General features: G+C 44.4%; 2 protein-coding genes and 2 long non-coding RNA genes across 4 annotated transcripts; all 4 read right to left on the bottom strand.

Moving 5' to 3' along the window:
* Window positions 1-506: 506 nt before the first annotated feature.
* LOC133027936 (uncharacterized) lies at window positions 507-2,822 on the bottom strand. The gene is made up of 2 exons (XR_009683286.1): window positions 2,684-2,822; window positions 507-1,326 (listed from the first exon to the last, which is right to left on the bottom strand). It is a non-coding gene; the product is annotated as an uncharacterized LOC133027936 (long non-coding RNA).
* A 10,240-nt stretch (window positions 2,823-13,062) lies between these two features.
* LOC132997671 (F-actin-monooxygenase mical1-like) lies at window positions 13,063-42,346 on the bottom strand. Its single transcript, XM_061067466.1, has 4 exons — window positions 42,329-42,346; window positions 25,766-26,555; window positions 25,584-25,683; window positions 13,063-13,252 (listed from the first exon to the last, which is right to left on the bottom strand). Exons 1-4 carry the CDS (start codon window positions 42,344-42,346, stop codon window positions 13,063-13,065), a joined length of 1,098 nt encoding a protein of 365 aa, XP_060923449.1.
* A 555-nt stretch (window positions 42,347-42,901) lies between these two features.
* Window positions 42,902-43,323, bottom strand: LOC132997687 (uncharacterized). The gene is made up of 2 exons (XR_009677736.1): window positions 43,236-43,323; window positions 42,902-43,144 (listed from the first exon to the last, which is right to left on the bottom strand). It is a non-coding gene; the product is annotated as an uncharacterized LOC132997687 (long non-coding RNA).
* A 26,161-nt stretch (window positions 43,324-69,484) lies between these two features.
* On the bottom strand, window positions 69,485-71,254 carry LOC133027435 (NLR family CARD domain-containing protein 3-like; the record flags this gene model as incomplete). The annotated part of the gene is made up of 1 exon (XM_061094449.1): window positions 69,485-71,254. A coding segment is annotated over exon 1 (1,593 nt), but the record flags the coding sequence as incomplete, so codon positions are not given.
* Window positions 71,255-72,089: the final 835 nt, after the last annotated feature.

Here is a 72,089-nt window from a genome sequence, read left to right as displayed (position 1 = left end):
CACAAAGAACTGAGACGGGCTTGAACAGGAAGTGAAATCTTCATGTTGAGACAAGTGTCTCCACAAAATAACACAAACTGTTCAACACAGCAGGCCCAAAATGTCCCCTGTCTTCAGGACATCATCTCTCAGACACTTTCTGTCCCTTGTCTCTGCTGGGAACCTCCGAGCATGCAGCTGTTCCCAGAGGCCTGCTACAGTCTCCCCCTGGTGGTTGTTCTGAGGTGGTGGTCGAGAACATACAACAAGAATCTTCATCTTCGTTTGTATAAAACATCCTCGGTCAGTTTTCTATTAAATATGGTAAAATGTTTATTAAACAGTTTCCTCAGAGACTTCAAGATGCTCTGCTCTTCATCGACTCTTCTTCATACTGTAAATGTCTCATTCACTTTTCTTCTGGTTGTTTCCATTATGTCAAACTGGTGATTTTGTTATTTTACCTGCACCAAGGACGAGATGTTTCCACCTGTTTGTTTGAAGAGGAAAGAAACGCTGAGTCATGATTCCAGTGAAGTCGGTGGAAGGATGTTTATTGAGCATTAAAGCAGAGACAAGTAGAAACAGAACTTTTCTCTCTGAGATGTTTTTCTTCTCGTTACATCTGGTTTGTCACAGAGGAAATGATCCATGTGTTTGACTCATAGACTGAATACAAAGGCTTTGACTGGGATGTGCTGCTGTTATACTGCAGCGCCACCTGTGGGTCAAAAGTAGAAAAGCCACCACCGCTCTGCACCTGATGCAGAAATGAAAACGTCCCATTTTTAAGTCCAGAGTTTTGATCTTTTGTGTCAAAGACAAAACTCTGATTTTAAACTCAAAGTGATTTCAATGTGTTTAACTTTGTGTTGAACTAAATCAATTTGTGACGTGAATCCAGGAACTTTAAGATCATAAACAAACATCTACACAGAATGTGGTTCTACACACATGGAGACATACTGAGGGACAAAGGTGGACAATAATAAAGACAAACTTAAACACACTGGATGTGACTCTTTATAGAGGGTTTATATATTCTGCTTGTGTTGTGTCATTTCAATAAACACATTTTTCATGTGGATAAACACAATCGGGGCAGGAAGGTTGCTGGTTTGAATCCGGTTCAGATGGGTCTTCCTGTGTGGAGTCTGCATGTTCTCCCCGTGTTTTCTCCAGGTGCTCCGGCTTCATCTCACAAACACATGCAGATTAGGGGTTGTGTAGATTGGAGCCTACACACAAGCTGCTGCTGCTTCAGCCTCTGGATCCTCAGGACACAGCTCAGCCTCCGTCCACACACACTGTCCTCTTCACACTCACCTCCACTAAGATCACTCCCACCTGTTGAGAGAAGAAGACATCAGTGTCCCAGAGACTCACTTCATCAGCTGTGAGTCAGTGATGCAGCACATCCAGTAGAAAGAGCAGCAGGGACTTCAGTCCTGTTCAGAGGTGGAGCAGCTTCCTCTCTGCTTCATGTTCACGTGTTGGAATGAACACGCTAAGAGCTCAGTGTGTGTCCTCTGCATGTCAAAGTGCAGAGTGGACACCTGAGAGGTGGATTTACTGCTGTTACAGGTGAAGACATGTTTCACTGTGTGTTGATGAACATCTGCTTCTGACAAACTGGGACCAGATGAGACAGATGGACCTCAGCAGAGGTTCTGCTCTGTATGAAGAGCTCCTGGTTACCATGGTGATGAGGAGAGGCTTCAGTCCCACTGATCTCAGAGCTGTGACAAAGATCCACCTGATCAGTTCTTCACTGATGAAGTGAGAGGACAAACTGTCTCAGATCAGATGAAGACGACACGTCTCTGTCCCTCGTGTGAGGCTGTCAGCTGTGGTCCAGCTTGTGTAAGTTACAGCGCCCCCTGGTGGCATCTGGTAAAAATATATTACGTGACCACGAGATAATAACGTGTGAACGAGATAAATAACTCAAGGCCACGAGATCTGAATCTGTTGTTTACTCACAAGACGAGTGGAAGACAAGAAGACACACACTGTCTCACTGACTCTGAGGACACACACTGTCTCACTGTCTCTGAGGACACACACTGTCTCACTGACTTTGAGGACACACACTGTCTCACTGACTCAGAAGACACACACTGTCTCACTGACTCTGAGGACACACACCGTCTCACTGTCTCTGAGGACACACACTGACTCGCTGTCTCTGTGGACACACTGTCTCACTGACTCTGAGGACACACTGTGGTGGACACCTCTGACATCACTACTCAATAAAGACACATGGACCTGTCTCCAGGAAGCTGACTGAGGTCATCTGGTGTTTTGGGGACAAGATGAGTCTGGAGACATTGAGATGTTCTGGGTGAGTTAGAGATCAACTGAACCAACCAGACGTTGATTTAAACTTCCCTTATCCGTCCCTTTAAGGAGAGTGTGCACCACACAACAGTGTAGAGTCACTGTGGTCAGTGGGCGGAGCTTTGATACGGGTTGATCTCCAACTTAACCTGGAGCAGGTTAGCCGTTCATCAGAGGTTACCATGGTGATTTACCTCGTTAAGAAGTGGACGAGCTTCGTAGGACTGAAAAAACTAAACCTGAAGTTAACCTGATAACCACAAATCCTGCTTGGTAGCACAGACCCTGGATCTGTGATACTGACTGTGTTTAGTAAAATACTGATGAAAGCAGCGTGGACTGACTCCACCCATCTACTGACCTCAGAGTCTCCAGTCGACAGGTTGGACTCTGCTGTAGATCAAGCAGCTCCTTCACTGCTGAGTCCTGCAGGTTGTTCTCTCTCAGATCCAGTTTTCTCAGATGAGAGGGGTTTGACCTCAGAGCTGAAGCCAGAGAAGAACAGCTGATCTCTGACAGAGTGCAGAGAATCAACCTGGATAAAGAAATATGAATATTAGAATGTGTCCTCCTGTTGTTGTGGATCGTCATCATGTCAACACAGACTCTCAACATGCTGCTGACCTCAGTCCAGTCTGTGACCTGAAGATAAATATCAGATCAGACATGTTGGACCATTGTTTAGATAGATAGATAGATAGATAGATAGATAGATAGATAGATAGATAGATAGATAGATAGATAGATAGATAGATAGATAGATAGATAGATAGATAGATAGATAGATAGATAGATAGATAGATAGATAGATAGATAGATAGATAGATAGATAGATAGATAGATAGATAGATAGATAGATAGATAGATAGATAGATAGATAGATAGATAGATAGATAGATAGATAGATAGATAGATAGATAGATAGATAGATAGATAGATAGATAGATAGATAGATAGATAGATAGATTACTTTATTCATCCCCGAAGGGAAATTAAGTTGTCATAGCAGCCGGTATATTTGAATACAATAATATACAATACAATTGAATAAAATAAAAAATAAAAAATATTGAGGTAGAAAGAATACAAAAACAGAAGCACAAGATAAAATAAAATAGGTAGACAAGGTGCATTGGCAAGATGATGGTAATAGTACTGATGATATGATGGTAATGTTATTGTTAGACAGTATGTAAAAATAGTACAGTATATATAGCAGTATATAGTAATAATGGCAGCAACAGTAAATATAATAGTAAAAGTAATATAGTGATAATAATTATAACATGTACACATGTATAAATATGTGTATATAGACTTATGTATACAAAGAATATACAGAGAGTATGAAACAATATATGATATATAGTAGAGGTATGAATATAAGTATTTGACTATACAATAGGTAATATAATATACTATGACTGTATGAATATGTAGACAGAGTGTGCAAAAGACAATATTATTGTATAAAATGATATATAATATCAATATGGTATATATGAACACATATCACATATGATGTGAAGTAAGTGTATATGGAGCTGAGTGTTGTACAGGGTCCACAGTGCAAGGAGACAGGTTTAGTGCAGTTCTGTGATGGTGGCTCTAAAAGAGGGGGAGGAGTTGTACAGTCTTATTGCGGTTGGGAGGAACGACTTCCTGTATCGTTCCTTAGAGCAGCGGGGGGGTTGAATGAGTCTGTGGCTGAAGCTGCTCCTTAGCTTGTCCAGTGTTTTGTGGAGGGGTGAGAGGGATTGTCCATGATTGCCAGCAGTTTTGCCAGCATCCTGTCCTCCACCACCTCCTCCAGGGTGACCAGCTTAGAGCCAACCACAGACTCTGCCTTCCTGATGAGTTTTCTCAGTCTGTTGGCGTCCTTTGCCTTGATGCCCGCAAACCCAGGACACCACAGCAACGAAGATGGTGCTCGCCACAACAGACTGGTAGAACATCTGCAGCATCTTGTTGCAGACGTGGAAGGACCTGAGCCTCCTCAGGAAGTAAAGCCGGCTCAGGCCCTTCTTGTAGACGGCCTGTGTGTTGGTGGACCAGTCCAGTTTATTGTCCAGTGTGACACCCAGGTACTTGTATGCCGACACCACCTCCACATCCGTCCCACCGATGCAGACAGGAGAGGGCAGGGGCTTGTTCCTCCTGAAGTCCACCACCATCTCCCTCGTCTTCGCCACGTTGAGCTGCATGCAGTTCTCCCCACACCACTTCACAAAGCGGTCAACCAGGTCCCTGTACTCAGCCTCCCCCCCGCCCTCAACACACCCCACAATGGCCGTGTCATCAGAGAACTTCTGCAGATGACACGACTCAGTGCAGTGCTTAAAGTCAGCAGTGTATGTGGTGAAGAGGAAGGGGGACAGTACAGTTCCCTGGGGGGCCCCGATGTTACTGATCAGACAATCAGACACACAGTTCTGTAATCTCACAAACTGCGGTCTGCCCGTCAGATAGTCATCGACCCAAGTGATGAGGGGAGCGCTCACCTGCATGCCCTCCAGTTTGGCCTTCAGCAGTCTGGGCTGGATGGTGTTGAAGGCGCTGGAGAAGTCGAAGAACATGATCCGGACTGAGGTGTTGGGTCCTTCCAGGGAGGAATAAGCCTTCTGCAGCAGGTAGATGATTGCATCATCAACCCCAACATGGGGCTGATAAGCAAACTGCAGGGGGTCTTGTGATGGGAACACCAGCGGCCTGAGGTGTGCCAGGACCAGTCTCTCCATGACCTTCATGATGTGAGAGGTCAGTGCCACCGGCCTGTAGTCCTCCAGTGCAGCAGGACGTCCTTTTTTGGGCACTGGGACCAGGCAGGATGATTTCCAGAGCACTGGCACTCTCTGAAGTTGTAGGCTCAGGTTGAAGAGGTGCTGGAGAACTCCACAGAGCTGGCTGGAGCATCCCTTCAGCACACGAGGGCTGATGCGATCAGGTCCTGCAGATTTCCTCTGTTTGAGCTTCTCCAGCTCTCTCCTCACCTGGCTGGCTGTGAAGTGGAGTCCAGACTGGGGGGTGGGGGATGTCAGTGGTGGGTTTGAGGGTGGAGGGGATGAGGGTGGTGCAGAGAGGTGTGTGTTGCAGGAGGTGGTGGGGGGCTGTGGGTGATGTGAGGATGTCCTGGGGGTGGGAGGTGTGGGAAGGTCTGTGGTGAAGGCCAGCGGGGGGGGAGGTGGTGACGGGGGTGGTGGGGGGTAGGGGGTGATGGGGGGAGGTGGGGGGTTGTTGTTGTTCGGAGAAGCAGAGGAGGCAGTGGAGGGTCCGCTGGGGGTGGGCGGGTTGAAGTTGAACCTATTGAAGAAAGTGTTCAGCTCGTTCGCACGTCCCTCATCCCCCGCTGCTCCCCCACCTCTCCTCTGGAAGCCGGTGATCTCCTTCATCCCACTCCAGACGTCCCTGGTGTTATTGTCTTCCAGTTTGTGCTCCAGTTTTCTCCTGAAGTTGTCCTTGCTCTCCCTAATGTTGCGTTTGAGCTCCCTTTGTACACGTTTGAGTTCTGCACTGTCCCGTGATCTAAAGGCCCTCTTCTTCTGGTTCAGAAGGGCCTTCAGGTCGCTGGTTACCCACGGCTTGTTATTTGGGTAACAGCGAACCTCTTTAGTGGGGATGGTGTTGTCAATGCAGAACCCAGTGTACTCAGAGACACAGTCAGTCAGGCCATCAATGTCCTCACCATGTGGCTCATACAGAGCAGCCCAGTCTGTGGCCTCCAGGGCTCCACGCAGTGTTTCCATGGCCTCAGGAGACCATTTCCTCACAGTCCTCACTGTGACTGGGTGCTGCTGAACCACAGGCTTGTATGGTGGTGAAAGCAGGACTAGGTTGTGGTCTGACCTGCCCAGTGGTGGCAGGGCAGTGCAGCTGTATGCATCCTTCACATTTGCATACAGCAGGTCCAAAGTCTTATTATCACGGGTGGCACATTTTACAAACTGGAAGAAGGTAGGGAGTGTGGATGAGAGGGAGGCATGATTGAAGTCACCTGTGATGAAGATGAAGGCCCCGGGGTGTTGTGTCTGTAATCCTGCAGTCACAGTGTGGATGACGTCACACGCTGCTTCCGCGTTCCCGGATGGAGGAATGTAAACAGTGATGGCGAAAACACTGGTAAACTCCCTCGGCAAATAATATGGACGAAGTCCGACGGCGACGAGCTCGATGTCCGGGCTGCAGACACGCTGTTTAACGGTGACTTGCCCGGGGTGACACCACCTGGTGTTCACGAGCACGGCGAGGCCCCCTCCTTTCTTCTTGCTGCTCGCGGTGGTGTCTCTGTCGGCTCGGACCGTCTGGAAGCCGGGGATGGTGACGTTGGAGTCTGGTATCTGCTCATGCAGCCAGGTTTCCGTGAGACACACAACACTGGACTCCCTGTACTCCCGCTGCGTCCGGATGAGCGCTTCCAGCTCGTCCACCTTATTCGCCAGGGATCTCACGTTACCAGTGATTACAGCAGGGATGAAGGGTTTAAACTTTCTCTTCTCCATCCTCAGTTTAAGTCCCGCTCTGCAGCCTCGCCATCTCCTCTTTAACTCCTCCGGGATGGTGGGTCTCTCTCCGGCCAAGAGGGCTGTGTGCCTCAGGGCCATCAGCTGGCCGCGGGTGTAAACAAAGCCGGCGTGTGTAGCAGGCATGCTCCCAGTGATCCGAAGAGACCGAAGTGCAGTTATAAAAAGTGTCCGATCAGCTTGTAAAAGCAACTCGTCCTTGTGCGGTACGAAGATGCACAGAGCAGTGCAAAAATAAATATAAAAAACAAACAGCAAACGTATTAAAAACACAATAAAACCACAGTAATACCAGTAGCTGCTGCAACAGGCTAATGTTAGTATGCCGCCATCTTGGATTCATTGGTTTCATTCATCAGCTTCTTCTCTGTGTGTTGGTCACTGAGCAGGTTTGTGTAATTAAACACTGTTTAAAGTAGGGACGGCTCCTGATGTCACTTCTTGTTTGTTTCTATACTTATCAACTGTCCAACGTGTTTCAATAAGAATGTGTCTTATTTTGAAAACCTGAGGAGTTGATGAGGTGGACGTGACTGACAGGCTGGGTGAGGGACAGATGACTGAGGGACAGTGAGCAGAGCAGAACTGAGACAAGTTAAATAAATAATGACCCATAAGAAAGAAAGTCTGAAAAGTGAAGAAGGATTTAAGGACCTCAGAGCCTCCAGTCGACAGTTTGGACTCTCCAGTCCAGAACACAGCAGCTTCACTCCTGAATCCTTCAGGTCGTTATAGCTCAGATCCAGTTGTCTCAGATGAGAGGGGTTTGACCTCAGAGCTGAAGCCAGAGAAGAACAGCTGATCTCTGACAGACAGCATCTCTTCAACCTGGATAAAGAAATATGAATATTAGAATGTGTCCTCCTGTTGTTGTGGATCGTCATCATGTCAACACAGACTCTCAACATGCTGCTGACCTCAGTCCAGTCTGTGACCTGAAGATAAATATCAGATCAGACATGTTGGACCATTGTTTCATTCATCAGCTTCTTCTCTGTGTGTTGGTCACTGAGCAGGTTTGTGTAATTAAACACTGTTTAAAGTAGGGACGGCTCCTGATGTCACTTCCTGTTTGTTTCTATACTTATCAACTGTCCAACGTGTTTCAATAAGAATGTGTCTTATTTTGAAAACCTGAGGAGGACGAGTGCTCGGCCTCAGTCCACATGTTATTTACTGACACTTTCTCAGTGATCAGGAGCAGCTGAGTGCAGGTGAATGGAGTTGATGAGGTGGACGTGACTGACAGGCTGGGTGAGGGACAGATGACTGAGGGACAGTGAGCAGAGCAGAACTGAGACAATTTAAATAAAAAAGGACCCAATAAGAAAGAAAGTCTGAGAAGTGAAGAAGGATTTAAGGACCTCAGAGTCTCCAGTCGACAGTTTGGACTCTCCAGTCCAGAACACAGCAGCTTCACTCCTGAACCCTTCAGGTTGTTGTAGCTCAGCTCCAGTTCTCTCAGATGTGAGGGGTCTGACTTCAGAGCTGAGGCCACGACTTCATAGTGAGTCTCTGAGAGGTCACACCAATGGAGTCTGTAACTAAAGAAAATATCAAATCTGTGAGAATGAAATCAGAAAACACAACATTCAATCAAAACGTGATCATGTGACCCTCACCCTGGTAAATCCCCTCTTTGTTAAAAACTCCTCAAGAGAATCCTTTCAGATTTGGTTCAAGCATTCATTCAGACTAACAGAGGAACTCAAAAGATTTATGTGGTCAGAGGTCAAAGGTCAAGGTCACAGTGACCTCATGTTATTGTGAAGTCAACATGTCAGGAACCTGGAGGGACGGACACTGCACTGGTTGGTGGTGGAGGACAAACACAGGGTGGGAACTCTAGTTTGACCAGAAAGAAGAAGAAACTATATTTCCTGCTTCTTCAGTTTCAAGGAACCGTCAGTGATTCAGTGATCGTCTCCTCACACTGAGATAGCTGTTTGATCATATATATATATATTAAATTTGATTGATTGATTGATATATAGTTATATACAGTATATACAATAATCTCCCTTGGATCCCACATGGTCGTATGTCTGAACCCTCAAACTCCAGCACAGTGATCACATTGGATTTCACTCTTCATATCTGATCTAGTCTCATATGTACATGAGAACAATGAGAATGTATATGTACATAATAATAACTCAAATCTACATGTCTTATGGTTTGTGGAGGAAGCTGGAGAACCCAGAGAAAACCCGGCAGACACCAGGAGATCCTCCTCCTCTGAAAGAGCTGCACTAATAGTGTTGACCACTGCAACACCATGCTGCCCAAAACAATGAGAATCATTTACTACTGCAACTTAATTACACACACACACACACACACACACACACACACAAACACACACAGACACACACACACTCACTCACACCCATACACACACACTGAGTGTATTTGAAGAACGTCTCATCTCCACTGATTGAACATGTTATTGATCATGTCTGGACTCACACAAACTTCCTGCAGTTCCTCACAGCTGGGATCAGTCTCATTCGACCCTGTTCTGATGTGTTGAACTTCTTCAGGTCCAACTCATCCAGAACCTCCTCTGACATCTGCAGCATGTAGGCCAGAGCTGAGCAGTGGATCTCAGAGAGTTCCTCCTCTGATCTGTTCTCTGACGTCAGGAACTGTTGCATCTGCTGATGAACTGAGTGGTCGTTCATCTCAGTCAGACAGTGGAAGATGTTGATGCTTCTGTCAGGAGAAATGCCAACACTCTCAATCTCCTTCAGGTTGTTGATGACTCTCTGGATGATCTTTGAATAGTTCCCTGTTCGACCCAGCAGGCCTCCTAAGACTCTCTGGTTGGACTTCAGACTGAGGCCGTGAAGGAAGCGAACAAACAGGTCCAGGTGACCATTTGTACTGGTGAGGGATTTCTTCATGGTTCTCTTCAGGAGGTCATCCAAGAAGAAGGTACTGTATGTCTTCCTCCGTGTTCCCAAGAAGTTGTTGAGTTCTTCTGTGTCCTTATATGTTCCCAAGAAGTTGTTGAGTTCTTCTGTGTTCCTCTCGGTGTAACAGTGGAACATGTAGACTGCAGCCAGAAACTCCTGAATGCTCAGATGAACAAAGCAGTAGACTGATTTCTGGAAGATCACACACTCTCTTCTGAAGATCTCAGTACAAACTCCTGAGTACACCGAGGCCTCTGTGACATTAAGACCACACCGCTCCAGGTCCTCTTGGTAGAACATGATGTTTCCTGCCTCCAGATGTTTAAGTGCCAGCCTCCCCAGCTTCAGGAGAACGTCCCTGTCAGCCCTCTTCTTACCGTACTTGTTGTTCTTCCTCTTTGTCTGAACCAGCAGGAAGTGTGAGTACAGGTCAGTCAGGGTCTTGGGCAGCTCTCCTCTCTGGTCTGTGGTCAACATGTGCTCCAGAACTGTAGCACTGATCCAGCAGAAGACTGGGATTTGACACATGATGTGGAGGCTCCTGGACGTCTTGATGTGTGAGATGATTCTGCTGCACAGCTCTTCATCACTGAATCTCCTCCTGAAGTACTCCTCCTTCTGGGCGTCAGTGAAGCCTCGTACTTCTGTGACCCTGTCAACACATGCAGGAGGGATCTGATTGGCCGCCGCAGGTCTGGAGGTTATCCAGACGAGAGCCGAGGGAAGCAGATTCCCCCGGATGAGGTTTGTCAGCAGCACGTTGACTGATGACCTCTGTGTGACCTCAGAGACAAGCTTCCTGTGGTTGAAGTCCAGGGAAGGTCTGCTTTCATCCAGGCCGTCAAAGATGAACAAAGGTTTACAGACAGCGAGCGTCTCTGCCGTGAGCTTCTGTAACGCTGGATGGAAAACACGGAGCAGCGTGAGGAGACTGTGCTGCTGGTCCTTCACCAGGTTCAGCTCCCTGAACGAAAGCACAGTCAGCAGACCCACATCCTGGTTTTCTAAACCCTCTGCCCAGTCCAGAGTGAACTTCTGCACCGAGAAGGTTTTTCCAACGCCAGCGACGCCGTTGGTCAGGACGACTCTGATGCTGCTCTGCTGGTCAGTGGAGGCTTTAAAGATGTCGTGGCACCTGATGGGAGTGTCGTGGAGGATCTTCTTCTTGGAAGACGTCTCAAGCTGCCTCACCTCATGTTGAGTATAAACCTCTTCACTCTGTCCCTCTGTGATGTAGAGCTCAGTGTAGATCCTGTTGAGGAGGGTTCTACTTCCTGTTTCATCACTTCCTTCAGTCACATGTTCACATCTCCTCCTCAGACTGAGATTATGTTCATCTAAAACCTCCTGCAGACCACGATCTGCTGAAAGACAAGAAACAATGTCAGAGACAGAGAATCTGAGAAGCAGCTGATTGTTTTCATCAGATACAGAAAAACTACGGAAAATAAAAGCTTTTGTTGATGCTGTATGAAGGAACAAAATAAAACCACATGTGCTGTTGTCAGAAGTGAAGACATCAGCAGACACATGTACAGTGCTGCTCTGACCGGCTGTCTGAGCTCCAGCTCCTGTTCTGGATCTTTTTCCACACTGGGGACAGGAGGAGTCTCCAGAAGAACCAAACTGGTCCGAGTATGAGGTGATGCACTGTCTGCAGAACCAGTGTCCACAGCTGGTGGAGACTGGATCCTTCAGGACGTCCTGACACGAAGCACAGCAGGACAACTGCTCCTCCTCAGAAACATGACTCCTCTTCCTCTCCCTGTGAAGACATTTCCTGATAACTCACATGTCACAGTCACAGGTTGTCATTACTTCTGTCAAGGAGGTTTTGTTTTCACCCAGTATGTTTGTGTGTTGGTTGGTTCATTAGTGGGATTAAAAAAAATGACAGATTACCAGTAAACTTGGTTTGAAGGTTGTGGTCTGTAAACCAGATTGGGGGGGGTTCTCTTTCACAGACATGTTCAGAGGACTGATATTTACCACTGTGTGGAATTTGGTGCAGATCCAAATCAAAATGAGTCTCTAGTGGATTTCAAAGTGGTTTCATAAGGAGCGTGTTGGTTCTTGGTGGAGGTCTGAGCTCTTTGAGTGATTCTGAGAGATTAGTCACCAACTTCAATGAAGCTGTGCCCTAATGCAGGGGCCAAACTAGAGGAAACTAGATCCTCTTCAGAGCAGGTCACAGGAGAAACAGTCTCTTACTTTGTGTGTGAGGGTCCAGGTTCATTACTGAAGTTTGGAGGCTGACTCATGGACCAGTCACTCTTCAGAGACAGACAGCTGAACCCTGGAGACTCTGCTCTGTCCTCTTCCTCATCAGCACTCATCTTCAGTCTGAGAGGAAAAACACTGTGAGCTCAAACACACACAATGAAGCCTGGTACGTAAACCTTCCTTCTGGTTCTGCGCTCAGTTTACAGCAGAACTCAGTGAAATGATCTTTCACACCAGTTTCAATGTTTATCTGTTGAAAACGTCACAAACACAAATATTTGAAACACTTCCTGTAGCCGACCCATTTCAAAATAAAAGCACTCCAGCGTTTCTGTCGACTGAATCAATTCATTTATTTTTAAATGTTTTATTGTGAAATAGATGCAGGGCTTCATAGTTTGTAGTACTGGTATTATTTTAGTACACAGGACTTCTTATATACAAGGAAATACAGTGATCACATCAGAATCCTCAGGTAGGCTGGAGTTACAGTAAAAAACTTCAGGTTGTCTAGTTGTTTTTTTTCTGTTTAGATTAGTTTGCTGAGTGAGTGTGTGCGCGTGTGTGCTAACAGGCAGCATGCCTGTGGCAGCGGCAGCCAACTTTTAGAGTCTGACTCGCCAGCATGCCATCAAGCTGATCCCCCCAGTGGCAGCATGCAGTGTGGCAGAGGCCACGCTGGCGGTGAGAGAGGTGGTCGGCTGTGACTCGGTCAGGTCGGCCTCCCGGATGAACGGGGCCATTGTCATGTTTTAAGATAACACAGCAAAGGTGAACGAGGTGGTGGAGATGGGAGTGGTGATCCACGTTAACCCAGCCACGAGGGTGATGATCTCCAACGCACCCCCCTTCATTAAAAACGACACTCTGGCCAAAGAATTGTCCTGGTACGGCCAGATTGTGTCCGGAATAAATTGGTGTCTCTTTGGAGCAAATCCCACAAACTGAGGCACGTAGTGAATCACCAGAGACAAGTGGTCATGGTCCTCAGAGACAACACCAAGCAGATGAACATGTCTTTCTTGTTTAAAATTGAGGGGTTTAATTATGTGTTTTTTGTGTCATACGAAACAATGAAGTGTTTAGAGTGCGGGGAGGATGGAGCGCAGCGGCTTCCGCGAGCAGCCCAGCCCGAGGCTGCTGTTGCTACAGAGCCTCCCGCTCCTCTGGTGGAGGGGGGGGTTCCGGAGACTAAGGTAGCCTCCAAAGCTCCGGAGAGTCCGCTCCCGGAGGTGGGAGTCGAGGGGGGAGCCCCCCCTGTAAACAGTTACTCTGAGCAGGCAAGAAAATAAAACGACAGCCAGCCAGACCCAATCGGAATAGATGAAACTGAGATGGATTGATGACGTGAGTGGTGAAGAAATGTTTAAAATGACTCAAAAGAGGAAAAATTCAGGGACTGGGCACAACAATGCAAAAGCCTGCAAGGTAAGCCGCGGGCTGAGGTCCAGCCAGGGGAGTGTGCCCCGCCCCTCTCAGGTAGACACGCACGGCCTCTACCCCCCCACTGATATAAGAACCTTCCTAGAAACCACAAAAGGCCAGAGGCTGCCCTCGCTTGAGGATAATTTCCCTGACTTAAAACTGTTTTTAAAGTACGCTAAACCGCTCACCAGAAAAACAGGTATCAATGGTTTTTTAACAGACCAACAATTCTATAGACTCCGGAAACTCATGTTGAGATCACTGATGATGAGGAGTTTTAAAAAGTCCTTTTACTCTTCTCTTTTACTGACCTGTTTTCTGACTGCTTTTCTTTTTTTTTTATCCGTGTGTGATTTTAAAATCAGCACTTTAAATGTGAACTGAGCCAGAGCTGATTCTAAAAGAGCGGCTGTTTTTGAACTCATGGATTGTAGCCTGTTTTTAATGAGCGATAACAAGATAGTCTCTCCATCTCTTCCTGGTTTTGAGTGTTTTTAAAGTCTGGAACCTTGTAAAAAAAAGGGCGAAGGCAACAGGGGGACTCCCTGCACAGGCTGCTGCAGGAGCCTGTCCTGTACGGGACCATTTTCAATTTAGATCCCCACCAAAATTATCCATTCGGTTTCACATTAACATTATACTCAAAAATAATACAAACATGAAATGACAGATACATAAATAATAATTAACAAGATTGAAACACATTCACTGGACATAAGTTACTACACTGACTCATACACACACCATTCTGAGAATAACTCTCATACACACGGTTTTTAACACTTTCTTCCATCACATATATCGCCATTTTACACTCCGCACGTACACACACACTCCCACTCCTCAGTGGCCTCTCACAAAATGGCGAGACCCGGCTTTTGCCGATGAAATACAGCTTGTTAATATATAACATTGAACCTGTGCACATACGCCAAGAGCTGGCTACAAATACTTTTAACACATTTCCGAACATTGTTACCTTACTGAACCGCAGTATTTGTGATACCGACCAGTGGTTGAAACTTCAGAAGAAAAGTACGTGTACCCGCTGCCCGTCGAGTCACTAAACTATACATTTGAGTACTTTCCCCACACTTTTCACTGTCATCAGCACTCATCTAACATAACATCCACACTTAACTCTGACACTAAACTAGTTATGAAGCTGACTTTTGTCTTGCCTGTGGATTAAAGAAGGAGACGAGTTAGACACGTCTTGCTCAGTACGAACTCACTTTAATATGACGTACGCACTACCTGCCCCGTGTATACTCTCGAATCCACCGCTGCACCACATCGCCATCCACTGGCCTGGAGCACAACTAACATGACAAACTGTGAGACTGGTTCAATTGTATTTCAAAAATAGAGGGGGTATCTGTTAAACTAAAAACTACAGGCATGGCATTTGCAACCTATTACATGTCCATTTCCCCTAATGTGGAGGACCCTTTCCCCACCACTTTCCTGGCACTGAATTTAAAGAACTGTTCTGGACCTCTGGTACAGCCGGCTCGCCCGGTCTCCCTGGAGGGAGCTTCCAGGCAGTGTTGCCAACTCCTCAGCAAGGAAAGTAGCTATTGGCTGTCCTAAAAATCGCTAGAAGTCGCTAAATGACGTCATCGCCTAATTTGTATAATTGTAATGGTCGCTGTAGGACGTACAAAAAGTGAGAAAAAAACAACCTTAATATGTTTAGAACTACAAATGAGCTTTCTTCTACAGAAGCGTATTACATTCACTTCTTTGTTTGTTTTTTTTAGATAATTATCTTATCCGAGATAAGTCCTCAATAAAATAAAAAACAGAACTTTTTTTTTCAAGTGAATGCAATAAGCTTCCGTATTCTTCTGTTGATTCTTGTTTTTTTTTTTATCTTGCCATTGAAATAGACCATCTAGAGGTGTGGAAATGTTTTGATTCTTAGATGCATCCCGATGTGGACTCTGCATCGATGAGACTGAACTCAATGACTCATGTTTTTCAGTGACAGTAAAGATACATTGACACTTACATCTCGCTCTGTAAACCAGGGCAGGATCAGCGGCGGCTTTGCGCATGCGCAATTCATTTGCAGTCTGCTCTCCTCTCTGCTCTGACTGCAGCTACTGGGAGACTGACGGCCTGTGAGTGCTCTGGGACGGCGGAGGGGCTCACGGCGGCACCCGCTGCTCGTTGAGGACAGTAACTGCAGAACGATACGTGCTTTCACGTCAGTCTCCAAAACACCAGAAAGTCTCCAACAACACCAGAAAAAGTCGCTAGATTTGTCGCTAGTAGCTTTTGACAAAAAAAGTCGCCATGAGGGTTTGGAAAGTCGCCAGATATAGCGACAAAGTCGCCAAGTTGGCAACACTGCTTCCGGGAAAACTCTATACCGACTTATGATAAAAACACTAACCAGGAAGAGGAAGGTAGAGCAGGACGTCCACATTGAGTTTATGCTGATTATCTTGTGTGATTCTTTAATCATTTATCTATGGCTAAATGTGTATTTTACACACACACACACACACACACACACACTCACACACACACACACACAAACACACACAAACACACACTCAGGTGACTGTAACGTATGATGTGAAGACACGTTCTGTTATTAAACACTTGATGAACAGATGAAGATAAAAAGTGAAACTGTGAGTTAACTCTGTTAATTAGTCCTTTGAAGGCTCTTTGATCCAGACCTGCTGTTCACATCTGTCTCTGGGATCCGATCACATGACGTCTGTCACCAGGTGTGAACTGACAAACTCATGTGATCAGCAGACGGATGTTAACAGCAGGTGTGAGAGTGAGACAGTAAAACTTTCAGAAAGTTGTGTTCACACTCACCTGCTCACTTTCCTTCCTTCTGCTCGTCCAGGTGAAAATGGAGTCTGACCGCTCCCTGTTCTCAGGCTCCTCCTCCTCGTTGAACTCGATGAAGACGTGTTTCCTTGCGATTGGTCTGATCCGTCAATAGTTTGATAAAAGGTGGAAAACTCCCAAACGGCCCAACTGCATCAAATGAAGCCTGAGCTCAAACCCATGTTTCCTGCTGTGATTTGAAGGTTGTTATATTTGGTGTTGGAGCTGAATGTGTGACTCCATCTGCAGAACTCTGCCACGTCACATTTATACAGTCCAGTCTCAGTGTGGGTTTATAGATCTAGAGAAATACAGCTGCGTTGTGTGATGCATTATTTGAATCAGTGAGATCTGCGTTGGGATGCAAATCTCACTGATTTGCATCTTACTGCAAAGAGCCAGAGTACCTGGCTGCAGACAACATGGTTTCCCCATCAAGTCTAAACTGGATTAACTGGAATTCCACCATAGAAACTACTTTCTATGAAAATATAAAATAAAACTGACGTGTGAGCGTAAATTCTATTTCACAGAAAACTTGAACAAAGCCTTAATCATCTTTTCATTGGATTTATTTGACATATAAGTTGTCATTTAGTGTTTTATTCACAGACAGTATAAAACAAGTTGATCTCAAAGCTTATTGGAGAATCGTGACGTTAAAAAAACAGTTTTTATTTCCTTCAAAGAAAAACACACGTAAACACAAATATCTAAATTCTAAAACATGAGGGAAGAAAACCATAGAAAATAGAGTTCTTTAATATACATCGTCGTAAATAATAATTATTAGTTACGTGGCAGAATTGATAAGATGCACATATCAGGTATTTTCAAGCAAGGTCTATTTCATGTGTGCGTCTCCAATCAGGCCTTTAATCAATCCACTGTAATAAGTATGAGGTCTAGATCTCATTAGTGTAGCAATACATAAATACATGTGAGCAGAGAGAGAGAGAGAGAGAGACAGAGAGGGAGAGAGAGAGAGAGAGAGAGAGAGAGAGTCTGTTATCCTTCACCTGATGTTTTTACTTTTAATGTAGCTACAGCCTATACACTTCCTGAGGTTTCTGATGTTCTGTAAACTTAAATAGACTCAAGTCATTAAAAGCAGTGATTTAGATTCTGTGAGTAAATCTTTAACTTCTTTTGTCTCCATGTTTGTTGATCAAAGTTCGTCGTGGTGACGTTTCTGCTCCGCACAGAGATCAGCTGTCAGTCATTCCTGACGGGCGGCACTATGACGTCCTCTCATTGGTCGTTGTGTTGATGTTTCAGTTTGTTGAGCTGGACCCATGTTGCATCTCAAGTATTTATTTGTGTTTCCAGTTGAAGAATTGTTAATTTGCTTATTTGGTTGCTGTCTTAAAAAAGTAGTAAGTGTAAAGTCGGGGCACTTTGTGTTTAGGGCTGCAACTTATTAAGTGATTGATTTCATTAGTTCAATCAATCAATCAATCAATCAATCAATCAATCAATCAATCAATCAATCAATCAATCAATCAGTCAATCAGCTCCACAACAAGACAGGGTCCCATAATGCTCATCACTGTTTAGTTTACAGTGTTTTGGAAAAAGAAGAAGTTCCCTCACCTTTGAGACGGTGGTACCAAAGGACGTTTGACATTTTCTCTTGTGTAACTTCATGCTCTGATTTTCTGATGTGAAATTATGTTTTACATAGATATATAGATATCTACTTGTATCATGTAAATTCTGATTGTATTCACTTGTTAACTGTGTGTATCAGTGGTAATAAACTCATGTTCAAAATGGATTTCGACTGCTCCTGAACGTTGATGCATCGGATGCTGAACTGTTCAGTTTAACAAATAGTCCAAAGAAATATCTGAATTGATTAATCAATTTAAAATGCTCTCAATCAATAATCAATATTGACCAATTATTGAAAATAAGAGCTTTGGGAATCTTCACATTCAAGAGGCTGAGTTAAGTGTTTTTTGTTTTTATTAAATAAATGATATTATAATTCATTTATAATAAAAAAAGTAAATTTGTATCAATTGAATAATCAATAAACTCTCTAATGGTTGAGCTTCAGAGAACTGGTTGATTTCTTAGTAATCTGAGAAGCTGTCAAAAACACAAAGATGATGAGTTGACAGTAATTTGAAAGTAAACTGTGTGTGTGAGACAGCCCAGGGAACAGGAGAGGACAGGAGAGGACATGGGACGTCTCTGAATGGAAGACGATGTGGTGATTTAGAGGTTTAGTTTCAGCAGAGATTTGAAAATGAGTCCAGTTTTCCAGGTTCAGGTTCACAAGCAGTCGCTGGAGGCAGGGAGCCGCCCACCTTTAATTCCAGTGTGTGAACTTGTCCTTGTGGCGTCCTGGATGGGCTGCTTCTCAGAGTCTTCCTCATTACGCTTTCATCCTTGTCCCAGAAACATGCACAGTATGTCAGGATGCTGTTCATTCGAAGGCGTGGCTCGTTTCCCCCCCCCAGACTGTGTTCCAGTGGGACCCAGCTCCTCTGAGGACTGGAGGCTCTCTTACATCCGACTGTGGGACCGACTCTGCACCAGTCAAGTCGAGGTCAGTGGGGTCACCTGGTACGTAGCCTCCACTGCTCTGAGCTTGTGCTCCAATCAGGTCTCTTCCTTCACGTTCCCTCTATCTCTTCTGTTTCTCTTCTGTGAAGCCTGAGATGTTATCTGCCTGAGCAGGTCTGCAAGAGGAACAGAGACACAATGGATTCATCTCCACCTCGGAGTGGAGTACTGGTTAACTCACCTTCAGACAGAGAAGTGGATACTATCAGCTGGAACTTGCTCCTCATTCATTTTTCATGTCCAACATCTGATACAACACTGTTTCAGTTGAACATGTTAAACAGTGAATGTAAAATCAAGCCGAACCGAGCGCCTCCATCTCTTCCAGCTCTCCACACATTGACTGGGTTCACAGGTTCTGTTGTTGTTACTGGTATCGGTTCACATGTGAACACCAACTCTGTTCACCATTTCCATTCAATGCAATAACAGAAAGTAAGAGAACACACTCTGTGACGTGAAGCAACCTCTGGGGACCAAGCTGCTGCTGGTCCACAGCTCCAGAGACGAACCGGTCTGTGTGGATCCAGGTCACGACCCCACTGTCCCTGGACTCTGCGTTGTGTCCATCAACGCTGAGGGAAAAGAGGACGACCTCTGTTGACCTGCTGGTCGGGGACGTTTATCTTCTCCACAGCTCTCTGCGTGGACAGAATGATATCAGTACAGTGACTTCACTAAACCAGCTTCACACATGCACACCTCTCTCCTCCTGTTACATACATCACGTTCAATATGACACATCTCATTCAGATCGTGAAGATACGATTGTGACAAGTTTAAAGAAATGTCCCCGACCACTGGCAGCAAATGTTATGAAACATTTTATTTGGGACACGAACGTACACAATAAAAATATTATCCGTGTACAAAAAAATGACTTATCAACACAAAACTAATCAACTCAAAACAGTCGACAATGCTGTAATTAGCAGCACAAAGAAAATGCACTTGTCTTCTACGTGTGTGGCTTCACTTTTTCATCCGGAGTTATTTGTTTTCTTTTTGTTCTTTTCCTCCATCAACTTCTGTGGACTTTCTGCAGAGTTCTGCCTCGTTGGATTACACCTCAGAGCTCAGAAAGACGCCACAGCTGAATAACCCAGCTCCAGTATGAGCTGTATCAACACCCACTGGGACAGAGAGGAGCAGAGAGGAAGCTCCAGCTGTCCTCAGTGGAGACAGACCTTCACACAGACACTCTGCTGCTTGAAGAGGTTTTGTTATTTCTGCAGAGTTAAAACAGTAAACGGTAAAAACTCTCAGGATCAGGTTCCTGACGACTGGGATCGATTCTTTGCTCCGTCACAGACAAACTTCATCCAACTGGTTCAGAACAGAAAGAACTTTGGTGTCACTTGTATTATATAGAAACAGTTTGAGCAGTTTATCATTTTCTTTGATAGAAGCTGAACAGTTGTTGACATGGTTCCTTTGCTCTTTGTCATTGTTCTTTTTCAGAACTCCATTAACTTTGCTGTGAGTCTGTATCATCTCTGGCTGCATGTGCTGTTGTGACAGCTCAGCTTCACACTGAGGGAAACAGAGATTTAGAAACAAGAGTCTGAGTCTCTGAAACAACCTGAGGAAATAAAGCAGGCTGAGTCAGAAGCTTCCTTTAAATCCAAACTTCAAACCTCCTGTTATCGTACCAGGATTTGATCTAATTCTAGTTTTTAAAGTGTGGTCACGATTACATTTCTGTCACCTGTAGTGTTTTTATACTTTGACTCTTTCATACGTGTGTTTTAATGTGTTTTGACTTGTGTTTTTCATTTGTGAAGCCCTTTGTAAGTTGTTTTTTAATTCCATTGAAAAGATTCGTTAACTTTTCTGGAAACTTTGAAGAATATGAATCTTCCAACCTGTGCTGTTGTGAGCTGAATGTGACAGTTCCCAGTGCAACTATTCACTTTGAGATGTGATAACACAGAAAACACATGAACCAGATTCTTTCTCCTGAACGGGCCCAGAGGCACAAGCTCCACTTTTTAATTCATGTAAATGGTGAAATATTGGAAATGGAATTTCAATTTGAGGCCGAAGAGGAGACCTGGACAGTTCCTCAGACACACGGTGTTAGGTTGGGGGATTACAAAAAGAAAACTCTCCAAGAAATGTAAAGTGAACAACAGAGGCTTCATTCACATGCAAATTAATCACCAGGATATCAGCAGCAGCATTTTCATATCCTGCTAATAAGCCCAGAGAGCGCTGGAGTATTTATTACAGAAACTGAACTCACAAAAACCGCAAAATCCGACAGTAAAACAGATCCAGATCCAGACATGAGCCTCCAGCACTTGTTGCATATTAATTCCAGAAGTCTCTGTCTCTCTGTGTCTCATATGTCTTGAGAACTGTTCATCTTATCGGTTTCACACAATAAACATTGGATATTAATAAACTTTTAATAAATAGATGACCAGTGTCCTGTAGCAGTGGCGCAAGGGACTCATCAACGAGGTTATCAATCACGACAACGGTAACAACAGATTCTTCACTTTCAGTCTCATCAGTCAATCATAACTTTTCACAAAGTTTCTATATTATCAAATAACTAATTAAAACGAAACTTATCAACACACTTGAACATCAGTGTGAAAACAACGACCTAGAAGTCAAGAGGATTCTGCTTCACTGTTGAGGAGCTGTCATGTCGTCCATCTTTATTTACAGTCTCATATTCGAGCCTCGACTCTGCAGGTTTCCATTTCCACTGAGATTCAGCAGCTGCTGGATCTCCTCTTCATTTATTTCAGGATTCATCTCAGTCACTGGAAAACTAAATGTTTCAGATTCATCAGCGACTGCACACATTGAACAGACAACGACCCAAAACGAACCCCCCCCTCTCATCTGAGAGAACTGGATCTGAGTGGAAACAAAGGCCTGCAGGACTCAGCAGTGGAAGAGCTGTGTGGTTTTCTAGAGTCCAACCTGTCGACTGGAGACCCCCACACTGACACCGTTGAAGTGGAGCTCTTTCACCCCCTAGTGGTAGCACAGCCTGTGACAACTTCTACAGCTGATTCTCGCAGCTCTCATTTGCTGTGAGTCATGTAAATGTGTGTTGATAACAGAGCAGCCACACAAGTTTAAATCACTTCCAATAAACCTCAATATTGTTTTACTCAAATAAATACCAGCACTGTACTGTATGAAGCTGGTGCTGCACACATTTCAAAATAAAAACCTTTTAAAAACAAATGAACAGATTTTGAAACAGGTAGGTAACAGGAGGTGCCGCAAAAACGTTTGTCCTCTATAAACTGGCTGTGCAACTCTGCTTTCTGCACAATGTGTTGCTGCTGAACTGTGAATACTGGTCAAACTCAGGTTTCAGTACACGTGTGTTGAGGATCATCACAAAGTCACATGATGACCTCTCCACACAGTGAGAACTGGAGCCTGTCAGGAACTGACTCTGTCAAACATTTCTGATCCTGAAGTCACAAAGAACTGAGACGGGCTTGAACAGGAAGTGACATCTTCATGTTGAGACAAGTGTCTCCACAAAATAACACAAACTGTTCAACACAACAGGCCCAAAATGTCCCCTGTCTTCAGGACATCATCTCTCAGACACGTTCTGTCCCTTGTCTGTGCTGGGAACCTCCCATCATCAATTATTTCCCAGCATGCAGCTGTTCCCAGAGGCTGCTACAGTCTCCCCCTGGTGGTTGTTCTAAGGTGGTGGTCGAGAACGTACAACAAGAATCTTCATCTTCGTTTGTATAAAACGTCCTCGGGTCAGTTTTCTATTAAATATGATAAAATGTTTATTAAACAGTTTCCTCAGAGACTTAAATATGCTCTGCTCTTCATCGACTCTTCTTCATACTGTAAATGTCTCATTCACTTTTCTTCTGGTTGTTTCCATTCTGTCAAACTGGTGATTTTGTTCTTTTACCTGCACCAAGGACGAGATGTTTCCACCAGTTTGTTTGAAGAGGAAAGAAACGCTGAGTCATGATTCCAGTGAAGTCGGTGGAAGGATGTTTATTGAGCATCAAAGCAGAGACAAGTAGAAACAGAACTTTTCACTCTGAGATGTTTTTGTTCTCGTTACATCTGGTTTGTCACAGAGGAAATGATCCATGTGTTTGACTCATAGACTGAATATAAAGGCTTTGACTGGGATGTGCTGCTGTTATACTGCAGCGCCACCTGTGGGTCAAAAGTAGGAAAGCCACCACCGCTCTGCACCTGATGCAGAAATTAAAACGTCCCATTTTTAAGTCCAGAGTTTTGATCTTTTGTGTCAAAGACAAAACTCTGATTTTAAACTTAAAGTGATTTCAATGTGTTTAACTTTGTGTTGAACTAAATCAATTTGTGACGTGAATCCAGGAACTTTAAGATCATAAACAAAATTAAAGCTACACTGCTTCAGTTACCCACAATGTGCCAAGACAATATTCAGTAGTATTAGAGTTTCATCTATCACTGGCAACCAGACAGAGTTAATACAAAGGAACAACGGCAAACTGATGGCGAATGACAGTGTTCTCCCCTCAACAAGGTCTGCTAAGCCTGAGGTTGTCAGATCAGACTGCTGGATCTTGTAAGAGTTCAAACTATCGTTGTCCTCTTAGAAATCACATAAAACACATTTGTTTGTCGGTCTATCAGTAGTTTCCATTTAGTTTTCAACCTGGCTTTGTCCATTTTCACATAAGAATTTGAATTCACAGTTTTCGTTCTTGCTCTTGTTTTGTCTTCCTGGATTTTCCATTATCTTTGATTAAATTTTATTATTAATTTCACTGTCGGTAATGGACCCCAGGATCATGAGTGTTTTGACCATTATCACTCTGCACCCTCAGCTGTGGAAGGCCCTGTCGGGGTGGATCGAGTCGTGGGGTGAGTCCCAATGCCAATCATGATTAGTTTTTAAGGTTTTTGAGTTAATGATTTGAAGTTTCCATTTTCTAGAATTAATCGTTATTAAGAGCTGGATTTAATTTTCTTTATACTTTTAACTACTTGTTTAATGGTATTTGAAATTTGGAGTCCATGAAGTACACTTAATAAAGGATTTTGTATACTGTTGGTTAAAATAAGATGCATGTAAAATATTCCTTTAAATGTGAAAATTCTCTGGTCTAACGTCATTATTTGGAGACTGATATGACTGCAGGCAATTGATATGTGGAGAGAGAAAGAGGGAAAACATAAGGAGGCGAGTTAGAAATTCAGAAAGTGGTGGATTCTCAACTGACCCTGATATCCTGCGATTAACCGTGAACTGTTCACATATATCAGATGCCAGCAAGGTGAGCTGAGGTCCTACCAAGCCGTCCAACTCTTCACAGAACTCCCTCGTCAGCTCCACAGAAGCTGGGAAGAGGGACAGGAGGAGTACAGGTTCATATTTTAGCTCTATACGAGCTGCAGAATGGTCAAAATATTATAAAAGAGCAACATAATAGAATAAAATTATAAAGTACAAGTGTATCAAAGAAAAAATGTGGAATATGGCCAAAATGGCCACTAAATGCAAAATAGCAGGCTTCCTGTTGTGTTTTTCCAATTGCACCAAGAGACTTTTTTGTTTGTCTGGTCATGATACACCTGTATATCGATTTTTGTGAAGATAGGTCAATGGGAACACCTTCCGGGGGTCTCGGGCTGTCTCGGGGGGCACCGTTGAGCCATTTTGCGACGCCCATTGAAAATTCCTTCAGAATATGTAAATTTTCACCACTTTCTAACTTTCTGCAAATTTTGGTAAGAAGTTGAGCATGTTAAAGCCCTCAAAAAGCCAATTCATTTGCCTGAATAATAATAATAATAATAATAATAATAACAAGAATAACATTAAGCCGTCGCTGGCAATGAAATGCTTGAGTCACAGGCTCTCTGCTAGCAATGCTCAAATAAAAAATAAAAATGAAATAGAAATAGTACAAAATAGAATAAAATAGAATATAAAAATGTTTAAATAGAAAATAAAATGTATATATCTAAAAAATATATATATAAAATAAATATATACAGGAGCAGTATCAAATGTGATTCAACTTGTAACAAGAATAATATAAAATTTTTAGGGCTGCAAAGCAGCACTGGGTGGGCCCGAGCACATCCATTTTGAAGCGTTGCATGCTTTTTGTCTGAAAAAACTAAAATAACCAGTTCTGAGAGAGAGAGACGTAACCTTTGCAAAACATAAAGTTTCCTTTGATCTAGGAAGACTGAAATCAAAGGATTCATGGTCCATGTATGTCCGCGTTACAGAACATCGTGTTTTAATGGCGTGTAATCAAACTTTGACGCCACGCCACGGTCACACCGTGTGATTAAAAAAAAATCCGTCAGTCAGTTTTTATCTCCATCTTGTTGTGATGACACTCATCTCAATTTGAAGTTGATCCGATGAAAACCCTGGTACAAGTGTATCAAAGAAAAAATGTGGAATATGGCCAAAATGGCCACTAAATGCAAAATAGCAGGCTTCCTGTTGTGTTTTTCCAATTGCACCAAGAGACTTTTTTGTTTGTCTGGTCATGATACACCTGTATATCGATTTTTGTGAAGATAGGTCAATGGGAACACCTTCCGGGGGTCTCGGGCTGTCTCGGGGGGCACCGTTGAGCCATTTTGCGACGCCCATTGAAAATTCCTTCAGAATACGTAAATTTTCACCACTTTCTAACTTTCTGCAAATTTTGGTAAGAAGTTGAGCATGTTAAAGCCCTCAAAAAGCCAATTCATTTGCCTGAATAATAATAATAATAAGTACAGGTCGATATCATCTTGTTCAAACATGTCGTCCTCGTCCTCGTCGTCGTCTCCGTCCGCTCCTTCCTCCGAGGCGCTGTGCACGTGTCGGAAAGTCGTTTCTGGGATAGAAACACAACAAGAGATGTATCGATGAACCCACAGTGACTCCAGGACTCTACTTCTCTTCAGTCCTCCACTCACCCACTCTCCCTGGACGGTGGACGTGGACGCTGAGCCGCGTGTCCCGGCTGATCCTCGGGGACGAGAGGTTCCAGGGGGAGAACTTGGATCGTTCTCTGGTCTGGCCGCTCGGCATCTCCTTCCTCTTGAAGCAGCGGCGGTTCCTCTTCTCCCGCATGTGCCCGGTGGTGCTGCTGCTCCAGTAGCCCTCCTCCTCCTGCCCGTCCAGGCCCCCGGGTTTGGGGGGGCTCGGACCTCCCGCCGTCGCCGAGGACGAGGAGCAGGAGGAGGATCCTCCGGGGGTCTCGGAGTCCGAGTCGATGCTGAAGCTCTGAAGATTCACCAGCAGGCTTTTCTCCTCGTTGGTGAGCTGCAGCTTCCGCAGCGACTGCTTCGGTCTGGAGTCGGGCGCCGCCTTGGAGGTCTCCTGGGTGGGCGTCGCAGGGGAGGGGGTCTCTGGAGCCGAGGGGTTGATGAGGTGGATCGTGCGAGGTTTGGCTACGGGAGGGGAGGGGCTGGGCTGCCGAGAGAGGCGTGGCTTGGGGACCGGGCAGGGCGCGCTGGGCTCCTCGGCCGGAGCTGCTACCCGGGCTTCAGGAGGAGGATCTGTGAAAGGAGCCTCTCTGGACTCTCCTCTGGATCCTGGTGGGCGCCGCTCCTGCCCGTCACAGATGTGGGACGCCGCAGGAGAGGAGGGGGGGGGGCCGCAGTCCAACGTGTGCTCGAACTCCTCGTCCGATGGAGACAGTGTGTAATCATCACTGGACAGACCGTTCTCCTCAGTCGTCCCCTTGTCCACTCCCTGGCTGTCCTGCTTGGAAAAAACAGCACAACGACATTCAATCAATGAATTATTGATACAGATTGTTAAATGACTCATGAGAACATGCAACTAGGGCTGAAAGGGGCGGAAAGTCTCCGGAAATGTACCTGACTATGCAGAACTAGTCAGGTAAGTTTCCATGATATTACTGGGGGAAATATATTAGCATGCTGATTGAGGATTGTTCATCTGTTCATCTAGACTATTTCCATTCATTCATCCATCAATTGTAAAATATGTTTACAGACGATTCCAATTGTTTGGCTAACTATTTATATCTCTGGCATTGCATTAGTGTTATTTTACAAACTTTTTTCTCATCTTATTCTACAGAACAATGCCACGTGCACTCTCTCATGTGTGGAGACATTTCACCTCATCCAATGTAGAAGGAAAGGCTGTGTACATTTGCAAGTACTGTGCAAAGACCTATGTTAAGAATGACACAACGATGCAGAAGCATATAGTCAAGTGCCCAAAGTTTCCTCAGGGCTCAAATCAGCCTATGACACAACAAAATGTTTATATTTATGTCTGTATATGACAAGGTCAATACAGTTAGTATAAATTACCCACAACATTTCCAGTTTATTCCCGTTAATTCCCGTATATTCCCATGGAAAGTTTCCAACTTTGAATATTCCCGGAATTTTGCAACACATTCATTAATACGATAGAAATATCCCAGATTCAAAGGGGAAGTTGTGTCGTTGTGTTTGGCACTGCGGTCAAACAAGATCCTTTAGGGAGGAGATTTAATAAGTTATAGAAAAGATCAAAAATATCAAAATAGGTCAATGGGAACACCTTCTGGGGGTCTCGGGCTGTCTCGGGGGGCACCGTTGAGCCATTTTGCGACGCCCATTGAAAATTCCTTCAGAATACGTAAATTTTCACCACTTTCTAACTTTCTGCAAATTTTGGTAAGAAGTTGAGCATGTTAAAGCCCTCAAAAAGCCAATTCATTTGCCTGAATAATAATAATAATAATAATAATAATAATAATAATAATAATAATAATTGAAAATTCCTTCAGAATACGTAAATTTTCACCACTTTCTAACTTTCTGCAAATTTTGGTAAGAAATTGAGCATGTTAAAGCCCTCAAAAAGCCAATTCATTTGCCTGAATAATAATAATAATAATAATAATAATAATAATAATAATAATAAAAATTTTAGGGCTGCAAAGCAGCACTGGGTGGGCCCGAGCACATCCATTTTGAAGCGTTGCATGCTTTTTGTCTGAAAAAACAAAAATAACCAGTTCTGAGAGAGAGAGAGACGTAACCTTTGCAAGACATAAAGTTTCCTTTGATCTAGGAAGACTGAAATCAAAGGATTCATGGTCCATGTATGTCCGCGTTACAGAACATCGTGTTTTAATGGCGTGTAATCAAACTTTGACACCACGCCACGGTCACACCGTGTGATTAAAAAAAAATCTGTCAGTCAGTTTTTATCTCCATCTTGTCGTGATGACACTCATCTCAATTTGAAGTTGATCCGATGAAAACCCTGGTACAAGTGTATCAAAGAAAAAATGTGGAATATGGCCAAAATGGCCACTAAATGCAAAATAGCAGGCTTCCTGTTGTGTTTTTCCAATTGCACCAAGAGACTTTTTTGTTTGTCTGGTCATGATACACCTGTATATCGATTTTTGTGAAGAGAGGTCAATGGGAACACCTTCCGGGGGTCTCGGGCTGTCTCGGGGGGCACCGTTGAGCCATTTTGCGACGCCCATTGAAAATTCCTTCAGAATATGTAAATTTTCACCACTTTCTAACTTTCTGCAAATTTTGGTAAGAAGTTGAGCATGTTAAAGCCCTCAAAAAGCCAATTCATTTGCCTGAATAATAATAATAATAATAATAATAATAATAATTAAAAAAAAATCTGTCAGTCAGTTTTTATCTCCATCTTGTTGTGATGACACTCATCTCAATTTGAAGTTGATCCGATGAAAACCCTGGTACAAGTGTATCAAAGAAAAAATGTGGAATATGGCCAAAATGGCCACTAAATGCAAAATAGCAGGCTTCCTGTTGTGTTTTTCCAATTGCACCAAGAGACTTTTTTGTTTGTCTGGTCATGATACACCTGTATATCGATTTTTGTGAAGATAGGTCAATGGGAACACCTTCCGGGGGTCTCGGGCTGTCTCGGGGGGCACCGTTGAGCCATTTTGCGACGCCCATTGAAAATTCCTTCAGAATACGTAAATTTTCACCACTTTCTAACTTTCTGCAAATTTTGGTAAGAAGTTGAGCATGTTAAAGCCCTCAAAAAGCCAATTCATTTGCCTGAATAATAATAATAATAACTAGCAATGCTCAAATAAAAAATAAAAATGAAATAGAAATAGTACAAAATAGAATAAAATAGAATATAAAAATGTTTAAATAGAAAATAAAATGTATATATCTAAAAAATATATATATAAAATAAATATATACAGGAGCAGTATCAAATGTGATTCAACTTGTAACAAGAATAATATAAAATTTTTAGGGCTGCAAAGCAGCACTGGGTGGGCCCGAGCACATCCATTTTGAAGCGTTGCATGCTTTTTGTCTGAAAAAACTAAAATAACCAGTTCTGAGAGAGAGAGACGTAACCTTTGCAAAACATAAAGTTTCCTTTGATCTAGGAAGACTGAAATCAAAGGATTCATGGTCCATGTATGTCCGCGTTACAGAACATCGTGTTTTAATGGCGTGTAATCAAACTTTGACGCCACGCCACGGTCACACCGTGTGATTAAAAAAAAATCCGTCAGTCAGTTTTTATCTCCATCTTGTTGTGATGACACTCATCTCAATTTGAAGTTGATCCGATGAAAACCCTGGTACAAGTGTATCAAAGAAAAAATGTGGAATATGGCCAAAATGGCCACTAAATGCAAAATAGCAGGCTTCCTGTTGTGTTTTTCCAATTGCACCAAGAGACTTTTTTGTTTGTCTGGTCATGATACACCTGTATATCGATTTTTGTGAAGAGAGGTCAATGGGAACACCTTCCGGGGGTCTCGGGCTGTCTCGGGGGGCACCGTTGAGCCATTTTGCGACGCCCATTGAAAATTCCTTCAGAATACGTAAATTTTCACCACTTTCTAACTTTCTGCAAATTTTGGTAAGAAGTTGAGCATGTTAAAGCCCTCAAAAAGCCAATTCATTTGCCTGAATAATAATAATAATAATTATAGCCCTCAAAAAGCCAATTCATTTGCCTGAATAATAATAATAATGAAAAAACAAAAATAACCAGTTCTGAGAGAGAGAGAGACGTAACCTTTGCAAGACATAAAGTTTCCTTTGATCTAGGAAGACTGAAATCAAAGGATTCATGGTCCATGTATGTCCGCGTTACAGAACATCGTGTTTTAATGGCGTGTAATCAAACTTTGACACCACGCCACGGTCACACCGTGTGATTAAAAAAAAATCTGTCAGTCAGTTTTTATCTCCATCTTGTTGTGATGACACTCATCTCAATTTGAAGTTGATCCGATGAAAACCCTGGTACAAGTGTATCAAAGAAAAAATGTGGAATATGGCCAAAATGGCCACTAAATGCAAAATAGCAGGCTTCCTGTTGTGTTTTTCCAATTGCACCAAGAGACTTTTTTGTTTGTCTGGTCATGATACACCTGTATATCGATTTTTGTGAAGATAGGTCAATGGGAACACCTTCTGGGGGTCTCGGGGGGTCTCGGGGGGCACCGTTGAGCCATTTTGCGACGCCCATTGAAAATTCCTTCAGAATATGTAAATTTTCACCACTTTCTAACTTTCTGCAAATTTTGGTAAGAAGTTGAGCATGTTAAAGCCCTCAAAAAGCCATTTCATTTGCCTGAATAATAATAATAATAATAATAATAATAACTGGATCAGGGGTCGTATCTAGGAATTATGATGTAAAGGGCTTTACATTTTCACTGATTTCCCCGGGGAATAAATCACGGATCTTGATGAAAAAAGATCAGGTTGATCTAGGTAACTCACGTAGTAATAATATTAATATTAATATTAATATTAATATTAATAATAATAATAATAATTATTATTATTATTATTATTATTATCATTATTATTAATAATAATAATAAATAATAATCAAAAATTTCTAGGACTGCAAAGCAGCACTGGGGGGGCCCGAGCAAATTTTGAATCGTTGCATGCATTTTGCCTTTTGCATGAAAAAAATAAATAATAAGTAAAAATGTGGAATATGGCCAAAATGACCACTAAATGCAAAACAGCAGGCTTCCTGTTGTGTTTTTCCAATTGCACATAATAATTTTTGTTTGTCTGGTCATGATACACATGTGTATCGATTTTTGTGAAGACCGGTCAATGTGAACACGTTCCAGGGGTCTCGGGGGGGCACCGTTGAGCCATTTTGCGACGCCCATTGAAAATTCCTCCAGAATACGTAAATTTTCACCACTTTCTAACTTTCTGCAAATTTTGGTAAGAATTTGAGCATGTTAACGCCCTCAAAAAGCCAATTGATTTGCCTGAATAATACTAATAATACTAATAATAAGTACAAGTGTATCAAAGAAAAAATGTGGAATATGGCCAAAATGGCCACTAAATGGAATATAGCAGGCTTCCTGTTGTGTTTTTCCAATTGCACCCAGAGACTTTTTTGTTTGTCTGGTCATGATACACCTGTATATCGATTTTTGTGAAGATAGGTCAATGGGAACACCTTCCGGGGGTCTCGGGCTGTCTCGGGGGGCACCGTTGAGCCATTTTGCGACGCCCATTGAAAATTCCTTCAGAATACGTAAATTTTCACCACTTTCTAACTTTCTGCAAATTTTGGTAAGAAGTTGAGCATGTTAAAGCCCTCAAAAAGCCAATTCATTTGCCTGAATAATAATAATAATAATAACTAACTTTCTGCTAATTTTGGTAAGAAGTTGAGCATGTTAAAGCCCTCAAAAAGCCAATTCATTTGCCTGAATAATAATAATAATAATAATAAATATATAAGTTATAAATTATAAATTAGATTTGACGTTGTGCCATCAGCTTGCATTGGAACTCTTAAATTTCAAGTCAGAATAACATTTTTAGGGCTGCAAAGCAGCACTGGGTGGGCCCGAGCACATCCATTTTGAAGCGTTGCATGCTTTTTGTCTGAAAAAACAAAAATAACCAGTTCTGAGAGAGAGAGAGACGTAACCTTTGCAAGACATAAAGTTTCCTTTGATCTAGGAAGACTGAAATCAAAGGATTCATGGTCCATGTATGTCCGCGTTACAGAACATCGTGTTTTAATGGCGTGTAATCAAACTTTGACGCCACGCCACGGTCACACCGTGTGATTAAAAAAAAATCCGTCAGTCAGTTTTTATCTCCATCTTGTTTTGATGACACTCATTTCAATTTGAAGTTGATCCGATGAAAACCCTGGTACAAGTGTATCATAGAAAAAATGTGGAATATGGCCAAAATGGCCACTAAATGCAAAATAGCAGGCTTCCTGTTGTGTTTTTCCAATTGCACCAAGAGACTTTTTTGTTTGTCTGGTCATGATACACCTGTATATCGATTTTTGTGAAGATAGGTCAATGGGAACACCTTCCGGGGGTCTCGGGCTGTCTCGGGGGGCACCGTTGAGTCATTTTGCGACGCCCATTGAAAATTCCTTCAGAATACGTAAATTTTCACCACTTTCTAACTTTCTGCAAATTTTGGTAAGAAGTTGAGCATGTTAAAGCCCTCAAAAAGCCAATTCATTTGCCTGAATAATAATAATAATAATAATAATAATAATAATAATAATCCTTACAATTTCAATAGGGTCTCACCAGACACCTTTGATGTCTGTGCTCGGGCCCTAATAATAATAATAACTAGTCAAAGTTACATTGTAGATACCTGGAACTGGAATTACAGTCATAAGTATGGTGTTTGTAATACATATATAAGCAGCACTGTTTAAGGAGACAAAGTTGCTTTTCAAATACACTGTTGGAAAGGGTCAAATCTAGCTTTTGCCTTTTTATTCGATTATTAATCGAAAAAAATTGTCTCAGCAGCCTGCTGGCTGCTGAGCCATGGTCCCAGGTCACACCACCCAATGAGCAGGCTTTACCAGCTACACGTGTGCAGTCACTCCATCAAACAAGTCAACTTGTGAATGAGAGATACAGAAAATACATTTCATATGTAAAATGTCTTCTTCGACTTGTCACCTTTTCCAAACTTCCTCAAACCTTTCAGTGTAATGAGTCAGACGTCATGTTATGGGCAATGTTAACACCAGATGGCAGCAGTGACCACTCATAAACATAGAGCGATGCATCTGGACTGTGTTCAACAAATTGGGAAGACACAGGCATTTAAGGAACTTTAAGACCATCTGGATACAATGTCAAGACTATAAGATCTCTGCCCATCAAATTTATTGCGCAGTAATTAGAAATATAAACAAGCTCTCATCTCCGCGTTGCATGCGTTTTTTGAACTGTGGCAAGGATAAACGCTTCACTTCCTGTAGCCAGCAGGTGGTGCTGTGATTTAAAGTCATGGTGTCTCTGCAGATGTCTTCAGGTCGCGACTCTTGTCTTACATGTCTAGTTTGGACTTGATTGAACCAAATATGCCTGAGATACAGAAGCTCGTGTTTCGATGGCGTGTAATCAAACTCTGTCGCCAGGCCACGGTCACACACTGTAACGTACATGTTAAATATACTATTTTTACCCTCAATCATGTACTAAAGTTATCTATCAACATTATTTGTCAAACATATGTAAGTGTAGCTGAGTTTCCAACACATTAAAACTGTTTGAAAGAACTCCTATGACCTGTGAAAGACAATGTGGTCCTTGGTCAATTCATGGTCTTATACTGCCATCTTGTGTCTAAACATTGCCAGGTCAGCTTATTTGACTCAAATATGAGTCAATGTGTTTCCTTCAGACTTTGTTGAACGCCACGATCACACGGTGTGATAAAAAAATTATCTTTTGATAACTTTACATTTGCAGATTGTTGTGATGGCACTCATCTAAATTTGAAGTTGATCCGATGAAAGCCCTTCGACAAGTACATCAAAGTAAAAACGTGAAATATGGCCAAAATGGCAACTAAATCCAAAATGGCGGGCTTCCTGTTGCTTTTTTCATAATGCTCCTTGAGGCTTTTTTGTATGATTAGTCACGATACACCTTTTCCCCGATTTTGGTGAAGATCGGCCATGGGGAAACCTAGGGGCTGCGTTCCAGGTGGCGCTGTTGAGCCATTTTGCCACGCCCATTTCCAAATACTCCAGAATACGTAATTTTCCACCACATTCTAATTTACTGCAAAGTTTAGCAACTTTTTAAGCATGGGAAAGCCCTCAAAAAGCCAATTCATTTGGATGAATAATAATAATAATAATAATAATAATAATCATTTCAATTTCAATAGGGCCTCCCACCGGAGGTGCTCGGGCCCTAATAATCTTTTCAATTTCAATAGGGCCTCACACCAGAGGTGCTCGGGCCCTAATAATAATCATTTCAATTTCAATAGGGCCTCCCACCGGAGGTGCTCGGGCCCTAATAAGAAAAATGCCTTCAATTTCAATAGGGCCTCACACCGGAGGTGCTCGGGCCCTAATAAGAAGAAAAATGCCTTCAATTTCAATAGGGCCTCACATTGGAGGTGCTCGGGCCCTAATAATAATAATAATCTTTTCAATTTCAATAGGGCCTCCCACCGGAGGTGCTCGGGCCCGAATAATCTTATCAATTTCAATAGGGCCTCCCACCGGAGGTGCTCGGGCCCTAATAATCTTATCAATTTCAATAGGGCCTCCCACCGGAGGTGCTCGGGCCCTAATAATAATAATAATGAGATGTATCCATTCAGGCACACACTGAACCAGGGGTTCAGAGCTTGTTGCCAAGATCAGTCAGGCCAATACTTATGACACAGTTTACACATTTCTCCTAAATTGAAAATTCACAAAGATCCCAGTATAAACTTTTATATCAAAATAATAATTAGCTGCATTATTCGATGTATCTCACTCCTCAGCAATTCAAGACTAATTAAAGCCCTCAAAAAGCCAATTCACTTGCCTGAATAATAATAATAATAATAATAATAATAAAATTTTTAGGGCTGCAAAGCAGCACTGGGTGGGCCCGAGCACATCCATTTTGAAGCGTTGCATGCTTTTTGTCTGAAAAAAACAAAAATAACCAGTTCTGAGAGAGAGAGAGACGTAACCTTTGCAAGACATAAAGTTTCCTTTGATCTAGGAAGACTGAAATCAAAGGATTCATGGTCCATGTTTGTCCGCGTTACAGAACATCGTGTTTTAATGGCGTGTAATCAAACTTTGACACCACGCCACGGTCACACCGTGTGATTAAAAAAAAATCTGTCAGTCAGTTTTTATCTCCATCTTGTTGTGATGACACTCATCTCAATTTGAAGTTGATCCGATGAAAACCCTGGTACAAGTGTATCAAAGAAAAAATGTGGAATATGGCCAAAATGGCCACTAAATGCAAAATAGCAGGCTTCCTGTTGTGTTTTTCCAATTGCACCAAGAGACTTTTTTGTTTGTCTGGTCATGATACACCTGTATATCGATTTTTGTGAAGATAGGTCAATGGGAACACCTTCCGGGGGTCTCGGGCTGTCTCGGGGGGCACCGTTGAGCCATTTTGCGACGCCCATTGAAAATTCCTTCAGAATACGTAAATTTTCACCACTTTCTAACTTTCTGCAAATTTTGGTAAGAAGTTGAGCATGTTAAAGCCCTCAAAAAGCCAATTCATTTGCCTGAATAATAATAATAATAATAATTAAAGCCCTCAAAAAGCCATTTCATTTGCCTGAATAATAATAATAATAATAATAACCAGTTCTGAGAGAGAGAGAGACGTAACCTTTGCAAGACATAAAGTTTCCTTTGATCTAGGAAGACTGAAATCAAAGGATTCATGGTCCATGTATGTCCGCGTTACAGAACATCGTGTTTTAATGGCGTGTAATCAAACTTTGACACCACGCCACGGTCACACCGTGTGATTAAAAAAAAATCTGTCAGTCAGTTTTTATCTCCATCTTGTTGTGATGACACTCATCTCAATTTGAAGTTGATCCGATGAAAACCCTGGTACAAGTGTATCAAAGAAAAAATGTGGAATATGGCCAAAATGGCCACTAAATGCAAAATAGCAGGCTTCCTGTTGTGTTTTTCCAATTGCACCCAGAGACTTTTTTGTTTGTCTGGTCATGATACACCTGTATATCGATTTTTGTGAAGATAGGTCAATGGGAACACCTTCCGGGGGTCTCGGGCTGTCTCGGGGGGCACCGTTGAGCCATTTTGCGACGCCCATTGAAAATTCCTTCAGAATACGTAAATTTTCACCACTTTCTAACTTTCTGCAAATTTTGATAAGAAGTTGAGCATGTTAAAGCCCTCAAAAAGCCAATTAATTTGCCTGAATAATAATAATAATAATAATAATAATAATGAAAAAAACAAAAATAACCAGTTCTGAGAGAGAGAGAGACGTAACCTTTGCAAGACATAAAGTTTCCTTTGATCTAGGAAGACTGAAATCAAAGGATTCATGGTCCATGTATGTCCGCGTTACAGAACATCATGTTTTAATGGCGTGTAATCAAACTTTGACGCCACGCCACGGTCACACTGTGTGATTAAAAAAAAATCCGTCAGTCAGTTTTTATCTCCATCTTGTCGTGATGACACTCATCTCAATTTGAAGTTGATCCGATGAAAACCCTGGTACAAGTGTATCAAAGAAAAAATGTGGAATATGGCCAAAATGGCCACTAAATGCAATATAGCAGGCTTCCTGTTGTGTTTTTCCAATTGCACCCAGAGACTTTTTTGTTTGTCTGGTCATGATACACCTGTATATCGATTTTTGTGAAGATAGGTCAATGGGAACACCTTCCGGGGGTCTCGGGCTGTCTCGGGGGGCACCGTTGAGCCATTTTGCGACGCCCATTGAAAATTCCTTCAGAATACGTAAATTTTCACCACTTTCTAACTTTCTGCAAATTTTGGTAAGAAGTTGAGCATGTTAAAGCCCTCAAAAAGCCAATTCATTTGCCTGAATAATAATAATAATAATAATAATAATAATAATAATAATAATAATAAATAGACCTGTATATCGATTTTTGTGAAGACAGGTCAATGGGAACACCTTCCGGGGGTCTCAGGGGGCACTGTTGAGCCATTTTGCGACGCCCATTGAAAATTCCTTCAGAATACGTAAATTTTCACCACTTTCTAACTTTCTGCAAATTTTGGTAAGAAGTTGAGCATGTTAAAGCCCTCAAAAAGCCAATTCATTTGCCTGAATAATAATAATAATAATCATTACAATTTCAATAGGGTCTCACCAGACACCTTTGATGTCTGTGCTCGGGCCCTAATAATAATAATAATTAAAGCCCTCAAAAAGCCAATTCATTTGCCTGAATAATAATAATAATAATAATAATAATAATAACAAGGAGGAAACAAGGAAGGAAGATAAGAAGCGATGGAGAAAAGAAGACAATACAACATTAATATTAACTAACATTTTTAGGGCTGCAAAGCAGCACTGGGTGGGCCCGAGCACATCCATTTTGAAGCGTTGCATGCTTTTTGTCTGAAAAAACAAAAATAACCAGTTCTGAGAGAGAAAGAGACGTGACCTTTGCAAGACATAAAGTTTCCTTTGATCTAGGAAGACTGAAATCAAAGGATTCATGGTCCATGTATGTCCGCGTTACAGAACATCGTGTTTTAATGGCGATTAATCAAACTTTGACACCACGCCACGGTCACACCGTGTGATTAAAAAAAAATCCGTCAGTCAGTTTTTATCTCCATCTTGTTGTGATGACACTCATCTCAATTTGAAGTTGATCCGATGAAAACCCTGGTACAAGTGTATCAAAGAAAAAATGTGGAATATGGCCAAAATGGCCACTAAATACAAAATATCAGGCTTCCTGTTTTGTTTTTACAATTGCACCCAGAGACTTTTTTGTTTGTTTGGTCATGATACACCTGTATATCGATTTTTGTGAAGACAGGTCAATGGGAACACCTTCCGGGGGTCTCGGGGGGCACTGTTGAGCCATTTTGCGACGCCCATTGAAAATTCCTTCAGAATACGTAAATTTTCACCACTTTCTAACTTTCTGCAAATTTTGGTAAGAAGTTGAGCATGTTAAAGCCCTCAAAAAGCCAATTCATTTGCCTGAATAATAATAATAATCATTACAATTTCAATAGGGTCTCACCAGACACCTTTGATGTCTGTGCTCGGGCCCTAATAATCATTACAATTTCAATAGGGTCTCACCAGACACCTTTGATGTCTGTGCTCGGGCCCTAAATATACATAGAATGTGGTTCTACACACAAGGAGACATACTGAGGGACAAAGGTGGACAATAATAAAGACAAACTTAAACACACTGTATGTGCCTCTTTATAGAAGGTTGCTGGTTTGAATCCGGTTCAGATGGGTCTTCCTGTGTGGAGTCTGCATGTTCTCCACGTGTTTTCTCCAGGTGCTCCGGCTTCATCTCACAAACACATGCAGATTAGGGGTTGTGTAGATTGGAGAATACACACAAGCTGCAGCTGCTTCAGCCTCTGGATCCTTAGGACACAGCTCAGCCTCCGTCCACACACACTGTCCTCTTCACACTCACCTCCACCTGTTTAGAGAAGAAGACATCAGTGTCACAGAGACTCACTTCATCAGCTGTGAGTCAGTGATGCAGCTCATCCAGTAGAAAGAGCAGCAGGGACTTCAGTCCTGTTCAGAGGTGGAGCAGCTTCCTCTCTGCTTCATGTTCACGTGTTGGAATGAACACGCTAAGAGCTCAGTGTGTGTCCTCTGCATGTCAAAGTGCAGAGTGGACACCTGAGAGGTGGATTTACTGCTGTTACAGGTGAAGACATGTTTCACTGTGTGTTGATGAACATCTGCTTCTGACAAACTAGGACCAGATGAGACAGATGGACCTCAGCAGAGGTTCTGCTCTGTATAAAGAGCTCCTGGTTACCATGGTGATGAGGAGAGGCTTCAGTCCCACTGATCTCAGAGCTGTGACAAAGATCCACCTGATCAGTTCTTCACTGATGAAGTGAGAGGACAAACTGTCTCATATCAGACGAAGACGACACCGTCTCTGTCCCTCGTGTGAGGCTGTCAGCTGTGCTCCAGCTTGTGTAAGTTACAGCGCCCCCTGGTGGCATCTGGGAAAAATATATTACGTGACCACGACATAATAACGTGTGAACGAGTTAAATAACTCGAGGCCACAAGATCTGAATCTGTTGTTTACTAACAAGACGAGACAAGAAGACACACACTGTCTCACTGTCTCTAAGGACACACACTGTCTCTAAGGACACACAATGTCTCACTGTCTCTGAGGACACACACTGTCTCTAAGGACACACACTGTCTCACTGACTCTGAGGACCCACACTGTCTCACTGACTCTGTGGACACATACTGTCTCACTGTCTCTGAGGACACACACTGTCTCACTGACTCTGAGGACACACACTGACTCTGAGGACGCACATTGTCTCACTGTCTCTGAGGATACACACTGTCTCACTGTCTCTGAGGACACATACTGTCTCACTGTCTCTGAGGACACACACTGTCTCACTGACTCTGAGGACACACACTGTCTCACTGTCTCTGAGGACACACACATGGACCTGTCTCCAGGAAGCTGACTGAGTCCATCTGGTGTTTTGGGGACAGGATGAGTCTGGAGAGATTGAGATGTTCTGGGTGAGTTAGAGATCAACTGAACCAACCAGACGTTGATTTAAACTTCCCTTATCCGTCCCTTTAAGGAGAGTGTGCACCACACAACAGTGGAGAGTCACTGTGGTCAGTGGGCGGAGCTTTGATACGGGTTGATCTCCAACTTAACCTGGAACAGGATAGTTGCTCATCACAAGTTACCATGGGGATTTACCTCGTTAGGAAGAGGACGAGCTTCGTAGGACTGTAAAAACTAAACCTGAAGTTAACCTGATAACCACAAATCCTGCTTGGTAGCACAGACCCTGGATCTGTGATACTGACTGTGTTTAGTAAAATACTGATGAAAGCAGCGTGGACTGACTCCACCCATCTACTGACCTCAGAGTCTCCAGTCGACAGGTTGGACTCTGCTGTAGATCAAGCAGCTCCTTCACTTCTGAGTCCTGCAGGTCGTTGTCACTCAGATCCAGTTCTCTCAGATGAGAGGGGTTTGACCTCAGAGCTGAAGCCAGAGAAGAACAGCTGATCTCTGTCAGATAGCAGCCCCACAACCTGGATAAAGAATAAAACTTAACTGTAAATTAAACTGAGTTCATGTGTGAAAATAACAGACAAATATTCATGTCACACAGACTCATAACATGAAGATAAATATGAAATCAGACATGTTGGATTAAAAACAAGTTCTGATTCAGTACAAATAGATTATTTGGACCCGGTCTCTGTCCTGCAGATCAGTTTAGGAAATCCAGAACTAAACTCAATGTTTTAACAAGTAGCTGACTATTTAAAATGTCACAGATTAATTAATTAATGAATTCAAGTTATGTATGAAGAGGGATGTTAAATTAGAATTAAATGACATAAATTGGGTATAAATGCTGTTTATAGATATGAGATCTACAGAAGTCAGTCAGTGAACTGACCTCAGAGTCTCCAGTCGACAGGTTGGACTCTGTAGAAAACCACACAGCTCCTTCACTGCTGAGTCCTTCAGGTAGACGTTCTGGCTCAGATCCAGTTCTCTCAGATGAGAGTGGTTTGACCTCAGAGCTGAAGCCAGAGAAGAACAGCTGGACTCTGACAGACTGCAGCTCCACAACCTGGATAAAGAATAAAACTTAACTGTAAATTAAACTGAGTTCATGTGTGAAAATAACTGACACATATTCATGTGAGCACAGACTCATAACACGGAAGATAAATATGAAATCAGACATGTTGGACTAAAAACGAGTCCTGATTTAGTACAAATAGATTATTTGGACCCGGTCTCTGTCCTGCAGATCAGTTTAGGAAATCCAGAACTAAACTCAGTGTTTTAACAAGTAACTGAATATTTAAAATGTCACAGATTTATTAATGAATTCAAGTTATGTATGAAGAGGAATTATGTTAAATCAGAATTAAATGAGATAAATTGTGTATAAATGCTGTATATAGATATGAGATCAACTAAAGTCAGTCAGTGAACTGACCTCAGAGTCTCCAGTCGACAGGTTGGACTCTGTAGAAAACCACACAGCTCCTTCACTGCTGAGTCCTGTATGTTGTAGTTGACACCAAGAATCAGTTCTCTCAGATGAGAGGGGTTTGACCTCAGAGCTGAAGCCAGAGAAGAACAGCTGATCTCTGACAGACTGCAGCACTCCAACCTGGATAAAGAAATATGAATATTAGAATGTGTCCTCCTGTTGTTGTGGATCGTCATCATGTCAACACAGACTCTCAACATGCTGCTGACCTCAGTCCAGTCTGTGACCTGAAGATAAATATCAGATCAGACATGTTGGACCATTGATTCATTCATCAGCTTCTTCTCTGTGTGTTGGTCACTGAGCAGGTTTGTGTAATTAAACACTGTATAAAGTAGGGACGGCTCCTGATGTCACTTCCTGTTTGTTTCTATACTTATCAACTGTCCAACGTGTTTCAATAAGAATGTGTCTTATTTTGAAAACCTGAGGAGGACGAGTGCTCGGCCTCAGTCCACATGTTATTTACTGACACTTTCTCAGTGATCAGGAGCAGGTGAGTGCAGGTGAATGGAGTTGATGAGGTGGACGTGACTGACAGGCTGGGTGAGGGACAGATGACTGAGGGACAGTGAGCAGAGCAGAACTGAGACAATTTAAATAAATAATGACCCAATAAGAAAGAAAGTCTGAAAAGTGAAGAAGAATTTAAGGACCTCAGAGTCTCCAGTCGACAGTTTGGACTCTCCAGTCCAGACCACAGCAGCTTCACTGCTGAATCCGTCAGGTTGTAGTTGTTACTCAGATCCAGTTCTCTCAGATGTGAGGGGTCTGACTTCAGAGCTGAGGCCACGACTTCCCAGTGAGTCTTTGAGAGCCAACAACTACTGAGTCTGTAATTAAAGAAAATATCAAATCTGTGAGTATTAAATCAGAAAACACAACAATCATACAATACATGATCATGTGACCCTCACCCTGGTAAATCCCCTCTTTGTTAAAAACTCCTCAAGAGAATCCTTTCAGATTTGGTTCTAGCGTTCATTCAGACTAACAGAGGAACTCATTAGATTCAGGTGGTCAAAGGTCAAAGGTCATGGTCACAGAACATGTTCATGGCCTCTTGAACATGATATATCAAGTCTGTCTTTAGGGGATTTCTTCACATTTTGACTCAAAGATAAACTGATTAGATTTCAGTGGTCAAAGGTCAAAGGTCACAGTGACCTCATATTGTTGTGAAGTCAACATGTCAGGAGCCTGGAGGGACGGACACTGCACTGGTTGGTGGTGGAGGACAAACACAGGGTGGGAACTCTAGTTTGACAAGAAAGAAGAAGAAACTATATTTCCTGCTTCTTCAGTTTCAAGGAACCGTCAGTGATTCTCATCCAAACACTGATTCAGTGATCGTCTCCTCACTCTGTGCTAGCTGTTTGATCATATATCTATGTATATATATGTATATATACACTATATACAATAACCTCCGTTGGACCCCACATGGTCGTATGTCTGAACCCTCAAACTCCAGCACAGTGATCACATTGGATTTCACTCTTCACATCTGACACTAGACGAAAAGCAGTGTTATTGTCACAGTGAACCTCTTCGGACAGGCCTAATCCCCTGCTGTAACCAACTGTTTCCATGATGTTACCTCGGCCGCGGGGGGGCTTGCTCCGCCGCGCGGACCGATCGCGACGTGTGATCTAATTAGCATATGAATCGGAGTCCAGCCGCTGGCTAGAACCTCTCTCTACTCACCATTGGAGGATACCACAGACCCTTGAAACTAATGTCACTCGTGATTGGCTGGTAGAAGTGTTGCTATTGGTCACCTTATGGGTCATTGCAGTGCACACGTGGGGTCACAGCAGTCCGCACGTGGGGTAAGCCCCTCCCACACAATATTAATAATAAAAATGTATATATTAATATTTATTATTATTTATTAGTAAGCCTTTAACAAAAGCACTGCAGTTAATTAAAACTAAACATTCACGTGATGCTTGATGTTATAGGTGAACATATTGTACAGGGAACAAATGTGAACAAGGTATATGTGGAGTGAAAGCTTTATTTACATACAGCAAATATATTGTACAAAAACTCAGGTGAGGCTTGAAATGACATGACTTCTTTTTGGGACTCTGTCTGAATCTTCTCCAGTGTGTAGACGTCTGTGGTGTGTAGCTGTGAGATCAGTGTAGCTTCCAGTCTTATATGAAGTGTGGGACACAGGTCGGTGCGCTCCTGGCTGTGGAAGGATGGATCCATGTCATCTGTCCAGCTTCAATCAGCTGTAAACACATTCAGTAAAATTAGCACAGTTCAATGACAACATACACCTTTACATGTAACTGGAAAATTATTTAATGATTATAACCTTACCCTCTTTCTTCTCCGACAACTCCTCAATGCTGATGTAAGGTCTGGTCGGATCATACTGGCTCATAGTGTGTCTTACTACGTCATGGACAGGCAGCTGGAAAACACCAGATGTAACATGACTTTATTATTAATAAACGGAAATAGCCGCGCTGCATCACCGTTGGAAGATCCACAGCAAAAAAACACCAAAACAATTCATAAACAGTTACTTACATTCAATGGCTTAATGTTCTGCACTTTAAATCCGGACTTTCAGCGTCTCAGCCTAACGCCTCTTTGTTTGTGTGTGGGGGGGGGGGGGCTGAGGCTGTGAAAACATAAGAGAAAAAAGTCACGTTGATGAAAAAACTTAACGAGAACAAACTGTTACATCTAATTAATTCATACATATTTACACATGCACTAGATCTGCTCCAGCACTCGATGCTGTATTGGTATTTTAGCAACTTTCTCGCTATCCCAAAGTGGCGGACATGCTTTTCAGATGTACCAGTTAGCTTCGTAGTTAGCAATGGCGTCTCCTAGCTTAGCTCTCACCTTAACTCAGGGACTGTGCCTTCGTCTTCTCCGTTTCAACTCGTCCACACCGGGCCCGCGGCTCTGCTTACGCACGCACTCATCTTCTCCTCCAGGGAAAAGCGTCGCGTCGACTTCAGCAAGTTATTTACCCCGAAGACAGAGTCACTCGTACGGAACAAACTTAACACGAGCCGCTTCCTGTCTGCGGGACAGTCGACGCTGCACGGCGTTTACGAGGCTGTGATTTGACGAGCCCATCAGCTGATGACGCGAGCGGGTGACGTGAAGCAGCGGTTACTTCATATGGGATGAGCATGTGACTGAGGCCAGGTTTATTTTTTCTTGTGTTTAGTAAATGTACACACATGATTCACGCTGTTCTGTGTTCGTAACCTTATAGTTGAATGCACTTATTGTAAGTCGCTTTGGATAAAAGTGTTGACTGTTTTAATGGAATACTGAGAAAGTTTAATAACAACAATTAGACAATTGAAGTTCAAATTCTGAAGGAGTTTCAGCTCTATATTGTGTCTTCTTTATATTTAAAATAATAATCAAACTGAGTGGAGATGTATGTTGTAGCCAAACAGCCGGCTGCTGTGTTTTGTCATTGTGCAGTCCATGGGGGATTAAATATTACACTGAAAAAATAAATCATTAAATCAATGAATGTTTCATAGCAATTTTGAAAGTAGTGGTGAAAAGGTACCATTTATAATTCATGGAAAACAACTTAGTTTGCCATTGACATGTGAATTTGATGCCAGTATTTTGGGAGGACAGATATTTTTATGGAAAGCCAGTAGAAGTTTGGAGCTTACAGGACACAGATGATCATACCCAGCATCATTTCTTTGCTGGTATAGGTGTGGTTAACACTTCCTCTGTGCATTTAACCAGCACAATTGAAAAAGTGACTGTAATCATGCCACTCTGTACAGTTGTTGAGATTTAGGATTGTTTTGGATGACAATAAAAATTTGAAATAAAGTGCATTGTTTCATTTCTTTTGACTGCATTGACCTTTGTTCGTGGTATACAATATAATTCATTATAGCACACTTACTTACTTAAGAACAATTTAAAATTTCAGGTTTAATATTTATTTTAAGCCTGGTTTACTCAGCCAGATAGTTTGTTTGGTGCCTCTTACAAAAAGGTGTTATCTGCTCTTAGGGAAACTGATTTGCATTTGTGAAGCTCAGAGCATTGTCATTTGCATGTGAAAGCGTCCTCTAGGCGTTGGAGCAGGGGGGTCACCTCACAACAGCTCTCAGGCTTGACAACTGCAGGAAACGCGAGCGTTTCCTTTGCTGCCTGCAGATACGTGTGAATGTCGTTAACTGAAGGATGTGCCAACATTTCCTGCGACACAGATTGACAAAAACGCTTCTTTTCATGCAGTGTGATCTAGTTGTTCTCATATGTACATGAGAAAAATGAGAATGTTTATGTACATAATAATAATAACTTAATTACACACACACACACAGAGTGTATTTGAAGAGCGACTCGTCTCCACTGATTGAACATGTTATTGATCATGTCTGGACTCACAGAAACTTCCTGCAGTTCCTCACAGCTGGGATCAGTCTCAGTCGACCCTGGTCTGATGTGTTGAACTTCTTCAGGTCCAACTCATCCAGAACCCCCTCTGACATCTGCAGCATGTAGGCCAGAGCTGAGCAGTGGATCAAAGAGAGTTCCTCCTTTGATCTGTTCTCTGACGTCAGGAACAGTTTCATCTGCTGATGAACTGAGTGGTCGTTCATCTCAGTCAGACAGTGGAAGATGTTGATGCTTCTGTCAGGAGAAATGTCCTCACTCTCCATCTCCTTCAGGTTGTTGATGACTCTTTGGATGATCTCTGGATTGTTCCCTCTCCGACCCAGCAAGTCTCCTAAGACTCTCTGGTTGGACTCCAGACTGAGGCCGTGAAGGAAGCGAACAAACAGGTCCAGATGACCATTTGTACTGGTGAGGGATTTCTTCATGGTTCTCTTCAGGAGGTCATCCAGGAAGAAGGTACTGTCTGTGTCCCAACATGTTCCCAAGAAGTTGTTGAGTTCTTCTGTGTTCCTCTCGGTGTAACAGTGGAACATGTAGACTGCAGCCAGAAACTCCTGAATGCTCAGATGAACAAAGCAGTAGACTGATTTCTGGAAGATCACACACTCTCTTCTGAAGATCTCAGTACAAAGTCCTGAGTACACCGAGGCCTCTGTGACATCAAGACCACATCGCTCCAGGTCTTCTTGGTAGAACATGATGTTTCCTTCCTCCAGATGTTTAAGTGCCAGCCTCCCCAGCTTCAGGAGAACGTCCCTGTCAGCCTCCGTCAGCTGCTGTGGACTCGTCTCATGTCCCTCACCGTACTTGCTGTTCTTCCTCTTTGTCTGAACCAGCAGGAAGTGTGAGTACAGGTCAGTCAGGGTCTTGGGCAGCTCTCCTCTCTGCTCTGTGGTCAACATGTGCTCCAGAACTGTAGCACTGATCCAGCAGAAGACTGGGATTTGACACATGATGTGGAGGCTCCTGGACGTCTTGATGTGTGAGATGATTCTGCTGCACAGCTCTTCATCACTGAATCTCCTCCTGAAGTACTCCTCCTTCTGGGTGTCAGTGAAGCCTCGTACTTCTGTGACCCTGTCAACACATGCAGGAGGGATCTGATTGGCCGCCGCAGGTCTGGAGGTTATCCAGACGAGAGCCGAGGGAAGCAGATTCCCCCGGATGAGGTTTGTCAGCAGCACGTTGACTGATGACCTCTGTGTGACCTCAGACACAAGCTCCCTGTGGTTGAAGTCCAGAGAAGGTCTGCTTTCATCCAGGCCGTCAAAGATGAACAAAGGTTTACAGACAGCGAGCGTCTCTGCCGTGAGCTTCTGTAACGCTGGATGGAAAACACAGAGCAGCGTGAGGAGACTGTGCTGCTGGTCCTTCACCAGGTTCAGCTCCCTGAACGAAAGCACAGTCAGCAGATCCACATCCTGGTTTTCTAAACCCTCTGCCCAGTCCAGAGTGAACTTCTGCACCGAGAAGGTTTTTCCAACGCCAGCGACGCCGTTGGTCAGGACGACTCTGATGCTGCTCTGCTGGTCAGTGGAGGCTTTAAAGATGTCGTGGCACCTGATGGGAGTGTCCTGGAGGATCTTCTTCTTGAAAGCCGTATCAAGCCGCCTCACCTCATGTTGAGTATTAACCTCTTCACTCTGTCCCTCTGTGATGTAGAGCTCAGTGTAGATCCTGTTCAGGAGGGTTCTACTTCCTGTTGCATCACTTTGTTCAGTCACATGTTCACATCTCCTCCCCAGACTGAGCTGATGTTCATCTAAAACCTCCTGCAGACCACGATCTGCTGAAAGACAAGAAACAATGTCAGAGACAGAGAATCTGAGAATCTGCTGATTGTTTTCATCAGATACAGAAAAACTACAGAAAATAAAAGCTTTTTAACTTTGTGCTTTTCTAACGATGTTAAATGTTGATGCTGTATGAAGGAACAAAATAAAACCACATGTGCTGTTGTCAGAAGTGAATACATCAGCAGACACATGTACAGTGCTGCTCTGACCGGCTGTCTGACCTCCAGCTCCTGTTCTGGATCTTTTTCCACACTGGGGACAGGAGGAGTCTCCTGAAGAACCAGACTGGTCCCAGTATGAGGTGATGCACTGTCTGCTGCAGAACCAGTGTCCACAGCTGTTGGAGACTGGATCCTTCAGGACGTCCTGACACGAAGCACAGCAGGACGACTGCTCCTCCTCAGAAACATGACTCCTCTTCCTCTCCCTGTGAAGACATTTCCTGATAACTCACATGTCACAGTCACAGGTTGTCATTTATCTGTTAAGGAGGTTTTGTTTTCACCCAGTATGTTTGTATGTTGGTTGGTTGGTTAGTGGGATCGGGGGGGGGGGGGGGATCCTCTTTCACAGACATGTTGAGAGGACTGATGTTTACCAGTGTGTGGAATTTTGTGCAGATCCAAATCAAAATGAGTCTATAGTGGATTTCAAAGTGGTTTCATAAGGAGCGTGTTGGTTCTTGGTGGAGGTCTGAGCTCTTTGAGTGATTCTGAGAGATTAGTCACCAACTTCAATGAAGATGTGTCCTCATGCAGGGGCCACACTAGAGGAAACTAGATCCTCTTCAGAGCAGGTCACAGTAGAAACAGTCTCTTACTTTGTGTGTGAGGGTCCAGGTTCATTACTAAAGGTCAGAGGAAGTTCTTTGGACATGTCAACCTTCAGAGACAGACAGCTGACCCCTGGAGACTCTGCTCTCAGTCTGTGGTCCTGACCTCTGCAACCACAAACATGTTTTTATTCATAACACATCATTCACTGATTCATTCTCTGAGGATTCAGTTTGGAGCTTCACATGTTTGTGGCAGGTCTCTTACTTTGTGTGTGAGGATCCAGGTTCATTACTGAAGTGTGGAGGAACTCCCATGGACCGGTCACTCTTCAGAGACACACAGCTGGACCCTGGAGACTCTGCTCTCAGACTGTGGTCCTGACCTCTGCAAACACAAACATGTTTTTATTCATAACACATCATTCACTGGTTCATTCTCTGAGGATTCAGTTTGGAGCTTCACATGTTTGTAGCAGGCCTCTTACTTTGTGTGTGAGGGTCCAGGTTCATTACTGAAGGTTGGAGGATTTCCTTTTGACCGGTCACTCTTCAGAGACACACAGCTGAACCCTGGAGACTCTGCTCTGTCCTCTTCCTCATCAGCACTCATCTTCAGTCTGAGAGGAAAAACACTGTGAGCTCAAACACACACAATGAAGCCAGGTACGTAAACCTTCCTTCTGGTTCTGCGCTCAGTTTACAGCAGAACTCAGTGAAATGATCTTTCACACCAGTTTCAATGTTTATCTGTTGAAAACGTCACAAACACAAATATTTGAAACACTTCCTGTAGCCGACCCATTTCAAAATAAAAGCACTCCAGCGTTTCTGTCGACTGAATCAATTCATTTATTTTTAAATGTTTTATTGTGAAATAGATGCAGGGCTTCATAGTTTGTAGTACTGGTATTATTTTAGTACACAGGACTTCTTATATACAAGGAAATACAGTGATCACATCAGAATCCTCAGGTAGGCTGGAGTTACAGTAAAAAACTTCAGGTTGTCTAGTTGTTTTTTTTCTGTTTAGATTAGTTTGCTGAGTGAGTGTGTGCGCGTGTGTGCTAACAGGCAGCATGCCTGTGGCAGCGGCAGCCAACTTTTAGAGTCTGACTCGCCAGCATGCCATCAAGCTGATCCCCCCAGTGGCAGCATGCAGTGTGGCAGAGGCCACGCTGGCGGTGAGAGAGGTGGTCGGCTGTGACTCGGTCAGGTCGGCCTCCCGGATGAACGGGGCCATTGTCATGTTTTAAGATAACACAGCAAAGGTGAACGAGGTGGTGGAGATGGGAGTGGTGATCCACGTTAACCCAGCCACGAGGGTGATGATCTCCAACGCACCCCCCTTCATTAAAAACGACACTCTGGCCAAAGAATTGTCCTGGTACGGCCAGATTGTGTCCGGAATAAATTGGTGTCTCTTTGGAGCAAATCCCACAAACTGAGGCACGTAGTGAATCACCAGAGACAAGTTTCATGGTCCTCAGAGACAACACCAAGCAGATGAACATGTCTTTCTTGTTTAAAATTGAGGGGTTTAATTATGTGTTTTTTGTGTCATACGAAACAATGAAGTGTTTAGAGTGCAGGGAGGATGGAGCGCAGCGGCTTCCGCGAGCAGCCCAGCCCGAGGCTGCTGTTGCTACAGAGCCTCCCGCTCCTCTGGTGGAGGGGGGGGTTCCGGAGACTAAGGTAGCCTCCAAAGCTCCGGAGAGTCCGCTCCCGGAGGTGGGAGTCGAGGGGGGAGCCCCCCCTGTAAACAGTTACTCTGAGCAGGCAAGAAAATAAAACGACAGCCAGCCAGACCCAATCGGAATAGATGAAACTGAGATGGATGATGACGTGAGTGGTGAAGAAATGTTTAAAATGACTCAAAAGAGGAAAAATTCAGGGACTGGGCACAACAATGCAAAAGCCTGCAAGGTAAGCCGCGGGCTGAGGTCCAGCCAGGGGAGTGTGCCCCGCCCCTCTCAGGTAGACACGCACGGCCTCTACCCCCCCACTGATATAAGAACCTTCCTAGAAACCACAAAAGGCCAGAGGCTGCCCTCGCTTGAGGATAATTTCCCTGACTTAAAACTGTTTTTAAAGTACGCTAAACCGCTCACCAGAAAAACAGGTATCAATGGTTTTTTAACAGACCAACAATTCTATAGACTCCGGAAACTCATGTTGAGATCACTGATGATGAGGAGTTTTAAAAAGTCCTTTTACTCTTCTCTTTTACTGACCTGTTTTCTGACTGCTTTTCTTTTTTTTTTATCCGTGTGTGATTTTAAAATCAGCACTTTAAATGTGAACTGAGCCAGAGCTGATTCTAAAAGAGCGGCTGTTTTTGAACTCATGGATTGTAGCCTGTTTTTAATGAGCGATAACAAGATAGTCTCTCCATCTCTTCCTGGTTTTGAGTGTTTTTAAAGTCTGGAACCTTGTAAAAAAAAGGGCGAAGGCAACAGGGGGACTCCCTGCACAGGCTGCTGCAGGAGCCTGTCCTGTACGGGACCATTTTCAATTTAGATCCCCACCAAAATTATCCATTCGGTTTCACATTAACATTATACTCAAAAATAATACAAACATGAAATGACAGATACATAAATAATAATTAACAAGATTGAAACACATTCACTGGACATAAATTACTACACTGACTCATACACACACCATTCTGAGAATATCTCTCATACACACGGTTTTTAACACTTTCTTCTATCACTCATATATCGCCATTTTACTCTCCGCACGTACACACACACTCCCACTCCTCAGCGGCCTCACAAAATGGCGAGACCCGGCTTTTGCCGATGAAATACAGCTTGTTAATATATCACGTTGAACCTGTGCACATACGCCAAGAGCTGGCTACAAATACTTTTAACACATTTCCGAACATTGTTACCTTACTGAACCGCAGTATTTGTGATACCGACCAGTGGTTGAAACTTCAGAAGAAAAGTACGTGTACCCGCTGCCCGTCGAGTCACTAAACTATACATTTGAGTACTTTCCCCACACTTTTCACTGTCATCAGCACTCATCTAACATAACATCCACACTTAACTCTGACACTAAACTAGTTATGAAACTGACTTTTGTCTTGCCTGTGGTTTAAAGAAGGAGACGAGTTAGACACGTCTTGCTCAGTACGAACTCACTTTAATATGACGTACGCACTACCTGCCCCGTGTATACTCTCGAATCCACCGCTGCACCACATCGCCATCCACTGGCCTGGAGCACAACTAACATGACAAACTGTGAGACTGGTTCAATTATATTTCAAAAATAGAGGGGGTATCTGTTAAACTAAAAACTACAGGCATGGCATTTGCAACCAATTGCATGTCCATTTCCCCTAATGTGGAGGACCCTTTCCCCACCACTTTTCCTGGCACTGAATTTAAAGAACTGTTCTGGACCTCTGGTACAGCCGGCTCGCCCGGTCTCCCTGGAGGGAGCTTCCAGGCAGTGTTGCCAACTCCTCAGCAAGGAAAGTAGCTATTGGCTGTCCTAAAAATCGCTAGAAGTCGCTAAATGACGTCATCGCCTAATTTGCATAATTGTAATGGTCGCTGTAGGACATACAAAAAGTGAGAAAAAAAAACCCTTAATATGTTTAGAACTACAAATGAGCTTTCTTCTACAGAAGCGTATTACATTCACTTGAAAAACAAAATTCTTTGTTGTTTTTTTTTAGATAATTATCTTATCCGAGATAAGTTGTCAATAAAATAAAAAACAGAACTTTTTTTTTCTCAAGTGAATGCAATACGCTTCCGTATTCTTCTGTTGATTCTTGTTTTTTTTTTATCTTGCCATTGAAATAGACCATCTAGAGGTGTGGAAATGTTTTGATTCTTAGATGCATCCCGATGTGGACTCTGCATCGATGAGACTGAACTCAATGACTCATGTTTTCCAGTGACAGTGAAGATACATTGACACTTACATCTCGCTCTGTAAACCAGGGCAGGATCAGCGGCGGCTTTGCATATGCGCAATTCATTTGCAGTCTGCTCTCCTCTCTGCTCTGACTGCAGCTACTGGGAGACTGACGGCCTGTGAGTGCTCTGGGACGGCGGAGGGGCTTACGGCGGCACCCGCTGCTCGTTGAGGACAGTACTTGCAGAACGATACGTGCTTTCACGTCAGTCTCCAAAACACCAGAAAGTCTCCAACAACACCACAAAAAGTCGCTAGATTTGTCGCTAGTAGCTTTTGACAAAAAAAGTCGCCATGAGGGTTTGGAAAGTCGCCAGATATAGCGACAAAGTCGCCAAGTTGGCAACACTGGAAAACTCCGGGAAAACTCTATACCGACTTATGATAAAAACACTAACCAGGAAGAGGAAGGTAGAGCAGGACGTCCACATTGAGTCGGTCCCTGTCTGTGTCAACATAATTAAATCCAGAATATTGGTTGTTTTCAGTTTTTATGAAGCAGCAGGTGACCTGGACTCTTTTAATGATCTGTGGTGTTTTCAAGATGTGTGATGTTCTGTGAAAAATCGATAACTTGTTTATGCTGATTATCTTGTGTGATTCCTTAATTATTTATCTATGGCTAAATGTGTATTTTACACACACGCACGCACGCACGCACGCACGCACGCACGCACGCACGCACACACACACACACACACACACACACACACAAACACACACTCAGGTGACTGTAACGTATGATGTGAAGACACGTTCTGTTATTAAACACTTGATGAACAGATGAAGATAAAAAGTGAAACTGTGAGTTAACTCTGTTAATTAGTCCTTTGAAGGCTCTTTGATCCAGACCTGCTGTTCACATCTGTCTCTGGGATCCGATCACATGACGTCTGTCACCAGGTGTGAACTGACAAACTTAGAGTCATGTGATCAGCAGACGGATGTTAACAGCAGGTGTGAGAGTGAGACGGTAAAACTTTCAGAAAGTTGTGTTCACACTCACCTGCTCACTTTCCTTCCTTCTGCTCGTCCAGGGGAAAATGGAGTCTGACCGCTCCCTGTTCTCATGCTCCTCTTCCCTGTTCTCAGGCTCCTCCTCCTTGTTGAACACGATGAAGACGTGTTTCCTTGCGATTGGTCTGATCCGTCAATAGTTTGTTAAAATGTGGAAAACTCCCAAACGGCCCAACTGCATCAAATGAAGCCTGAGCTCAAACCCATGTTTCCTCCTGTGAGTTGAAGGTTGTTATATTTGGTGTTGGAGCTGAATGTGTGACTCCATCTGCAGAACTCTGCCACGTCAGGTCACATTTATACAGTCCAGTCACAGTGTTGGTTTATAGATCTAGAGAAATACAGCTGCATTGTGATGCATTATTTGAACGTTGTGTATTTCAATAACTCTTCAGATTTGCATTGGGATGCAAATCTCACTGATTTGCATCTTACAGCAAAGAGCCAGAGTACCTGGCTGCAGACAACATGGTTTCCCCATCAAGTCTAAACTGGATTAACTGGAATTCCACCATAGAAACTACTTTCTATGAAAATATAAAATAAAACTGACGTGTGAGCGTAAATTCTATTTCACAGAAAACTTGAACAAAGCCTTAATCATCTTTTCATTGGATTTATTTGACATATAAGTTGTCATTTAGTGTTTTATTCACAGACAGTATAAAACAAGTTGATCTCAAAGCTTATTGGAGAATCGTGACGTTAAAAAAACAGTTTTTATTTCCTTCAAAGAAAAACACACGTAAACACAAATATCTAAATTCTAAAACATGAGGGAAGAAAACCATAGAAAATAGAGTTCTTTAATATACATCGTCGTAAATAATAATTATTAGTTACATGGCAGAATTGATAAGATGCACATATCAGGTATTTTCAAGCAAGGTCTATTTCATGTGTGCGTCTCCAATCAGGCCTTTAATCCACCCACTGTAATAAGTATGAGGTCTAGATCTCATCAGTGTAGCAATACATAAATACATGTGAGCAGAGAGAGAGAGAGAGAGAGACAGAGAGGGAGAGAGAGACAGAGAGAGAGAGAGAGAGAGTCTGTTATCCTTCACCTGATGTTTTTACTTTTAATGTAGCTACAGCCTATACACTTCCTGAGGTTTCTGATGTTCTGTAAACTTAAATAGACTCAAGTCATTAAAAGCAGTGATTTAGATTCTGTGAGTAAATCTTTAACTTCTTTTGTCTCCATGTTTGTTGATCAAAGTTCGTCGTGGTGACGTTTCTGCTCCGCACAGAGATCAGCTGTCAGTCATTCCTGACGGGCGGCACTATGACGTCCTCTCATTGGTCGTTGTGTTGATGTTTCAGTTTGTTGAGCTGGACCCATGTTGCATCTCAAGTATTTATTTGTGTTTCCAGTTGAAGAATTGTTAATTTGCTTATTTGGTTGCTGTCTTAAAAAAGTAGTAAGTGTAAAGTCGGGGGACTTTGTTTTTAGGGCTGCAACTTATTAAGTGATTGATTTCATTAGTTCAATCAATCAATCAATCAATCAATCAGCTCCACAGAACAAGACAGGGTCCCATAATACTCATCACTGTTTAGTTTACAGTGTTTTGGAAACAGAAGAAGTTCCCTCACCTTTGAGACGGTTACCAGAGGACGTTTGATATTGTCACGAGTATGGTGAGGACCCAAATGCAGCACAGGCAGACGAGATCTTAATTGGTAATGAACTTTATTTTTCACTGCAGTCTAAAACAGTTCTTAACAGTGGCAGGGTGAAAAGTCTTTGTTCCCAGTGATCTTCAGCGAGATCCGGCAAGGAGTGAGTCTGGTGTTGCTGAGTGGAGGCAAGGTCCACAGCAGGAGGATTACCTAGATGCAGACAGGTTCAGTGGTGAGCTGTGTAGCAGGCCGGAGCAGGTAGCAAGCAGGTAGCAAGCAGGTGGCAGGCAGGTAGCAGGCAGATAGCAGGCAGATAGCAGGTAGCAGGCCGGAGCAGGTAGCAGGCAGGTAGCAAGCAGGTGGCAGGCAGGTAGCAGGCAGATAGCAGGCAGATAGCAGGCAGATAGCAGGTAGGTAGCAGGTAGCAGGCCGGAGCAGGTAGCAGGCAGGTAGCAGGTAGCAGGCCGGAGCAGGTAGCAGGCAGATAACAGGTAGCAGGCCGGAGAGAGAAATGCTGGAGGTCAGGCATTTACGCAAGACAATCTGGCACTGAAGCAGAGACAGGAGCAGGCTTATATGCAGCCAGGGCTGTCACAGGTGTGGAGAGTTGGCCTGATGAGGGGGCGTGGCTAACAGGTAGAGTGGAGCAGAGACAGAGGAGTGGAAAAATACCAGCAGACAGGAGATGAGCAGACTGTGACAGAACCCCCCCCTCAAGGGACGGCTCTCGACGTCCCAAGACGAATGGACCAAACCGGGTGGGAGGCGGGGGCCTGGAGGAGGGCTAATACTCGTCCGAGAGCCCAGTGTCCATCTCCAAGACCCTGGTCCCGGGGAGACTGTCGTCGCTGTCGTTTGGGGACTCCGACGGAGGATGTGGTCTGGGAGGTGGCCTGGTTCTGGACGTCTGGGTGGGGTTGCGTCGATGGAAATCCCTGATGATGGTGCGGTCCAAGATGTTCCTCCCAGGAACCCAGAACCTTTCTTCAGGGCCGTAACCCTCCCAGTCCACCAAGTACTGGAATCCCCTCCCACGCCGGCGAGACTGCAGGATACGACGGACAGTGTAGGCGGGACCTCCATCAATGAGGCGAGGAGGCGGTGGAGGTGGTGTGGCAGGAACCAGGGCGCTCTCTTGGACCGGTTTAACCTTGGAGACATGAAACGTGGGATGAACCCGCATGGATCTAGGGAGTTTGAGCCTCACTGCCACTGGGTTGACGATCTCCTGGATCTCGAACGGGCCGATGAAGCGAGGAGCCAGTTTCTTGGATTCCACCCGGAGGGGAAGATCACGGGTGGAAAGCCAAACTTTCTGACCCGGCTGGTAGTCTGGGGCCTTGGAGCGGTGGCGATTGGCGGCCGCGGTGTAGCGGTCAGCGGCCCGGAGTAGAGCCGCCCTGGCTCGGGTCCAAGTCCTGCAACAACGGCGGATGAAGTCCTGGACAGAGGGGCAGGATGTTTCTTTCTCAAGTGCCGGAAAAAGCGGTGGTTGGAACCCATAGGTGCACTCAAAGGGGGAGAGACCGGTGGCGGAGCTGGTCAAGGTGTTGTGGGCGTATTCTACCCATAGAAGCTGTTCGGACCAAGAAGTAGGGTCTTGAGACGTCATGCAGCGTAGTGCCGTTTCCATCTCCTGATTCTTGCGTTCGGTCTGGCCGTTGGACTGGGGGTGGTACCCCGAGGACAGGCTGACGGTGGCTCCCAGGAGCGAGCAGAACTCCCTCCAGAATACTGAGGCGAACTGGGGACCCCGATCAGAGACCACGTCCACTGGGATGCCATGGAGACGGATGACGTGGAGGAGGAGTAGTTTAGCCGTCTTTGGCAGATGGGAGTTTGGGCAGGGGCACGAAATGTGCCATCTTGCTGAACCTATCTACCACCGTCAGGATAGTAGTGTTGCCGCTGGATGGTGGTAGACCGGTGACAAAGTCCAAAGAAATGTGCGACCAGGGACGATGAGGCACAGGCAGAGGATGTAGAAGACCGGCAGGGGCATGATGAGCCGGCTTGTGCTGGTTGCAGGTGGGACAGGCATTGACGAACCCCCGAATGTCCTCATCCAGTGACGTCCACCAGAACCGGCGCCGCACCACGTCCTTGGTCCGTTGGATCCCTGGATGACAGGTAAGTTGAGAGCTGTGGGCCCATTGTAGAACCTCGGACCGGAGGTCAGGCGGGACGAACAGACAGTTGGGAGGGCAAGCACTTGGTCCGGGCTGGTCTTGGGCGGCGACCCTGACCTTCTCCTCTATCTCCCAGGTGAGTGTGGCCACCAGACGGGAAGAAGGCAGGATAGTGTCTGGGTCGGTCCTGTCCCCCTCCTTTTCCGAGAACTGACGGGACAGGGCATCGGGCTTGACGTTGCGGGACCCCGGTCGATAGGAGAGGGAAAAGTTGAAGCGGGTCAGGAAGAGTGCCCATCGAGCCTGGCGGGAGTTCAGTCTTTTGGCGGACTGGAGGTACTCAAGGTTTTTATGGTCAGTCCATACCAGAAACGGCAGTTTAGTCCCCTCGAGCCAGTGTCGCCACTCTTCTAAAGCCAACTTGACGGCGAGGAGCTCTCGGTTTCCAATGTCATAATTCCTCTCTGCCGGGGTCAAACGTCGGGAATAGAATGCGCAGGGGTGCAACCTCTGGTCGGAGGCTGCTCTCTGGGACAAGACAGCCCCCACTCCCGAGTCGGAAGCGTCCACCTCGACCACGAACTGCCGTTCAGGGTCCGGTATTTGGAGGATGGGGGCCGAGGTGAATCGTGTCTTCAGGGCCAGAAAAGAGTCATTGGCGGCCGTGGACCAGAGAAACGGAACCTTGGAGGAGGTAAGAGCTGTGAGGGGGGCCGCCACCGAACTGTAGCCCCTGATGAACTTCCGGTAGAAGTTGGCGAAGCCCAGGAAACGTTGCAGCTGCTTGCGGGAATCAGGGGCGGGCCAAGTGGTGACGGCAGAAACCTTGGCTGAGTCCATCTCCACGGTCCCTCTCCCTACAACGTACCCCAGGAAGGAGACAGACGAGACGTGAAACTCACACTTCTCGGCCTTGATGAACAGGGAGTTTTCCAGCAGACGTTGGAGGACCTTCTGGACGTGATGTACATGTTCCTCTCTGGAGCGGGAGAAGATCAGAATGTCATCAAGGTACACGAAGACGACCTTGTTGAGCATGTCCCTGAGCACGTCGTTGACCAGAGCCTGGAAGACAGCAGGAGCGTTGGTGAGGCCGAAGGGCATCACCAGGTACTCGTAGTGACCAGTGGGGGTATTGAACGCCGTCTTCCACTCGTCCCCCTCGCGGATCCGGACCAGGTGGTAGGCGTTGCGCAGGTCAAGCTTGGTGAATATGGTGGCCCCCTCTAGGAGCTCGAAAGCTGAGGAGATGAGAGGCAGGGGGTACCGGTTCTTGATGGTAATGTCATTCAATCCACGATAATCAATGCAGGGGCGGAGTGTCTTGTCTTTCTTCTCCACGAAGAAGAAACCTGCTCCAGCCGGAGACGAGGAAGGGCGGATGATGCCTGCCGCTAGACCGTCATTGATATATGTCTCCATCGCCCCCCTCTCAGGAACAGACAGGGAATACAGGCGTCCTCTGGGCGGCGTGGCACCGGGCTGGAGGTTGATGGCACAGTCATAGGGCCGATGTGGGGGCAGGGAGGTTGCCTTGGCCTTACTGAAGACCTCCCTGAAGTCCAGATACTCAGCCGGGACCCCCAGCACATCGGTAGAAGAACTGGTCGTGGCAGAAGGTCGTGGTGTGGCGGCTTGCTTGAGGCAGACCTGGTGACACGATGAACTCCACCCCAGGATCGCCCCTGTGGTCCAATCAAGGTGTGGATTGTGACGTCGGAGCCATGGGAACCCCAGAAGGAGAGGATGACGAGGAGAGTGCAGGATGTGAAACTGGAGTGTTTCATGGTGGTTCCCGGAAATTAACATCCGTATAGGCACTGTCAGGTGGGTCACAGTTCCCAGAAGTCGGCCATCCAGAGCGTTGGTGGAAACTGGAGCTGGCAGGGGAATCTGACCGACACCCAGCTGCAGAGCTAGGTTAGAGTCCATAATGTTGGCATCAGAGCCAGAGTCAATGAGGGTGGCGAGGGTCTGGGATCCCTCAGGCAGTAGCAGGCGGACCTGGCACAGGGATCGTGGGCTGGAGGAGGAGCTAGATGTATGACTCACCAGGAACTCCTTCCTTCCTGATGAGCCCGACCTTTTAGCGGGCACCTGGAAATAAAGTGTCCCGCTTGGCCACAATACAGGCAGAGGCTCCCCTCGCGGCGTCTCCTCCTCTCTTCTGGAGTTAGACTGGCCCGACCCACCTGCATGGGTTCAGGCTCCCCTGAATACCGGCAGCCAGAAAGCATCGATACGTCGGAAGCCGCTGGTGAAGGGGCGGGCTGGCGTCGTCCTGCGAGCCCCTGATGTTTCTCCCGCTGTCTCGCTTGAATGCGACGGTCGATGCGGGACGCCAGCTCAATGATGCCGTCGACAGTGGTGGGAAGGTCGTATGAAATCAGTTCGTCTTTAATGTAGTCAGCGAGCCCCATCAGGAATGCGTCGCACTGGGCAGCCTGGTTCCACTCACTGGAGCTAGCCTGGGTGCGGAAGTGGATGGAGTAATCGGCCACTGAACGAGACCCTTGCTTCAGACCCAGAAGCCCTCCAGAAGCGTCCGGACCTCGGGAAGCTTCTCCGAACACTTTGCGGAGCTCAGCGGCGAAGGCTTGGAAAGTGGAGCACGCAGGAGTGCGACGCTCCCACTCGGCTGTTCCCCACAGCCGAGCGCGCCCCGTCAGATGATTCACGGTGAACGCCACCCTGGCGTCTTCCGAAGCGAAGGTGTGGGGCTGGAGGGCAAACAGGATGGAACAGTTCGTGAGGAACGGGCGGCAGCCCTCCTCGTCTCCGGCGTAGCGTTCAGGAACCCCCACACGAGGCTCCGAGGCGGAAGCAGAGGCAGCCGGGACTGGTAGAGGCTGGACTGGTTCTGGAGGCAGAGGGACAGCTTGAGCAAAAGCTGCGGCGAGTTGTTGGACCTGCGAGGCTAGCAAGGTAAACGCCTGCTCCTGCTTAGTCACCGCCAGTCGAACATCTGCTGAGTTCGAAAGCAGCAGCGCCTCGTGGTGCTGGAGCATCGCCTCTACCTTCTCCAGGCGATCCATCGGCGTGTGCGCTGGGTCCATGTCTGGCCAGATTGTACTGTCACGGGTATGGTGAGGACCCAAATGCAGCACAGGCAGACGAGATCTTAATTGGTAATGAACTTTATTTTTCACTGCAGTCTAAAACAGTTCTTAACAGTGGCAGGGTGAAAAGTCTTTGTTCCCAGTGATCTTCAGCGAGATCCGGCAAGGAGTGAGTCTGGTGTTGCTGAGTGGAGGCAAGGTCCACAGCAGGAGGATTACCTAGATGCAGACAGGTTCAGTGGTGAGCTGTGTAGCAGGCCGGAGCAGGTAGCAAGCAGGTAGCAAGCAGGTGGCAGGCAGGTAGCAGGCAGATAGCAGGCAGATAGCAGGTAGCAGGCAGATAGCAGGCAGATAGCAGGTAGCAGGCCGGAGCAGGTAGCAGGCAGGTAGCAGGCAGATAACAGGTAGCAGGCCGGAGCAGGTAGCAGGCAGGTAGCAGGTAGCAGGCCGGAGCAGGTAGCAGGCAGGTAGCAGGTAGCAGGCCGGAGAGAGAAATGCTGGAGGTCAGGCATTTACGCAAGACAATCTGGCACTGAAGCAGAGACAGGAGCAGGCTTATATGCAGCCAGGGCTGTCACAGGTGTGGAGAGTTGGCCTGATGAGGGGGCGTGGCTAACAGGTAGAGTGGAGCAGAGACAGAGGAGTGGAAAAATACCAGCAGACAGGAGATGAGCAGACTGTGACAGATATTTTCTCTTGTGTAACTTTCATGTTCTGATTTCCTGATGTGAAATTATGTTTTACATAGATATAAAGATATCTACTTGTATCACGTAAATTCTGATTGTATTCACTTGTTAACTGTGTGCATCAGTGGTAACAAACTCATATTCAAAATGGATTTCGACTGCTCCTAAATGTTAATGCATCTGATGCATTTAAATGCTCACAATCAATAATCAATATTGACAAATTATTGAAAATAAGAGCTTTGGAAATCTTCACATTCAAGAAATTGAGTTAAGTGTTTTTTGTTTTTACATCTTTTGATTAAATACATCATTAATTATTTTTATTGAAAAAATATTTGCTGAGTAAATGTGTATCAATTGAATAATCAATAAACGCTCTAATGGTTGAGCTTCAGAGAACTGGTTGATTTCTTAGTAATCTGAGAATCTGTCAAAAACACAAAGATGATGAGTTGACAGTAATTTAAAACTAAACTGTGTGTGTGAGACAGCCGAGGGACAGGAGAGGACAGGAGAGGACATGGGACGTCTCTGAATGGAAGACGATGTGGTGATTTAGAGGTTTAGTTTCAGCAGAGATTTGAAAATGAGTCCAGCTTTCCAGGTTCAGGTTCACAAGCAGTCGCTGGAGGCAGGGAGCCGCCCACCTTTAATTCCAGTGTGTGAACTTGTCCTTGTGGCGTCCTGGATGGGCTGCTTCTCAGAGTCTTCCTCATTACGTCTTCATCCTTGTCCCAGAAACGTGCACAGTATGTCAGAGTGCTGTTCATTCGAAGGCGTGGCTCGTTTCCTGAAGTTCCATCAGTTCTCCCCCCCCCCTCCCCAGACTGTGTTCCAGTGGGACCCAGCTCCTCTGAGGACTGGAGGCTCTCTTACATCCGACTGTGGGACCGACTCTGCACCAGTCAGGTTGAGGTCAGTGGGGTCACCTGGTACGTAGCCTCCACTGCTCTGAGCTTGTGCTCCAATCAGGTCTCTTCCTTCACGTTCCCTCTATCTCTTCTGTTTCTCTTCTGTGAAGCCTGAGATGTTATCTGCCTGAGCAGGTCTGCAAGAGGAACAGAGACACGGTGGATTCATCTCCATCTCGGAGTGGAGTACTGGTTAACTCACCTTCAGACAGAGAAGTTGATACTATCAGCTGGAACTTTGTCCTCATTCATTTTTCATGTCCAACATCTGATACAACACTGTTGCACTTGAACATGTTAAACAGTGAATGTAAAATCAAGCCGAACCGAGCACCTCCATCTCTTCCAGCTCTCCACACATTGACTGGGTTCACAGGTTCTGTTGTTGTTACTGGTATCGGTTCACATGTGAACACCAACCCTGTTCACCATTTCCATTCAATGCAATAACAGAAAGTAAATGAACACACTCTGTGACGTGAAGCAGCCTCTGGGGACCAAGCTGCTGCTGGTCCACAGCTCCAGAGACGAACCAGTCTGTGTGGATCCAGGTCACGACCCCACTGTCCCTGGACTCTGCGTTGTGTCCATCAACGCTGAGGGAAAAGAGGACGACCTCTGTTGACCTGCTGGTCGGGGACGTTTATCTTCTCCACAGCTCTCTGCGTGGACAGAATGATATCAGTACAGTGACTTCACTAAACCAGCTTCACACATGCACACCTCTCTCCTCCTGTTACATACATCACGTTCAATATGACACATCTCATTCAGATCGTGAAGATACGATTGTGACAAGTTTAAAGAAATGTCCCCGACCACTGGCAGCAAATGTTATGAAACATTATATTTGGGACTCGAACGTACACATTAAAAATATTATCCATGTACAAAAAAATGACTTATCAACACAAAACTAATCAACTCAAAACAGACGACAATGCTGTAATTAGCAGCACAAAGAAAATGTACTTGTCTTCTATGTGTGTGGCTTCACTTTTTTATCCGGAGATATTTGTTTACTTTTTGTTCTTTTCCTCCATCAACTTCTGTGGACTCTCTGCAGAGTTCTGCCTCGTTGGATTACACCTCAGAGCTCAGAGAGACACCACAGCTGAATAACCCAGCTCCTGTATGAGCTGTATCAACACCCACTGGGACAGAGAGGAGCAGAGAGGAAGCTCCAGCTGTCCTCAGTGGAGACAGACCTTCACACAGACACTCTGCTGCTTGAAGAGGTTTTGTAATTTCTGCCGAGTTAAAACAGTAAACGGAAAAAACTCTCAGGATCAGGTTCCTGACGACTGGGATCGATTCTTTGCTCCGTCACAGACAAACTTCATCCAACTGGTTCAGAACAGAAAGAACTCTGGTGTCACTTGTATTATATAGAAACAGTTTGAGCAGTTTATCATTTTCTTTGATAGAAGCTGAACAGTTGTTGACGTGGTTCCTTTGCTCTTTGTCATTGTTCTTCAGAACTCCATTAACTTTGCTGTGAGTCTGTATCATCTCTGGCTGCATGTGCTGTTGTGACAGCTCAGCTTCACACTGAGGGAAACAGAGATTTAGAAACAAGAGTCTGAGACTCTGAAACAACCTGAGGAAACAAAGCAGGCTGAGTCAGAAGCTTCCTTTAAATCCAAACTTCAAACCTGCTGTTATCGTACCAGGATTTGATCTAATTCTAGTTTTTAAAGTGTGGTCACGATTACATTTCTGTCACCTGTAGTGTTTTTATACTTTGACTCTTTCATACGTGTGTTTTAATGTGTTTAGACTTGTGTTTTTCATTTGTGATGCCCTTTGTAAGTTGTTTTTTAATTCCATTGAAAAGATTCGTTAACTTTTCTGGAAACTTTGAAGGATGTGAATCTTCCAACCTGTGCTGTTGTGAGCTGAATGTGACAGTTCCCAGTGCAACTATTCACTTTGAGATGTGATAACACAGAAAACACATGAACCAGATTCTTTCTCCTGAACGGTCCCAGAGGCACAAGCTCCACATTTTAATTCATGTAAATGGTAAAATATTGGAAATGGAATTTTAATTTGAGTCCAAAGAGGAGACCTGGGCAGTTCCTCAGACACACAGTGTTAGGTTGAGTGTTTACAAAAAGAAAACTCTCCAGGAAATGTAAAGTGAACAGCAGAGGCTTCATTTACATGCAAATTAATCACCAGGATATCAGCAGCAACATTTTCATGTCCTGCTAATAAGTGAGTGCTGGAGTATTTATTACAGAAACTGAACTCACATAAACCACAAAATCCGACAGTAAAACAGATCCAGATCCAGACATGAGCCTCCAGCACTTGTTGCATATTAATTCCAGAAGTCTGTGTCTCTCTGTGTCTCATATGTCTTGAGAACTGTTCATCTTATCGGTTTCACACAATAAACATTGGATATTAATAAACTTTTAATAAATAGATGACCAGTGTCCTGTAGCAGTGGCGCCAGGGACTCATCAACGAGGTTGTCAATCACGACAACGGTAACAACAGATTCTTCACTTTCAGTCTCATCTGTCAATCGTGACTTTTCACAAAGTTTATATATCATCAAATAACTAAATAAAACCAAACTTATCAACACACTTGAACACACATCAGTGTGAAAACAACGACCTAGAAGTCAAGAGGATTCTGCTTCACTGTTGAGGAGCTGTCATGTCGTCCATCTTTATTTACAGTCTCATATTCGAGCCTCGACTCTGCAGGTTTCCATTTCCACTGAGATTCAGCAGCTGCTGGATTTCCTCTTCATTTCTTTCAGGATTCATCTCAGTCACTGAAAAACTAAATGTTTCAGATTCATCAGCGACAGCGCACATTGAACAGACAACGACCCAAAACGAAAACCTGTCACATCAGCAAACACGGAGTCTGCCCCCCCACACTGACACCGTTGAAGTGGAGCTCTTTTGCCCCCTAGTGGTAGTACAGTCTGTGACAACTTCTAAAGCTGATTCCAGCTGCTCTCATTTGTTGCGAGTCATGTAAATGTGTGTTGATAACAGAGCAGCCACACAAGTTTAAATCACTTCCAATACACCTCAATATTGTTTTACTCAAATAAATACCAGCACTGTACTGTATGAAGCTGGTGCTGCACACGTTACAATATAAAAACATTTTAAATACAAATGAATGGATTCAAGATTCAAGATTCAAGATTCAAGATTCAAGATTCAAGATTCAAGATTCAAGATTCAAGATTTTTATTGTCAAATGAACAGAGATAACATGAAGCAGTCGCTGTCAATGAAATACTTGGGTCACAGGCTCTCTTTAAGCAATGCTCAGTAATTTCAACCCAAAAAAATAAAATAAAAATAGAAATAGTATAAAATAGAATAAAAAAGAATAAAATAGAATAAAATAGAATAACAATAAAATAGATTATCAAAAAATTTAAAATAGAAAATAAAATATATATATCTTTACAGATGAAGAGAAAAATAGAGCAACAATAGTTCCATTCAGTCAACAGAAACACTGGAGTGTTTTTATTTTGAATGAAAAATGTTTGTCCTGAATAATCTGGCTGTGCAGCTCTGCTTTCTGCACAATGTGTTGCTGCTGAACTGGGAATACTGGTCAAACTCAGGTTTCAGTACACGTGTGTTGAGGATCATCACAAAGTCACATGATGACCTCTCCACACAGTGAGAACTGGAGCCTGTCAGGAACTGACTCTGTCAAACATTTCTGATCCTGAAGTCACAAAGAACTGAGACAAGCTTGAACATGAAGTGACATCATCATGTTGAGACAAGTGTCTCCACAAAATAACACAAACTGCTCAACACAACAGGCCCAAAATGTCCCCTGTCTTCAGGAAATCATCTCTCAGACACTTTCTGTCCCTCGTCTCTGCTGTGAACCTCCCATCATCAATTATTTCCCAGCATGCAGCTGTTCCCAGGCCTGCTACAGCCCCCCCCTGTTGGTGGTTCTGAGGTGGTGGTCGAGAACGTACAACAAGAATCTTCATCTACGTTTGTATAAAACGTCCTCGGCTCAGTTTTCTATTAAATATGGTAAAATGTTTATGAAACAGTTTCCTCAGAGACTTAAAGATGCTATGCTCTTCATCGACTCTTCTTCATACTGTAAATGTCTCATTCACTTTTCTTCTGGTTGTTTCCATTTTGTCAAACTGGTGATTTTGTTCTTTTACCTGCACCAAGGACGAGATGTTTCCACCTGTTTGTTTGAAGAGGAAAGAAACGCTGAGTCATGATTCCAGTGAAGTCGGTGGAAGGATGTTTATTGAGCATTAAAGCAGAGACAAGTAGAAACAGAACTTTTCTATCTGAGATGTTTTTCTTCTCGTTACATCTGGTTTGTCACAGAGGAAATGATCCATGTGTTTGACTCATAGACTGAATATAAAGGCTTTGACTGGGATGTGCTGCTGTTATACTGCAGCGCCACCTGTGGGTCAAAAGTAAAAAAGCCACCACCGCTCTGCACCTGATGCAGAAATGAAAACGTCCCATTTTTAAGTCCAGAGTTTTGATCTTTTGTGTCAAAGACAAAACTCTGATTTTAAACTCAAAGTGATTTCAATGTGTTTAACTTTGTGTTGAACTAAATCAATTTGTGAAGTGAATCCAGGAACTTTAAGATCATAAACAAACATATACACAGAATGTGGTTCTACACACATGGAGACATACTGAGGGACAAAGGTGGACAATAATAAAGACAAACTTAAACACACTGTACGTGATTATTTATAGAGGGTTTATATATTCTGCTTGTGTTTTGTCATTTCAATAAACACATTCTTCATGTGAATAAACACAATCGGTGCAGGAAGGTTGCTGGTTTGAATCCGGTTCAGATGGGACTTCCTGTGTGGAGTCTGCATGTTCTCCACGTGTTTTCTCCAGGTGCTCCGGCTTGGTCTCACAAACACATGCAGATCAGGGGTTGTGTAGATTGGAGACTACACACAAGCTGCTGCTGCTTCAGCCTCTGGATCCTCAGGACACAGCTCAGCCTCCGTCCACACACACTGTCCTCTTCACTCGCAGTCCCTCAAATAAGATCTCCCCTTCCGTCTGTTGAGAGAAGAAGACATCAGTGTCACAGAGACTCACTTCATCAGCTGTGAGTCAGTGATGCAGCTCATCCAGTAGAAAGAGCAGCAGGGACTTCAGTCCTGTTCAGAGGTGGAGCAGCTTCCTCTCTGCTTCATGTTCACGTGTTGGAATGAACACGCTAAGAGCTCAGTGTGTGTCCTCTGCATGTCAAAGTGCAGAGTGGACACCTGAGAGGTGGATTTACTGCTGTTACAGGTGAAGACATGTTTCACTGTGTGTTGATGAACATCTGCTTCTGACAAACTGGGACCAGATGAGACAGATGGACCTCAGCAGATGTTCTGCTCTGTATAAAGAGCTCCTGGTTACCATGGTGATGAGGAGAGGCTTCAGTCCCACTGATCTCAGAGCTGTGACAAAGATCCACATGATCAGTTCTTCACTGATGAAGTGAGAGGACAAACTGTCTCAGATCAGATGAAGACGACACCGTCTCTGTCCCTCGTGTGAGGCTGTCAGCTGTGGTCCAGCTTGTGTAAGTTACAGCGCCCCCTGGTGGCATCTGGTAAAAATATATTACGTGACCACGACATAATAACGTGTGTGAACGAGATAAATAACTCAAGGCCACGAGATCTGAATCTGTTGTTTACTAACAAGACGTCTCTGAGGACACACACTGACTCTGAGGACACACACTGTCTCACTGACTCTGAGGACACACACTGTCTCTGAAGACACACACTGTCTCACTGACTCTGAGGACACACACTGTCTCTAAGGACACACACTGTCTCACTGACTCTGAGGACACACACTGTCTCTGAAGACACACACTGTCTCACTGACTCTGAGGACACACACTGTCTCACTGTCTCTAAGGACACACACTGTCTCACTGACTCTGAGGACACACACTGTCTCTGAGGACACACACTGTCTCACTGTCTCTGAGGACACACACATGGACCTGTCTCCAGGAAGCTGACTGAGGTCATCTGGTGTTTTGGGGACAGGATGAGTCTGGAGACATTGAGATGTTCTGGGTGAGTTAGAGATCAACTGAACCAACAAGACGTTGATTTAAACTTCCCTTATCCGTTCCTTTAAGGAGAGTGTGCACCACACAACAGTGGAGAGTCACTGTGGTCAGTGGGCGGAGCTTTGATACGAGTTGATCTCCAACTTAACCTGGAGCAGGTTAGCCGTTCATCAGAAGTTACCATGGTGATTTACCTCGTTAAGAAGTGGACGAGCTTCGTAGGACTGAAAAAACTAAACCTGAAGTTAACCTGATAACCACAAATCCTGCTTGGTAGCACAGACCCTGGATCTGTGATACTGACTGTGTTTAGTAAAATACTGATGAAAGCAGCGTGGACTGACTCCACCCATCTACTGACCTCAGAGTCTCCAGTCGACAGGTTGGACTCTGCTGTAGATCAAGCAGCTCCTTCACTCCTGAGTCCTGCAGGTTGTTTCCTCTCAGATCCAGTTCTCTCAGATGAGAGGGGTTTGACCTCAGAGCTGAAGCCAGAGAAGAACAGCTGATCTCTGACAGACTGCAGCAATACAACCTGGATAAAGAAATATGAATATTAGAATGTGTCCTCCTGTTGTTGTGGATCGTCATCATGTCAACACAGACTCTCAACATGCTGCTGACCTCAGTCCAGTCTGTGACCTGAAGATAAATATCAGATCAGACATATTGGACCATTGTTTCATTCATCAGCTTCTTCTCTGTGTGTTGGTCACTGAGCAGGTTTGTGTAATTAAACACTGTTTAAAGAAGGGACGGTTCCTGATGTCACTTCCTGTTTGTTTCTATACTTATCAACTGTCCAACGTGTTTCAATAAGAATGTGTCTTATTCTGAAAACCTGAGGAGGACGAGTGCTCGGCCTCAGTCCACATGTTATTTACTGACACTTTCTTAGTGATCAGGAGCAGGTGAGTGCAGGTGAATGGAGTTGATGAGGTGGACGTGACTGACAGGCTGGGTGAGGGACAGATGACTGAGGGACAGTGAGCAGAGCAGAACTGAGACAATTTAAATAAATAATGACCCAATAAGAAAGAAAGTCTGAAAAGTGAAGAAGGATTTAAGGACCTCAGAGTCTCCAGTCGACAGTTTGGACTCTCCAGTCCAGAACACAGCAGCTTTACTCCTGAACCCTTCAGGTTGTTGTTACTCAGATCCAGTTCTCTCAGATGTGAGGGGTCTGACTTCAGAGCTGAGACAACAACTTCACAGTGAGTCTCTGAGAGTCCACACCCACGGAGTCTGTAATTAAAGAAAAAATCAAATCTGTGAGAATTAAATCAGAAAACACAACATTCATACAAAACCTGATCATGTGACCCTCACCCTGGTAAATCCCCTCTTTGTTAAAAACTCCTCAAGAGAATCCTTTCATATTTGGTTCAAGCGTTCATTCAGACTAACAGAGGAACTCATTAGATTCATGTGGTCAGAGGTCAAAGGACAAGGTCACAGTGACCTCATATTGTTGTGAGGTCCACATGTCAGGAACCTGGAGGGACGGAAACTGCACTGGTTGGTGGTGGAGGACAAACGCAGGGTGGGAACTCTAGCTTGACCAGAAAGAAGAAGACACAATATTTTTCCTGCTTCTTCAGTTTCAAGGAACCGTCAGTGATTCTCATCCAAACACTGATTCAGTGATCGTCTCCTCACACTGTGCTAGCTGTTTGATTATATATTTATAGATTAAATTTGATTGATTGATTGATATATAGATATATTCAGTATATACAATAATCTCCCTTGGACCCCACATTGTCGTATGTCTGAATCCTCAAACTCCAGCACAGTGATCACATTGGATTTCACTCTCTACACATCTGATCTAGTCTCATATGTACATGAGAACAATGAGAATGTATATGTACATAATAATAACTCCAATCTACATGTCTTGTGGTTTGTGGAGGAAGCTGGAGAACCCAGAGAAAACCCTGCAGACACCAGGAGATCCTCCTCCTCACAGAAAGGCTGCACTAACAGTGTTGACCACTGCAACACCATGCTGCCCAAAACAATGAGAATCATATAACACTGAGTGTATTTGAAGAACGACTCAGCTCCACTGATTGAACACGTTATTGATCATGTCTGGACTCACAGAGCCTTCCTGCAGTTCCTCACAGCTGGGATCAGTCTCAGTTGACCCTGGTATGATGTGTTGAACTTCTTCAGGTCCAACTCATCCAGAACCTCCTCTGACATCTGCAGCATGTAGGCCAGAGCTGAGCAGTGGATCTCAGAGAGTTTCTCCTTTGATCTGTTCTTTGACTTCAGGAACTGTTTCATCTGCTGATGAACTGAGTGGTCGTTCATCTCAGTCAGACAGTGGAAGATGTTGATGCTTCTGTCAGGAGAAATGTTATCACTCTCCATCTCCTTCAGGTTGTTGATGACTCTCTGGATGATCTCTGGATTGTTCTCTGTCTGACCCAGCAGGCCTCCTAAGACTCTCTGGTTGGACTCCAAACTGAGGCCGTGAAGGAAGCGAACAAACAGGTCCAGATGACCATTTGTACTGGTGAGGGATTTCTCCATGGTTTTCTTCAGGAGGTCATCCAGGGAGAAGGTACTGTCTGTGTCCTCACATGTTCCCAAGAAGTTTTTCAGTTGTCCTGTGTTCCTCTCGGTGTAACAGTGGAACATGTAGACTGCAGCCAGAAACTCCTGAACGCTCAGATGAACAAAGCAGTAGACTGATTTCTGGAAGATCACACACTCTCTTCTGAAGATCTCAGTACAAACTCCTGAATACACCGAGGCCTCTGTGACATTAAGACCACACCGCTCCATGTCTTCTTGGTAGAACATGATGTTTCCTTCCTCCAGATGTTTGAGTGCCAGCTTCCCCAGCTTCAGGAGAACGTCCCTGTCAGCCTCCGTCAGCTGCTGTGGAGTCGTCTCATGTCCCTCACCGTACTTGTTGTTCTTCCTCTTTGTCTGAACCAGCAGGAAGTGTGAGTACAGGTCAGTCAGGGTCTTGGGCAGCTCTCCTCTCTGGTCTGTGGTCAACATGTGCTCCAGAACTGTAGCACTGATCCAGCAGAAGACTGGGATTTGACACATGATGTGGAGGCTCCTGGACGTCTTGATGTGTGAGATGATTCTGCTGCACAGTTCTTCATCACTGAATTTCCTCCTGAAGTACTCCTCCTTCTGGGCGTCACTGAAGCCTCGTACTTCTGTGACCCTGTCAACACATGCAGGAGGGATCTGATTGGCCGCCGCAGGTCTGGAGGTTATCCAGACGAGAGCCGAGGGAAGCAGATTCCCCCGGATGAGGTTTGTTAGCAGCACGTTGACTGATGACCTCTGTGTGACCTCAGACACAAGCTCCCTGTGGTTGAAGTCCAGAGAAGGTCTGCTTTCATCCAGGCCGTCAAAGATGAACAAAGGTTTACAGACAGCGAGCGTCTCTGCCGTGAGCTTCTGTAACGCTGGATGGAAAACACGGAGCAGCGTGAGGAGACTGTGCTGCTGGTCCTTCACCAGGTTCAGCTCCCTGAACGAAAGCACAGTCAGCAGACCCACATCCTGGTTTTCTAAACCCTCTGCCCAGTCCAGAGTGAACTTCTGCACCGAGAAGGTTTTTCCAACGCCAGCGACGCCGTTGGTCAGGACGACTCTGATGCGTCTCTGCTGGTCAGTGGAGGCTTTAAAGATGTCGTGGCTCTTGATGGGAGTGTCGTGGAGGCTCTTCATCTTGGAAGCCGTCTCAAGCTGCCTCACCTCATGTTGAGTATTAACCTCTTCACTCTGTCCCTCTGTGATGTAGAGCTCAGTGTAGATCCTGTTGAGGAGGGTTCTACTTCCTGTTTCATCACTTCCTTCAGTCACATGTTCACATCTCCTCCTCAGACTGAGCTTATGTTCATCTAAAACCTCCTGCAGAACACGATCTGCTGAAAGACAAGAAAGAGAGAGACAGAGTCAGAGACAGAGAATCTAAGAATCTGCTGATTGTTTTCATCAGATACAGAAAACTACAGAAAATAAAAGCTTTTAAACTTTGTGCTTTTCTAACGATGTTAAATGTTGATGCTGTATGAAGGAACAAAATAAAACCACATGTGCTGATGTCAGAAGTGAAGACATCAGCAGACACATGTACAGTGCTGACCGGCTGTCTGAGCTCCAGCTCCTCTTCTGGATCTTTGTCCACACTGGGGACAGGAGGAGTCTCCTGAAGAACCAGACTGGTCCCAGTATGAGGTGATGCACTGTCTGCAGAACCAGTGTCCACAGCTGGTGGAGACTGGATCCTTCAGGACGTCCTGACCTGAAGCACAGCAGGACGACTGCTCCTCCTCAGAAACATGGCTCGTCTTCCTCTCCCTGTGAAGACATTTCCTGATAACTCACATGTCACAGTCACAGGTTGTCATTACTTCTGTAAAGGAGGTTTTGTTTTCACCCAGTATGTTTGTGTGTTGGTTGGTTCGTTAGTGGGATTATAAAAAATGACAGATTACCAGTAAACTTGGTGGAAGGCTGTGGTCAGTGAACCAGATCGGGGGGGGGTCCTCTTTCACAGACATGTTCAGAGGACTGATGTTTACCAGTGTGTGGAATTTGGTGCAAATCCAAATCAAAATGAGTCTCTAGTGGATTTCAAAGTGGTTTCATAAGGAGCGTGTCGGTTCTTGGTGGAGGTCTGAGCTCTTTGAGTGATTCTGAGAGACTAGTCACCAACTTCAATGAAGCTGTGTCCTAA

The sequence above is a fragment of the Limanda limanda genome, chromosome 2 (assembly GCF_963576545.1).
Source record: "Limanda limanda chromosome 2, fLimLim1.1, whole genome shotgun sequence".
NCBI classification, from domain to species: Eukaryota; Metazoa; Chordata; class Actinopteri; order Pleuronectiformes; family Pleuronectidae; genus Limanda; species Limanda limanda.
This window is presented reverse-complemented; position numbering and strand designations above follow the sequence as displayed.

What these genes read in the sequence shown, in the direction of transcription:
- LOC132997671 (XM_061067466.1), bottom strand. An exon ending in CCACCGTCCAGGGAGAGTGG is followed by an intron (nt 25,684 to 25,765) that starts GTGAGTGGAGGA and finishes TTTCTATCCCAG; the next exon opens with AAACGACTTTCCGACACGTG. An exon ending in GAACAAGATGATATCGACCT is followed by an intron (nt 13,253 to 25,583) that starts GTACTTATTATT and finishes TTGCCTGCTCAG; the next exon opens with AGTAACTGTTTACAGGGGGG.